The 70,877-nt window shown below is 52.7% G+C and overlaps 1 protein-coding gene across 1 annotated transcript; it reads right to left on the bottom strand.

Moving 5' to 3' along the window:
- Positions 1-34,821: 34,821 nt before the first annotated feature.
- Positions 34,822-53,204, bottom strand: LOC140488204 (uncharacterized). Its single transcript, XM_072588090.1, has 3 exons — positions 53,201-53,204; positions 39,908-43,726; positions 34,822-34,950 (listed from the first exon to the last, which is right to left on the bottom strand). The coding sequence occupies exons 1-2, from the start codon at positions 53,202-53,204 to the stop codon at positions 41,622-41,624; spliced, it is 2,109 nt and encodes a 702-aa protein (XP_072444191.1). The 3' UTR covers positions 34,822-34,950; positions 39,908-41,621.
- Between the last annotated feature and the right edge of the window lie 17,673 nt (positions 53,205-70,877).

The raw sequence follows: 70,877 nt of genomic DNA on the forward strand, positions 1-70,877 counted from the left end.
AAAAAGACATTGACAGGGAGAGAAATTCTATACTTTACCCAGGATTGATTGGTTTGATTTATTGTCACGTGTACCTCAGTACAGGGAAACACTTTATTTATGAGCAGTGGAGGAAGATCATAGGAAGCATGGCCAGACAGATCATAGGGTGGAAATAGACTTGGACAGGGTAAGGCATACAGGTTACACTGAACAGGACGTGCACTAGACAAGATCAACATGAACAAGATCACCATTATTTGAACTTAGAGCATCCATTCATCAGTCTAACGTGACTTTCCTAACAGTTTATATGCCTAAATTAACTCTCCCCATGTTATTGTGCAGTCGGCGTGTGAACCCTGTACTGAACGTCAGGTTGCTCACAATCCCCAACAGCAGCCACAATATCTTCTATTTGAAACAGGTAGCCATTCCCACCCACTTCTGCCCTACATAGAGAACACCAGGCTGTCTTCTTGGAGATGGAAGGTGCCTTCTTGAGACTTTACACAAGACATATGGCTTCCCTGCTCACCTCGAGAAAACCACGTTAAAGTCCCACGTGTGTATCATAAGCCACGGAGCCAAGAGGAACACCGTGGAGCAATCTCTCTGTGCAGCCTCTGCTCCAATTGTTCATCATGTTAGAGCATCAATTAGGAGACAGTGAGGACTGCCGATGCTGGAGATCAGAGTAGATAGTGGATTGCTGGAAAAGCACAGCAGGACAGGCAGCGTCCGAGAACCAGGAGAATCGACGTTTCGGGCATAAGACATTCATCAGGAATCAGCATAAATTACCTAATTCTGCCCCCGTGTAAGCGCATTGAGGTGGAAATGGCATCCTTCTGTTCCTGTGTAAGTGGCTCAAGGGACTGACTGGCTACTTCCTCATCCAATTGGACAGGGCCAAGGGCCTGACTGGGTTCCTGTTTGACAGCTCGATGTGCTGACAAGTGTGACAATGCTGCAGCTTTAAGGGGTCATTTTGTCCTGTTTTTTTTAAGAGAGAGATTGAACGATTGTTACCAAGCTGGCTAGTTAAGACCACTTGAGTAACAGTGAGGGAGGCCATCAAGTCTGAATGGGTGTGGCCAGCTCTCACAGATTAGGATCACTGGGTTTTGGTTTCTCAGTAACATCAGAAACTATTGGGGTCTCCACAAAGTTGGAAGCTTTAAGGAATGTCTCCTAGCTGATACTCTCTCTGAATTTTCTCTTGCTGCTGTTTTTAATTCTTGGATTGGAGAAATGTTTGTGGCATTCTGTATCTGAATATTTCTTTTTGCCAAGGGCTGTGTTTATGGGAGTTTCCTATGTTAGAATAGTTCATTAGTAATAGCTCCTAGATCTATTATTCTGTTAAGCTGTCCAATGTAATTACATTATTTTAAATTCCTCTTTCTTTGGTTTTGTGTCATCTTTTGTGTTTAAGTAAATGGTGTTTTGCTTACCACCGAGTAGTTTGACCAATCACATTGCATCTGGAACAGAAACTTTACAATTCCTTTAAAATAAGAAAACATTAGAATCGCGGCTACTGCCTTCAAATATTTTCGGGGGTCTCTGGTGTGGTCCATCACACTAGACTCCTTCTCTTCCTGAGTAATAGGCTGAAGGCGCTGAATGGGCTGTCACTGTTCTTCTCCAATAGTGTAAATGGGCTGAATGGCTTCCTCATATTGCTGTGAAACCAGAGTTAGATGGTGAATGAACTCTTGTTTTACTGTGGCAATGTACTGTTACATGAATGTTACTGACACTTTAACAGCACAAGTCTCAATGGAGTCAGGGTCTTGCTGCAATGGACACAGACCAGTTCAGGAGCTGAGGGGGGAAAAAATGTTCCAAACATTGTGGAATCTTCATCGACCATCCCCACTTCTGATCTTATGGTGGGGAGGGTGGGTCGGGGAGACATTGATGAAGCAGCTGAATATCTTTGAGAAAAGGAAGCTGACCTAACGATCTCAGACAGAGGTGACCCAGAACTGAGATGATGAACATCTTACTTTGTGCCATGTTTGACACCAAACACTGGAGAGTTTACTCTGATTCCCATTAAGTCCAGCTCCTTGGTGTCAACAGAAGTTAATCACTGCCTTGATATCGGGGCCAATCATTTTTACCTGAACCCTTGAGTCAACCTCTTTTGTTCACATCAATAAGCCATGATATAGGAGCAGCAACTGTTTTCTTCAAACAGGTAGGATTGAATGAGTGGATTTCTCTTCTCAAGAGTGTTGGGGAGCAAGATGACTGAAAGTATTTGAAGAGGAGGTAGATAGATATTGACCTGTCAAGGAAGTGAGTGCTATGAATAATTGGGTATGAAAAAGGATTTGAGACCAAGAACAGATCAGCCATGATCTTAGTGAAGGGTAAGGCAGCCTTGGGGAGTGAACGACCTGCCCCTGTTTCTGATGTTCTCCCATTCTATTATTTGAAAGTTAGTGGGTGTTATTTTCATGAAAGTTCTGTTATTGAATGTTGCAGTCAGGGAGACCAGAGGATTTTGTGAGCCATTGCTTGGTGAGGTATGTGGGCTGTAATCACAGTGAATCTGGGTCTACAACATGACCAACAAATGAATCACAAGTTGCAGAGAGGAGGGGCTCTGCAAAGAGAGATGAGGGGCCTCTTTCATACCCAGCCTGGGCTTCCCAATTACATTTCCCAAATCACCTCAAACAATGTGGGACAGTCTTGAAGGGCCGAATAGTCTCCTGTGTTTCTGTGCACCAGGTTATAGGAGTAAGTAGCCTCCAACTGCTCCTGTCTAGCAGGTATGAGGGGCTGAATGGAACACAGGAACATGGGACTGAGGAGCAGGAGTGGGTCATTAGATATTTTGAGCCTTCTCTACCAGGGACTAAGATTGTGGCTGATCAGGTTGGGGTCTCAGCCCCACTTTCCTGTCTGTGTCCCATTATGCATGATTCACTTCTCTGTCAAATATTGACCCAACGCAGCATTCAATCAATATGAGCATAGAGACAAAATAAACTTCCAGTGAAGAGAATTCTGACTTGACAAGTCCTTTCAGAATTTTTTGTCATCTCTCTTGTAGAATCAGAGAGTCATCCATTAGTCCAATCCGTTCCCTCCAATCAGATATCAAATCTGATCCAGTCCCATTTGCCAGCATTTGGCCAATATTCCTCCTCTCAGATACTTTTAAATGTGCGACTGTAACCGCCTTCAGCACTTCCTCTGACAGCACTTTCTATGTACGCACCACTCTCTGTGTGAAATATTTACCTTCAGGTCCCTTGTAAATCATTCGCCCTCTCCCCTTCAACCTCTGCCCTCTTGTTCTGGACACCCCCTATCCTGGGGAGCAGAACGTGGCTGTTCAGAATATCCATGCCCCTGATGGTTTTATAAACCTCTATAATGTCACCCCTCAGCCTCTGACACTCCAGGGGGAAACACCTCAACCTAATCAACCTCTCCCTAAAGCTCAAACCTCCACTCCTGGGACATTTGTGTAAATCATTTCTGCAGAAAACCGAGTTGTACGCAGTATTCTGAAAGTGGCCTCACCAACGTCCTGTACAGATGTAACATACCACCACAACTCCTATACTCAATGCTCTGACTGATTAAGGCAAATGTGCCAAATGTGTTCTGCACCACTCTGTCTACCTGCGACTCCACTTTCAAGGAACAAAATACCTGCATCGCTCGGTCTCTTTGTTTCACAACACGCCCCAGGACCTTATCATTAAGTGTATAATTTCTGCCTTGATTTGCTTTCACACAATACAAAAACCTCGTATTTCTCTAAATTAAACTTCATCTGTCACTCCTTGCCCCTTTTGTCCCATCTAATTGCGGTCTTGTTGTACTCTGAGATAATCTACTACACCACCTTTCTGATGTCATCTGTAAACTTACTAACAATGGCCCAAATATTCACATCCAAATCCTTTACATAATTGATGAAATACAGTGAACTCAGTACTGATTCTTACAGCACACTGCTGCTCACAAGCCTCCAGTCTGAAAAATATCCGTCTTCCTTCAAGCCAATTGTGACGAGCTTCCTCTGTATCCCATGTGACTGAAACTTACTAATCTGTCTACCAATCGGAATGAAATACTAGCTATGAAGAGAGGCTGAGTCGGTTCGGTTTATTTTCACTACAAAAAAGGAGGTTGAGGGGGTCCTGGTTGAGGTTTGCAAAATCACAATGTGTACAGACAGTGTGGATAGAGACAAGCTTTTTCCCAGGTTGAAGGATTCAATAACGAGATGTCATACTTTCAAAGTGAGAGGTGGAATGTTTAAGGGGAATACACCTGGTCAGTACTTCACGTCGAGGCTGGTGGGCGTTTGGAATGCGTTTCCAGCAGATGTGGTGGAAGCAGGCACGGTAGATTCATTTAAGATTCGTCTGGACAGATGCATGAGGAGGTGGGGAGCAGAGGGAGACAGATGATTAGGAATTGACCGACAGATTTAGACAGTACATTTGGATTGGTTCAGGTTTGGAGGGAGAAGGACCTGTTCCTGGGCTGTAAATTTTCTTTGGTCTTTGTTCTTTAAATGAACACCTTGCTGAAGTCCATATAGACAATGCCTACCAAACTGCCTTCATCAATCTTCTTTGTCACCTCTTCAAAATCTCAACCAAATCAATGCTTTCCCATGCAGAAAGCTATGTTGTCTACTCCGATCAGCCCTTGCCTTCCCAAATGTATGTAAGTCGTGTCCCTCAGAATCCCCTCCAACAACTTACCCACCACTGACATCAGGCTCACCGGTCTATAGTTCCCCAGCTTTTTGGGTCACTGTTTCCTTTTCTAGTCCCACTCCTCCACTGCTCAAAACAAATGTTAAATGTGACCAGGTTGGTGATATGGCCGATGATATCGGTCTCAGACTGGGTCAGTGTCAGTTTTAGGAACAAGTCAGACTAGTTTCTTTAATCTGCTAAAACAACATGTTCATGATCCAAAGCAATGTTACTCAAACTATGGTGGAAAGATGAATGGCAAACTGTTTGGGTATTGCAATTATATAATCAATATTTCCCTTTCTAAAAATGCTGACACACACACACACACACACACACACACACACACACACACACACACACAGACACACACAATCTCTGCAATTTTAACTTGAAAGAACTTTGTCCAAATATTATTGAAACGTGTGACAAAGGAAAAATTGTGAGATTGTCCAAAACGTTATTCTGCTTCTGAAGACATTGTACTCACACAAGCTACTTGCAATGGGATTTCATCCTGGGAGAGTTTGGATTTGACTGAATTCCCTTTGCTTTAGGCAGTGAGTAGATTCCAGTGAATGCTGGTTAGGGATCATCCAAAGGGTACTACGGTGGTTAGCACTACTGCCTCACAGCACCAGGGACTTGCGGTTGATTCCAGCCTTGGGTGACTATCTGTGTGGAGTTTACACATTCTCCCCTTGTCTGCGTGAACTTATAATGGGTGATCCAGTTTCCTACCACAAACTGTGTAGGTTCGGTGGATTGGTCATGCTAAATTGTCTGTAGTGTTCAGGGATTTCTAGGTTAGGTGAATTAGTCAGGGGTAAATATAGGGAAATGGTTTGGGAAGGTTGGTATGGACTTGTTGGGCCGAAGGGCCTGTGTCAACACTGCAGGGATTCAATAAAAATAAGAATGGTAATGAAGGTAATGCCCAATGAAGGGTCTCAATTAGATATTTATTACTGAACACCAGAGACGAAGGAAGAGCTTAATTTCTGGTCACAAAACACCGATCACACTTACCTAACTCTAATGTGCGACTCCCCTCTTCCTGGCTGCTGATTACTGGCCAGCCTCTCCTCCCCACTGACTGTGTCTGCAATCTGTCCCTCCTCCCCCTAACCACACAAGGCAAACCAAGCTCAGGGTCTTTGTGATAATCAAGGCCGGAGTGTGCAGGCCTCCTGGAGAGGGAGATGGGCATTTTAAAATTGAAGGGGGAGGGGGAGGTGACAGTCATATCACACACTGGGCTGAGGGGTGGCTGATGGAGTTTAATTTGGATTAATGCGAGGTACTGGATTTGGTAAATCAAACAACAGCAGGACCTGTACAATTAAAAGTAGAGCCTTTGGCAGTGTTGTAGTACAGAAACCTAGGCTGTCAGGTTTAATTCTTTAAAATTTGCATCTCATATAGATAGTGTGGTTAAGAAAGTGTTTAACACACTTGTCTTCATTGGTCAGACCTTTGAGTATCAGAGTGGGGATGTCATGTTGTGGTTGTACAGGACATTGGTGAGACCTCTGTGTCCAGTCTGGTCATCCTGCCCGCTCATTCCATAGGCACACCACCCTCTGGGTGAAACAGCTGCCCCTTAGGTCACTTTTAAATATTTCCCCTCTCACCTTAAGCCTATGTCCTCTAGTTTTGGACTCCCCGTACCCTTAGAAAATACCTTGACTATTCTCTTTGATATTACTGACTTTGATATTATTAAGTTGGAGAGGATTGAGAAGAGATTAACCTGGATGTTGCTGGGAAAGGAGGGAGTGAGCTATAAGGAGAGGCTGGATCGGCTGGGACTTTTTTCACTGAAGAATAGTTTCAGTATCGGAGATGTTTATTGGGGGAGGTGGAGGAGGCAGTCTCGGTGCTCCTTTCCTGGGAAGTGGTGGTGACGATGTGATGTGAGCCCAACAATTTTACCAGCTCGACACAAAAGGGAGATGGCATCAGGGCCACAGCTTCTAAGTTGTGCCGGGAGGAAACAGAACTGCCAGTGGGTTTAAAGTGAGAATTGCCCTTCACTGAACATTGCTCCTTACTCGGTCGGTGGGACGTGGATGTTTCAGAATCTCCACACGAGACGTCCCGGTCCTCTCCGGCTTGTACCAGGATCCTCCCCACATGGCGGGGGGGGGGGGGGGGTGAGGGAACGGATATCGGGCACTCCACCACCCGGCTTGGCCCTTTCTGTCCTTTTCCAGGCTGTTTCTCCTGGAATGGGAGGAAGAGAGGGAGGGAGGGAGGGAGGGAGTGGGTGTGGTCCTACTGTTAGTGTGAGTATCGGTGTGGAGGGGGTCATAGTGAGGTGTCTGGAGGGAGTCAGTCCACAGTGTTGATTCCATGCAGTGTTATTAGTGTGGGGGTGAAGTGGAGGGAGGGGGGGAGAGAGAGAGAGAGAGACAGAGACAGAGACAGAGACAGAGAGAGAAGGTGCAGCATGAGGCAGTGAGAGTGGTGGACCATGAGCCTTGTTCGGTGGTTGGTACTATAACAGATATACCGTGAGTGTGAGGGAGCAGAGAGAATACGGTGACCCTTATCCTGACAGAGTGGGGGAGGTAATTGATGCTTGTCCTGTATTGCTGGACATTTCTTCAGACCCCAGATACTGCACTGAGCTGGGTGGGGAGCTCAGACCATGCTCGGTGGGTCTGGTGGTGTGTCCCCCTCTGGGAAGAGAATGGTCCCCCTCTGTACTAGCCCAGCCACCAGGACCTCCGTACCCCTGTTGACAAACCATGGTGTAATTGCCCCTTATTTGCCAGGCTCGGGGTAAACTGTCCAGGGCAGGTCCAAACTGAGAAAGCTCAACCATGTGCCCATTGGCCTTTTAAAGATGGCCCCAGTGCCAGGGATCACGGAATATCCAGGGGCATCTGGGTGATGGTGAGTACCTCCAGCCATGAAGGACTCCATTTACAAAGCTGGAGAACAAATGCTCATCCAAAACTCTCCATCATCTGACCTCACACCAATATCCCATTTTCCCATCTTTCCTGGGAAGACTGGCTCATGTTACAGAATGTTATCGAAGTGTCCAGCTTTCAGTATTCTGCAACCTGGGAACCCATCCTTCCATGACACTGTCTCTCAGTCTCCCCCTCTCTGTCTATACCCCAAACCCCTCCCATGTGATGATATTTAAACTGATTCCCCCGCTTGGTCTCTCTGGCAGTGAGGTTCACACACACAACACCCCCTTGTTAGGGCAACAATGGAGACATGGAGCTGTAAATGGGTGGGAGCTGCACATCCTGTCAGTTCCAGCATGGGCTGCAACTTTCCCCACACTGGGCAGGGATCGAATACAGTATTACTGAGGAATGCACTGGGGTGGGGTACACAGTCCTATATGCTGGGAGGGTAACTGTTCCTGGGTTACAGATCAATGCACTGGGGTGGTGTACACAGTCCTACATGCTGCGAGGGTAACTGCTCCTGAATTACAGATCAATGCACTGGGGTGGGGTACACAATCCTACATACTGGGAGGGTAACTGCTCCTGGGTTACAGATCAATGTATTGGGGTGGTGTACACAGTCCTACATGCTGCGAGGGTAACTGCTCCTGAATTACAGATCAATGCACTGGGGTGGGGTACACAATCCTACATACTGGGAGGGTAACTGCTCCTGGGTTACAGATCAATGTACTGGGGTGGTGTACACAGTCCTACATGCTGCGAGGGTAACTGCTCCTGGGTTACAGATCAATGCACTGGGTGGTGTACACAGTCCTACATGCTGGAGGGTAACTGCTCCTGGGTTAGAGATCAATGCACTGGGGTGGGATACACAGTCCTACATGCTGGGAGGGTAACTGCTCCTGGGTTGCAGATCAATGCACTGGGGTGATGTACACAGTCCTACATGCTGGGAGGGTAACTGCTCCTGGGTTACAGATCAATGTACTGGGGTGGTGTACACAGTCCTACATGCTGGGAGGGTAACTGCTCCTGGGTTACAGATCAATGCACTGGGGTGATGTACACAGTCCTACATGCTGGGAGGGTAACTGCTCCTGGGATACAGATCAATGTACTGGGGTGGGGTACACAGTCCTACATGCTGGGAGGGTAACTGCTCCTGGGTTACAGATCAATGCACGGGTGATCACTGCACAGTTCCCTGTGCTGGTCACTCATTCTGGTTGAGGTTTATAGATAATACAATGATGTGGTCTGTGCAGCTCCTTATGCTGGATGGATATTTGTTTCAGGTTCACACATTAGTGCCCTGCTGTGGTCTACACAGCTCCCTGTGCTGGACAGATATCTAGTCCGGGTTTATAGATCAATGCACTGCAGTGGTCTGCACAGTGCTCCACTCTGTACAGATATCTAGTCCGGGTTTATAGATCAATGCACTGCTGTGGTCTGCGCAGTGTTCCACTCTGGACAGATTGCTGGATTGTATTGACCAGTGGAATGGATGAATCTGTCCAGATTGCTGGGTTGTACTGAGCAGGACACTGGCTTGTTCTGTACAGTGTTCCACAGTGAACAGATATCTCCTCTGGGTATATGGTGTCTGGGCTGGTTCTGGGAGGTGGATTGAGAATGTGGTATATCTAACCATTTCAGCTGATCTGGCAATGCCTTTAGTTCCCATTCCTGTGATTGGACGCTCCGTCTCACACCCCATTAATGTTACAGTGTGTCCAGGCACAGGACATCAGGTTGGTGGGGTGGGGAGGGGGGAAAGGTCATGGACAGGTCAAGGGGTTCCCCGGAACGTCCTGTCCTCAACATTCTATAACTGACATTCCCCGGAACGTTCTGTCCCTGACATTCTATAACTGACATTCCCCGGAACGTTCTGTCCCTGACATTCTATAACTGACATTCCCCGGAACGTTCTGTCCCTGACATTCTATAACTGACATTCCCCGGAACGTTCTGTCCCCGACATTCTATAACTGACATTCCCCGGAATATTCTGTCCCCGACATTCTATAACTGACATTCCCCGGAACGTTCTGTCCCTGACATTGTTTGTGAACGGCCGGACGTCAGTGAATTGAACAAACGATAAGATCCCGAGGGAAGAGATCCCGTTCCAGGGAGAAGGAGACACTGTTCCGAAGGGCCCTCGGGCAGTTAAAGGGGTGAATATGTTTTCCCTGCGTTTACATTTCTCCACGACACAGGATCGACCACAATTTAGACCAAAATACAGGAATTCCCAAACTCCGTTTGTCTTCAGGAAACTGGGAGAGAATCCTTCAGGACAGCAACGTTTCCACCCTCCGTATTAGGAACTGGGAAGGAGTGACCTGTGTCTGCTCTCAAGTGGTCGAGTGTGTGGGAATGTTCTAGAAACCATCTGTCCTTATGGATGTGTCTCTGTGTGTTTGGGGAGGGAGGGTTTCTTGTGGTTTATGTCACATTTTTGTCAGTAATTCCGACCTTCCCATTTGTTATTCCAGCTCCAATTATTTTAATAAATCCCTGAATACAGGGACACATTTGAAAATCTCACTGGGTCCCTGATCAAACGGGTCCCTTTGCCTCCAGGCTGATGGATAATGGGTTTGTTTTCCTTCCTCACAGTTAACGTAGTGACCATCTACGTCCTGCTTTATAAAGATTGTGGATTGTCTCCGTGTGTCAGACGTTACCTGGGGGCCATGGCAGCGGCGGATCTCCTGGTCATTATCCTCGACCTGATCCTGAGACACATTCCCATTGTTTATAAGGAACAGTTTTATTTCCTGAGGGTCTCCGTCCCCGTGTGTAATATCCACGCCGTCCTGCTTTATGCAGCCACTGACTGCTCTGTCTGGTTCACCGTCACTTTCACCTTTGATCGGTTTGTGGCCATTTGTTACCAGAAGCTGAAAAGTAAATATTGCAGTGAGAAAACGGCGGCTGTGGTTCTGGGAGCAGTGACTGTGCTGAGCTGTTTAAAGAACATTTCCTGGTATTTTATTCTCACGGCTCGGTATCGGCTCGCGAACACCCCCTGGTTTTGTGATGTAACAGCCGCTGTTCAATTCTCCAGTGTCTGGGTCACAATCGAGTCCCTCCACCACATTCTAACCCCGTGTGTCCCATTTCTCCTGATTCTGCTGCTCAATGTTCTCACCGTCAGACACATTTTAGTGACCAGCAGAGCCCGCAGGAGACTCCGCGCTCACACCAATGGGGACGCTCAGTCTGACACTGAAATGAGAAACCGAAAAAAATCCATCATTTTACTGTTTGTGATCTCGGCCAATTTCATCCTGTTATGGTCAATGTTAATGCTGTATTCTATATGGAGACGGATGTATTGGTTTGGGTATCGGTCTGTGAATCTCGATCTCTTTGTGCAGGAATTGGGCTTCATGCTGCAGCTCCTCAGTTGCTGCACAAACACCGCGATTTATGCCGTGACCCAGACGAAGTTCAGGCAGCAGCTGAAGAATGTGCTGAAATATCCCTTCACCCAAATCCATCCATCCATCAAATTCCCACATTAATCAATCCATCCGGGATTTTCTCATTTCAGTTCAGTGTTTCAGCGATGGAGCAGCCTGTCGCTATGGTAACAGACTGAGGGTAGCGCTGGTTTGTCCATCCTTATCCCACAGGGGGGTTACAGGGAAACATTTCAATGTTTTTCACAACTCAGGGACCAGTGAGAAAAGGCACCATCCCACTGACTGTATCCATCACTTCCATTTGTAACCAATAAAAATGTTGATTAAAGCGTGCCGAGCAGCAGAGTGACCGATGTTGTTGTGTGTCTTTGTGTTGGAGAAGCTGAGCTGGAGAGAGACAGACTCAGCCCCAAGTCCTGGTCCTCAGGGAAGGGGAGGGCACCACGCCCTGAGCTCAGGAGCTGGGTTTAACTCCCTCTGTACCCCCACTCCAACCTGGCCTCCCCATTTCCTCTCCCCCACTCTCTCCACCTGCCTCCACTCTTTCCTCTACCCCTCCCCTGCACCCTCTCTCTATCCTGCCATCTATCTCCCTTCCCCAATTCTGTCTCTACTCCATTTTTCCCCCTCCTCCCACTTCCCACATCTCTCTATCATCTTACAACCACCCCTCCAACCACATGCAGCCACAGCACCAACCACTACTACTCTCCCCAGTCTCTGGATCAGAGGGAGAGGGGCGCGTCAGGGAGACAGACTGCGTCACAGAGGGAGGGAGGGGCAGGAGGGAGAGAGATTTAGTCAGAGAGGAACAGGGAGGTGGGGAGAAAGAGAGACCGAGGTAGGGGGATCGAGAGTGAGAGAGGTGGACAGAGAGAGAAGGAGCAGGGAGAGACAGAGAGAGGGAGGCAAGGGAGAGATAAGGTGAGGGAGAGAGAGAAATAGGGGAGGACATAATGACAGAGGGGTCAGAGAGTGCGGGACAGAGAAGGGGAACAGACAGTGGAGGATGGAGAGAGTGGTGGACGGGGGTACAGGGGGGACAGAGAGGGAGGTGACAGAGAGAGGAGGGAGTGAGAGGGGGACACAGAGAGACGGGGGACAGAGAGCGTGGGGACAGAGAGGGGACAGAGAGAGGGGGACAGAGAGAGAGGGATACAGAGAAATGGGGGACAGAGAGGGGGGGACAGAGAGATGAGGACAAAGAGAGGGGGACAGAAAGGGTGGGACAGAAAGGGGGGGACAGAGAGAGAGGGGGACAGAGAGAGGGGGCCAAAGAGAAGGGGGCAGAGAGAGGGGGCAGAGAGAAAGTGGGGACAGAGAGAGGGGGAGAGAGAGAAAGGGAGAGAGAGGGGGACATAGAAGGCGGGACGGGGTGGTGCACAGAGGGGTGTCAGAGAGTGGGGGGACACAGAGGGGGACAGAGAGGGGAGGGACGGAGATGGGGGACTGAGATGGGGGCAGAGAGAGGGGGGAACAGAGACAGTGGGGACAGGGAGAAGGGGGACAGAGAGTGAAGGGGAGAGACAGGGGGACAGAGAGAGGGGGGACAGATAGGGGGGCAGAGAGAGTGGTAAAGAGAGACGGGGACAGAGGGGGCAGACTGAGAGCGGGGGGACAGAGAGAAGGGAAACAGAGAGCGGGAGAGAAAGAGAGACGGCTGGGACCGAGAAGGGGCGAACGGGGGGCAGAGAGAGGGGACAGAGAGAGGGGGAGACAGAGAGAGGAGGACAGAGGAAGAGGAGGGACACAAAGAGGGGGGACAGAGAGAGGGCTGGGACCGAGAAGCGGGGGACAGAGCGGGAGACTGAGAGAGGGGGACAGAAAGGGGGTGGGGGACAGAGAGAGGGGGACAGAGAGAGAGGGGGACAGAGAGAGGGCGACAGAGAGAGAGGGGGCAGAGAGACGGGAAACAGAGGGGGGTACAGGGAGAAGGGGACAGAGAGAGGGGGCAGAGAGAGTGGGGACAGTAAGCGAGGGAAGACAGATAGACGGGGCGGCAGTAGAGGGGGGACAGGGGTACGGAGAGAGGGGGGACAGAGAGAGGGGGAAAGAAAGAAGGGGACAGAGGGGGCGGACTGAGAGCAGGGGGAACAGAGAGCGGGAGAGACAGAGACAGGTGGGGGGACAGAGAGAGTGGGGGTCACAGAGTAAGGGCAGCAGAGGTGGCAGAGAGAGGTGTACAGAGAGAGGGGAACAGGGGGGACAGACGGGGGGGTGGGGACCGAGAGAGAGGGGGGGACAGAGAGAGAGGGGGGACAGAGAGAGGGGAAAACAGAGAGGGGGGCAGAGAGAGGGCGACAGAGAGCGGGGGGACGGGGGTCAGAGAAAAGGGGACAGAGAGAGGAGGGAACAGAGGGAGAGGGGGTCAGAGAGAGATGGGCAGAGGGGACGAGAGAGGGGTGACAGAGAGAGAGTGGGGACAGAGAGAGAAGGACAGAGAGAGAGTGGGGACAGAGAGAGGGGGTGCCAGAGAGAGGGGAGAAAGAGAGAGAGAGGGGACGGATAGAGAGGGGGACAGGGAGAGGGAAGGGCAATGAAAGAGGGGAGAGAGAGAGAGGGGGACAGAGAGAAGGGGGACAGAGGGGGATGGTCAGAGAGAGAGAGGGGGTCAGAGAGAGAGGGGGACAGAGAGAGAGGGGGACAAGAGAGTGGGGGACAAGAGAGTGGGGGGAGAGAGAGGGTGGAGTGATAGGGAAGAGACAGGGGGTAGGGAGAGGGGGTAGAGAGAGGGGGGACAGACGGAGAGGGAGGGACAGAGTCAGAGGGTGACAGAGAGAGTGGGGATAGAGAGAAGGGTGACAGAGCGGGGGGTACAGAGAGGGGGGAACAGAGAGAGGGGGACAGAGAGAGAGGGGGGCAAAGAGAGGGGGCCAGAAAGAGGGGGGCAGAGAGAGCGGGGGAAACAAAGAGGAGGAAAGAGAGAGGCGGACAGAGGGGACGGACAGAGAGAGTGGGACAGAGAGAGGGAGGACAGACAGACAGGGGACAGAGAGAGAGGGGGACCAGAGAGTGGGGGGAACGAGGTAGGGGAGAGATGGGGAGAGAGAGGGGGGTATAGAGAGGGGGAAGAGAGAGAGGGTGAACAGAGAGACGGAGACAGAGAGAGAGGGGGACAGAGAGAAGGGGACAAACAGAGGGGGAACAGAGAGAGAGGGGGACAGAGAGTGGGGGACAGAGAGAGGGGGACAGAGAGTGGGGGATGGAGAGAGTGGGGGACGGGAGGGGACGGGGGGACAGAGAGGGAGGTGATAGAGAGAAGAAGGGAGTGATAGGGGGACACAGAGGGGGAGCAGAGAGAGTGTGGGGACAGAGAGAGGGACAGAGAGTGAGGGGGACAAAGAGAGGGAGAGAGAGAAAGGGGGGACAGAGAGAGGGGGCAGAGAGATAAGGACAGAGAGAACGGGAGAGAGAAGGGGACAGAGAGAGCGGGACAGAGAGAGGGGATACTGAGAGAGGGGGACAGAGAGGGGGGGACAGAGAGTGGGGGACAAAGAGAGGGGGACAGAGAGAGGGCGGACAGAGAGAAAGGGGGCACAGATAGAGGGGGACAGAGAACGGGAGAGAGATGCGGGTCAGAGAGAGGGGGACAGAGAGATGGGGACAAAGAGCAGGGGGATAGAGAGAGGGAGACAGAGAGTGGGGGCTGGAGAGAGTGGGCGACAGAGAGGGGGTCATAGAGTGGGGAATGGAGAGAATGGGGGACAGAGGGGGGACAGGGGGACAGAGGGGGAGGTGACAGAGAGAGGAGGGAGTGAGAGGGGGACAAAGAGAGAGGGGGGACAGAGAGAGCCTGGGGACAGAGAGGGGGACAGAGAGAGAGAGGGACAAAGAGAGAGGGATAGAGCGAAAGAGGGGCAGAGAGAGTGGGAGAGAGAGATGAGGACAGAGAGAACGACAGAGAGAGGGGGACAGAGAGAGTGGAACAGAGAGAGGGGGACAGAGAGAGGGGTGACAGAGAGAGTGGGACAAAGAGGGGGACAGATAGAGGGGAGCAGAGAGAAAGGGGGCACAGAGAGTAGGGGACAGAGAGAACGGGAGAGAGAGGGGGACAGAGAGAGGGGGACAGTGAGAGGGCAACACACAGAGGGGGACAGAGAGAGGGGGACAGAGAGAGGGGGACAGAGAGCAGGGGGACAGGGAGAGGGCAACAGAGAGAGGGGGACAGAGAGAGGGGGACAGACAGAGGGCGACAGAGAGCAGGGGGATAGAGAGAGGGAGACAGAGTGAGGGGGACAGAGAGCAGGGGGATAGAGAGAGGGGGACAGAGAGTGGGGGATGGAGAGAGTGGGGGCAGAGGGGGGAGGACGGGGGGACAGAGAGGGAGGTGACAGAGAGAGGACGGAGTGAGGGGGGACACAGAGAGAGGGGGACAGAGAGAGCGTGGGGACAGAGAGAGGGACAGAGAGAGAAGGGGGACAGAGAGAGTGAGGGGACAGAAAGAGGGGGTACATAGAGAGGGCTGGGACCGAGAAGGCGGGACGGAGGGAACAGAGGGGGGGTCAGAGAGAGGTCAGACAGAGAGAGGGGGACAGAGACGGGAGGGGCGGAGATGAGGGACAGAGATGGGGGCAGAGAGTGGGTGAACAGAGAGTGGGGACAGGGAAAAGGGGGACAGAGAGTGAAGGGGACAGAGAGACGTGGGGACACAGAGAGGGGGGACAGATAGAGGGGTGGCAGAGGGAGGGGTAAAGAGAGCCGAATACAGAGGGGGCGGACTGAGAGCGGGGGGCGAGAGAGAAGGGGGACAGAGAGAAGGGGGACAGAGAGTGGGAGGGACAGAGAGAGGGCTGGGACCGAGAAGGGGGTGACAGGAAGGGGGGAACAGAGAGAGGGGAGAGAGAGATGGGTACAGAGACGGTGGACAGAGAGGGGGGGAAGAAAGGGGGACAGAGAGAGAGAGGTTCAGAGAGAGTGGGGTGGAGAGAGGGGGGTCAGAGAGAGGGGGACTGAGAGAGGGGAGACTGAGAGAGAGGGGGACAGAGGAAGGGGGGAAGAGAGAGGGGAGGACAGAGAGAGGGGGGACAGTGAGATGGGAGACACAGAGAGAGTGTGACAGAGAGAGAAGGGGACTGAGAGACGGCTGTCAGAGAGAGGGGGGTCAAAGAGAGGGGGACAGAGAGAGGGGAACAGAGGAAGGGGGGAAGAGAGAGGGGAGGACAGAGAGAGGGGGGACAGTGAGATGGGAGACACAGAGAGAGGGGGACAGAGAGAGGGGAGACAGTGAGAGGGGGGTCAGAGAGAGAGGGGGACAGAGGAAGGGGGGAAAGAGAGGGGGGACAGTGAGAGAGAGGGACAGAGATAGAAGGGGACTGAGAGAAAGACAGAGAGCGGGGAACATAGAGAGGGCTGGGACCGAGAAGGGGGGGGGGACAGAGAGGGGGACTGAGCAGGGGGGACAGAGAGAGGGGGGACAGCGAGAGGGGGGCAGAGGGAGAGGGAGACAGAGAGAGGGCACAGAGAGAGAGGGAGGACAGAGAGAGGTGGTACAGAAAGAGAGTGGGGCAGAGAGAGGGGGACAGAGAGAGATGACAGAGAGAGAGGGAGGACAGAGAGAGGGTGGACAGAGAGAGGGGGAACAGAGAGAGGGGGAACCGAGGAGGACAGAGAGAGAGGGAGGGACAGAGTCAGAGGGTGACAGAGAGAGTGGGGACAGAGAGAAGGGTGACGGAGCGGGGGTTACAGAGGGGGAGACAGAGAGAGGGGGGACATTGTGAGAGAGGGGTACAGAGAGAGAGGGGTGGACAGATAGATGGGGACCGAGGAGGAGGGGGGGAGGAACAGAGTGTGAGGGTGACAGAGAGAGTGGGGACAGAGAGAGGGTGGGACAGAGAGAGGGGGACAGACAGGGAGGGGACAGAGAGAGAGGGGGACAGAGAGAGGGGGAACAGAGGGGGGTACAGGACAACGGGGACAGAAAGAGGGGGCAGAGAGAGTGGGGACAGTAAGAGAGGGGAGACAGAGAGACGGAGGCACAGTAGAGGTGGGGGCAGGGGGATGGAGAAAGGGGGGGACAGAGAGAGAGGGAAAGAGAGAAGGGGACAGAGGGGGCGGACTGAGAGCAGGGGGAACAGAGAGAAGTAGGGACAGAGAGAGAAGGGACCGAGAGAAGGGGACAGAAAGCGGGAGAGACAGAGAGAGGTGGGGGGATAGAGAGAGTGGGGTTCACAGAGTAAGGGCAGCAGATAGAGATGTACAGAGAGAGGGGTACAGAGAGGGGGACAGACAGAGGGGGGACAGAGAGAGAGGGGGGGACAGAGAAAGTGGGGGACAGAGACAGTGGTGATAGAGAGAGGGGGACAGAGAGAGGGGGACAGAGGGGGAAGAGAGAGGGGTGACAGAGAGAGTGGGGACAGAGAGAGGGGGTGCCAGAGAGAGGGGAGAAAGAGAGAGGGGGGATGGAGAGAGAGTGAGGGGTACCGAGAGAGGGAAGGGCAAAGAAAGAGGGGACAGAGAGAGGGGGGACAGAGAGAAGGGGGACAGAGAGGGGGTGGTCAGAGAGAGAGAGAGAGGGGGTCAAAAAGAAAGGGGGACAGAGAGAGAGGGGACAAGAGACTGGGGGACAAGAGAGTGGGGGGAGAGAGAGGGTGGAGTGATGGGGAGAGAGGGAGGTGGAGAGAGGGGGAAGAGAGAGAGGGGGACAGAGAGAGGGGTGCAGAGAGTGGGGGGACAGAGAGAGGGCAACAGAGAGAGGGCAACAGAGAGAGGGGACAGAGAGAGGGGTGCAGAGAGTGGGGGGACAGAGAGAGGGCAACAGAGAGAGAGAGGGGTGGACAGAGAGATGGGGACAGAGGGAGAGGGAAGGAAAGAGTGAGAGGGTGACGGAGACAGTGGGGACAGAGAGGAGGATGACAGAGCGGTAGGTACAGAGAGAGATTGGGGACAGAGAGAGGAGGACATTGAGAGACGGGGTCAGAGAGACGGGGGCAAAGAGAAAGGGGGGACAGAACGTGGGGGGCAGAGAGCGCGGAGGAAAGAAAGAGGAGGAAAGAGAGAGGGGGTCAGAGGGGTCGGACAGAGAGAGTGGGGACAGAGAGAGGAGGGAACAGAGGGAGAGGGGTGAGAGAGAGGGGGTCAGAGGGGGAAGAGAGAGGGGTGACAGAGAGAGTGGGGACAGAGAGTGGGGGTGCCAGAGAGAGGGGAGAAAGAGAGAGGGGGGGATGGAGAGAGAGAGAGGGGTACCGAGAGAGGGAAGGGCAAAGAAAGAGGGAACAGAGAGAGGGGAGACAGAGAGAAGGGGGACAGAGAGGGGGTGGTCAGAGAGAGAGAGAGGGGGTCAAAGAGAAAGGGGGACAGAGAGAGAGGGGACAAGAGAGTGGGGGACAAGAGAGTGGGGGGAGAGAGAGGGTGGAGTGATGGGGAGAGAGGGAGGTGGAGAGAGGGGGAAGAGAGAGAGGGGGACAGAGAGAGGGGTGCAGAGAGTGGGGGGACAGAGAGAGGGCAACAGGGAGAGGGGGACAGAGAGAGGGATGCAGAGAGTGGGGGGACGGAGAGAGGGGGACAGAGAGAGGGTAACAGAGAGAGGGGTGGACAGAGAGATAGTGGACAGAGGGAGAGGGAAGGAAAGAGTGAGAGGGTGACGGAGACAGTGGGGACAGAGAGGAGGATGACAGAGCGGGAGGTACAGAGAGAGAGTGGGGACAGAGAGAGGAGGACATTGAGAGAGGGGGTCAGAGAGACAGGTGCAAAGAGAAATGGGGGACAGAAAGTGGGGGGCAGAGAGCGGAGGAAAGAAAGAGGAGGAAAGAGAGAGGGGGACAGAGGGGTCGGACAGAGAGAGTGGGGACACAGAGAGGGTTGGACAGAGAGAGGGGGTCAGAGAGAGTGGGGAACAGAGAGAGGGGGGGACAGAGAGAGGGGGCAGGGGGGATTGAGAGAGGGGGACAGAGAGAGAGAGGTGACAGAGGGGGGAAGAGAGAGACGGGGCAGAGAGGGGGGACAGAGGGAGAGAGGGATAGAGAGAGGGGGAAAGAGAGAGGGGGGACAGAGAGAAGGAGGGGCCTAGAGAGAGGGGACCGAGAGAGGGGGACAGACAGCGGGAGAGACAGAGAGAGAGGTGGGGGACAGAGATAGTGGGGGTCACAGAGAGAGAGCGGCAGAGGGGGAGAGAGAGGGAACGGGGGGGACAGAGAGAGGGGGGACAGAGAGAGAGGGGGACAGAGAGAGAGAGAGAACAGAGAGAGCGGGGGACAGAGAGTGATGGGGTCAGGGGGGTGGAACAGAGAGAGAGGGGGGACAAGAGAGTGGGGGGAGAGAGACGGTGGAGTGATAGGGGATAGAGAGGGGGGGTAGAGATAGAGGGAAGAGAGAGAGGGGGACAGAGAAATGGGAAGAGGGAGAGGGAGGCACAGAGTCAGAGGGTGACAGAGTGAGTGGGGACAGAGAGAGAAGGGAACGGAGAGAGAGGGGTGACAGAGAGAGGGTGGACAGAGAAAGGAGGACGGAGAGAGAGGGGGGACAGAGAGAGGGGGGAAGAGAGCGGGGAACGGAGTGAGAGGGGGGACAGAGAGAGGGTGGACAGAGAAAGGGGACAGAGAGAAAGCCCAGAGAGAGAGGGAAGACAGAGAGAGGGAGGACAGAGAGTGAGTGACAGAGAGGAGGAGGACAGAAAGAGGGGAACAGAGCGAGGGCAACGGATAGAGAGGGGCATTGAGAGAGGGGGACAGAGAGATGGAGGGACAGAGAGAGAGATTGGGTGACAGAGAGAGGGGCGGTCAGAGAGAGAGGGGACAGAGAGAGAGGGGGAGGGAGGGAGGGGAGAGATGGGGAGAGGGAGGGGGGTAAAACGAGGGGGGAGAGAGAGGGTGAACAGAGAGATTGGGACAGAGGGAGAGGATGGTTCAGAGAGAGGGGGGACAGAGAGGAGGGGGACAGAGAGGAGGGGGGGACAGACAGGATGGGGACAGAGAGAGGGGGGACAGAGAGAGGGGGGACAGAGAGTGAGGAACGGAGAGAGAGAGGGGGAACAGAGAGGGGGACAGAGAGAGGGGAATAGAGAGAGGGGAATGGAGAGAGAGGGGGGACAGAGAGAGGGGGCACAGAGAGAGTGGAACGGAGAGAGAGGGGGACAGAGAGGGAGAGAGAGAGGGGAGAGAGTTCGGTGACAGAATTGGGTGAGAGCGTTAATGAAGAGAGAGTTGGGGGAGAGAGAGTGAGGGGTAGAGAGAGGGAGTGAGGGGGAAAGGGAGGGGGAGGAGGAGAGATGGGATAGAGAGAGAGGTGTGGAGAGAGAGGGCGGAGAGAGAAGGGGAAGAGAGAGAGGGGGTAGAGAGCAAGTGGGAGAGCGGGGAGAATGAGGGGCGAGGGAGAGAGAGGGGAAGAGGGGGAGTGAGGGGGAGAGAGTGAGCTGGACAGAGTGAGGGGGAGGGAGGGGAGGAGAGAGAGCTGCAGGGAGAGGGGGCAGGGAGAGGGGAGTAGAGAGGGGGCAGAGGGAGGGGACAGAGGGATGAGATCGATGGAGGCGGGCGAGAGAGGGGGGCAAGACAGGGGGCGAGAGAGTGGAGGGGGTGAGGGGAGAGAGAGGGGAGGGGGGTAGAGAGGGGTGAGAGAGAGGGGAGAGAGCATGGGGAGAGAGAGAGAGTGGGGAGAAAGTGGGGAGAGGGGGTGTGACAGGGGAGGGGGAGAAGGTAAGAGAGTGGAGATTGGAGAGGGGAGATGGAAAGGGGAGTTGGGGAGGGGAGAGGGATCGCAAGAGAGGTTAGAGAGAGAGAGGGGAGAGAGACAGAGGGAGGGAAAGAAAGGGGGAAGAGAGAGGAGAGTAGAGAGACGGGGGAGAGAGATGTGGAGAGACGTGGGGGGGAGAGAAGGGGAGAGAGAGGGTTGGAGAGAGGGGGATAGAGAGGGGTAGAGAGTAGGGGAGAGAGAGAGACGGGAGAGAGAAGGGGTGAGAGAGAGAGGGGAGAGAGAGGCTGGAGAGAGGGGTGAAAGAGGGGGAGAGAGAGAGTGGGAGAGAGAGGGGGAGAGAGTGTGGGGCAGAGAGAGTGGGGGGAGAGAGTGGAGGAGAGAGAGGGGGTGAGAGAGAGAGGACAGAGAGGGGGGAAAGGAAGGTGGGGAGAGAGAGGGGTGAGACAGAGGGGAGAGAGTGGGAGGAGAGAGAAAGGGTGATAGAGAGAGGTGAGAAGGAGAGGCGAGAGGGGGGAAAGAGAGGGGGGAGAGGGTGGGGGAGAGAGTGAGGGTGAGAGTGGTGGTTGGGAAAAGGGGAAAGACAGGGGGCGTGGGGAGAGAAGGGGGCAGAGAAAGGAGGAGAGGAAGAGGGGGAGTGAGATTGGGGGAGACAATAGAGAAAGAGTGGGAAAGAGAGAGGATGAAAGTGAGATTGTGAGAGAGGGAGGGGAGAGAGAGTGGAGAGATGGGGGAGAGAGAGGGGGACGAGAGAGAGGGCGAGAGAGAAAGGGGAGAGAGATGGTGTGAGAGTGGGTGAAGAGAGTGGGGGAGAGAGGGGGGAAAGAGAGTGGGGGTGAGAGAGGAGAGAGTGAGAGCATGAGAGAGGCAGGGAGTGAGAGTGGGAGAGATTTAGGCGACAGAATGGGAGAGAGAGTTAGGGAAGAGAGAAGGGGAGAGAGAGAGATTGGGAGTCGAGAGAGGGGGTGAGCAGGGTAGAGAGAGAGAGGGTAGAGAGATGTGGTGAGAGAGTCGGGTATAGAGAGAGAGGGGGAGGGAGGCGGAGAGAAGGGGAGGCGGAGAAAGGGGAGAGTGGGGGACAGAGAGGAGAGAGAGTTGGACAGAAGGAAGGGGACAGAGAGTGGAGTGAGAGAGAGAGGGGGAGAGAGAGGGGGAGAGAGGGAGGGGGAGAGAGAGTGTGGGACAGCGTGGGGGATAGAGTGGGGAGAGAGAGTGCGGGGAGAGAGTGGGGGTGAGATTGGGGGAGGGAGACGGTTAGGGAGGGAGGGAGTGTGAGAGAGGAGAGAGATTTAGGTGACATAGTGGGGGGAGAGTTAGTGAAGAGAAAGGGGGAGAGAGAGAGTGAGGTGTAGAGAGAGAGTTGGTGAGAGAGAGAGAGGTGTAGAGAGAGGGGGTGAGAGAGAGACGGTAGAGAGAAGGGGAGAGAGGAGCGGAGAGGGGGAGAGAGGGGTGAGAGGGGTGTGGAGCGAGGAGGAAGAGATAGAGGCGGCAGAGAGAGAGAGGTAGCGAGGGGGAAGAGAGACGGGAGGGCGAGAGAGAGGGGGAGAGAGTGGCGAAAGAGAGAGGGGAGAGAGAGGGGGAGAGAGAGGGGGAGAGAGAGATGGGAGAGGGAGGGGGGAGAGAGGGGGAGAGAGACGGGGAGAGCGACAGGGAGGGGGGGAGAGACGGTGAGAGAGAGGGGGAGGGAGAGGAAAGTGCGAGGGAGGGTGAGAGGGGGGGACAGAAAGACGGTGAGGGCGGGGGAGAGAGAGGGGAGAAAGAGGGGAGAGAGTGGGGGAAGAGAGAGTGGGAAGAGAGAGGCGAGGGTGGGAGATGGATGGAGAGAGAGGGGGAGTGATGGGGGAGACGGACGGGGAGAGAGTGGCAGAAAGAGATGGGGGAGAGTGGAGAAGAGTGGGGGAAAGGGAGGGGGGAGAGGAGGGGGAGACAGAGGGGGAGAGAGACGGGAAGGGGGAGACGGGGAGAGAGAGGGGGAGGGAGAGGAAGGGGCGAGGGAGGTGGAGAGAGGGGGACAGAGAGGGGGAGAGAGCGCGGGGAGAGAGAGGGGAGAGTGAGAGGGTGAGAGAGGGAGGGAGTGTGAGAGGGAGAGAGAGGGGAGAGATTTAGGCGACAGAGATAGTGAAGAGTGAGAGGGGGAGAGAGAGTTTGAGGGGTAGAGAGAGACGGGATTGAGAGAGGAGGTGAGAGAGTGGGGTAGAGAGAGGGGAGAGGGAGGGGGAGAGGGAGAGAGGGTGAGAATGGGGTAGAAAGAGGGGAGAGTGGGGGGAGAGAGAGGCAGACATAGAGGGGGAAGAGGGTGGGGGACAGAGAGTGGAGGGGGAGAGAGAGAGAGGGGAGAGAGAGAGGGGAGAGAAGGAGGGAGAGAGAGTGTGGGGAGAGAGTGAGGGAGAGAGTGGGGAGAGAGAGTGGGGAGAAACAGTGCGGAGAGAGAGTGGGGAGGGAGAGAGGAGGAGAGGGAGGGTGGAGAGAAGGGGAGGGTGAGAGAGGAGTTAGAGGGGGGAGAGTGGGGGAGAGAGAGGGCAGAGAGAGGGGAGATAGACGGGGAGATCGACAGGGAGAGCGGGAGAGACGGTGAGAGAGAGGGGTAGGGAGAGGAAGTTGCGAGGGAGGGTGAGAGTGGGGGGACAGAAAGAGGGTGAGAGCGGGGGAGAGAGAGGGGAGAGAGATGGCGAGAGAGTGGGGGAGAGAGAGAGGAGAGTGAGAGGGGAGAGTGATGAGGCGAGAGAGGGGGAGGGACAGGAAGGTGCGTGGGGTGTGAGAGAGGGGGACAGAAAGAGGGTGAGAGCGGGGGGAGAGAGAGGGGAGAGAGATGGCGAGAGAGTGGGGAGAGAGAGAGGAGAGTGAGAGGGGGAGAGTGATGAGGCGAGAGAGGGGGAGGGAGAGGAAGGTGCGTGGGGGTGTGAGAGAGGGGGACAGAAAGAGGGTGAGAGCGGGGGACAGAGAGAGGGGAGAGAGATGGCGAGAGAGTGGGGGAGAGAGAGAGGAGAGTGAGAGGGGGAGAGTGATGAGGCGAGAGAGGGGGAGGGACAGGAAGGTGCGTGGGGGTGTGAGAGAGGGGGGACAGAAAGAGGGTGAGAGCGGGGGACAGAGAGGGGAGAGAAAGAGGGGAGAGAGTGGGGGAAGAGAGAGTGGGAAGAGAGAGGGGATAGAGAGAGGAGGTGAGAAAAATGGGGTAGAGAGAGGGGAGAGGGAGGGAGGGTGAGAGTGGGGGAGAGAGAGGGGAGAATTGGGGGAGAGAGAGGGGAGAGAGGCAGACAGAGGGATGTGGAAGAGGGAGGTGGACAGAGAGTGGAGGGAGAGACAGAGGGGCAGAGAGAGAGGGGGAGAGAAGGTGGGGAGAGAGTGTGGGGAGAGAGTGAGGGAGAGAGTGGGGAGAGAGTGGGGAGAAACAGTGCGAGGGAGAGTGGGGTGAGAGTGGGGGAGGGAGAGAGGAAGAGAGGAAGAGAGGGAGGGTGGAAAGAAGGGGAAGGCAGAGAGGGGATAGAGGGGGAGTGGGGGAGAGAGGGGAAAGTCGGGGGAGAGAGAAGGAGAGAGAGAGGGGGACAGAGGGAGGTGGCCAGAGGGAGGCGGACATAGAATGCAGGGAGAGAGAGAGAGAGGGGGAGAGAGGGGGAGAGAGAGGGAGAGATTGGAGGAGAGAGAGGGGAGTGTCGGGGTGGAAAGAGAGAGGAGAGAGTGGGGGACAGAGGGAGGGGCCAGAGGGAGGGGGACAGAGAATCGAGAGAGAGATAGAGGGGGAGATAGAGAGGGGAGAGAGAGAGGGGGAGAGGGAGAGTGGGGAGAGTGGGGTAGAGAGAGGGGAGAGGGAGGGGGAGAGGGAGAGTGGGGGAGAGTGGGGGAGAGAGAGGGGAGAGAGAGAGGGGGAGAGAGGGAGGGGAGAGAGAGTGCGGGAGGGAGAGAGGTGGAGAGGGAGGGTGGACAGAAGGGGAGGGGAGAGAGGAGTTAGAGGGGGGAGAGTCGGGGAGAGAGAGGGGACAGTCGGGTGGAGAGAGAAGGAGAGAGTGGGGGACAGAGGGAGATGGCCAGATGGAGGGGGACAGAGGGACGGGGACAGAGAATGGTGGGAGAGAGAGGGGGAGAGAGAGAGGGGGAGAGTGGGGGAGAGAGAGGGGAGTTTCGGGGTCGAGAGACAGAGGATAGAGTGAGGGACAGAGGGAGAGGGCCAGAGGGAGGGGGACAGAGGGAGGGGAGAGAAAATCGAGAGAGAGAGAGGGAGATAGAGGGGAGAGAGAGGGGTTGGAGAGAGGGGGGAGAGAGAGAGGGGAGAGAGAGTGGAGGAGGGAGCGGGTTAGGGAGGGAGGGAGTGAGAGAGAGGGGAGAGAGAGTGGGGAAGAGAGAGTGGGAGAGGGAGTGGAGGGAGAGAGAGAGGCGAAGAGAGAGAGGGGGAGAGAAGGAGGGGAGAGAGAGTGGGTGACAGAGTAGGGGAGAGAGTTAGTGAAGAGAGAGGGGAGAGAGAGAGAGAGTCAGAGGTAGCGAGATGGGGTGCGTGAGAGAGGTGCCGAGAGAGGGGCTGAGAGAGACGGTAGAGATAAGGGGAGGGGGGGGCGAGAGGGGGAAGAGAGAGAGGCGGTAGAGAGAGACAGAGAGGGAGAAGAGAGGCAGGGAGGGGAAGAGAAGGGGAGAAGGAGGGAGTGAGTGAGGGAGGGAGAGTGAGGTGACACAGAGAGGGGCAGAGAGATAGGGGCGAGAGACGGAGGGCGAAAGTGGGAAGGAGAGGAGGCAAGGGAGAAGGGGCAAGGGAGAGGGGGAGTGAGAATGAGAGAGACGGTGAGAGGGAGAGGCGAGAGAGAAGGGGAGAGACAGGGAGGGAGAGAGAGGGGAGAGAGGGCGGGAGAGAGGGGGCAGAGAGCGAGGGGAGAAAGTGGGGGAAGAGAGATGGGGAGAGTGTTGGGGGTGAGTGAGGGGGGTGAGAGAGAGAGGGAGAGAGAGAGGGGAGGGAATGGGTGTGAGAGAGAAGGGAGGGAATGGGTGGGAGAGAGAGAGGGAGAGAGAGAAGGCGAGAGAGAGGGGGAGAGGGGGAGACGGGGAGAGTGACGGGAAAGAGGGGGGAGACGGGGAGAGAGAGGGGGATGGAGAGGAAGGAGCGAGGGTGTTGAAGAGAGGGGGACAGAATGGGGGTGAGAGTGGGGAGACAGAGCGCGGGGAGAACGAGGGGAGAGGGATGGGGCGGGGGAGATGGGGAGAGAGACTGGGAGAGTGAGAGGGAGAGAGAGGGGAGAGAGGGCGCACGAGTGAGGGTGTGAGAAGCGAGCAATGGGGCGAGATGGGGTGAGAGAGAGGGGAGAAACAGCTGGAGAGAGAGAGGGAGAGAGTGAGAGTGCAAGAGAGAGGGGTAGAGTGAGGGGGAGAGGGAGGGGATAGAGAGAGGGTGGAGAGACGGGAAGAGCGAGAGGCGTCGAGAGAAGGGACAAGAGCGAGGGCAAGAGTGGGTGGCGAGAGAGTGGGGCGAGACAGGTGGGTGAGAGAGAGGGAGCGAGACAGGGGACTGAGAGAGGGGGGTGAGAGAGGGGGAGAAGGGGGAGAAAGAGGTGGAGAGAGAGGGGGCAGAGAGAGACAGTGTGGAGAGAAAGGAGGAAGAGTGAGCGGGAGAGTGAGAGGGATAGAGAGAGAGGGGGAGATAGAGGGGGAGAGAGAGAGTAAGAGTGAGAGAAGGGAGAGAGGAGACGAGAGAGCGGGGGTGGGTGAGCGAGTGGGGGCGAAAGAGCGGGGAATGAGAGAGGGGGCAGAGAGCAGGGGAGAGAGAGGGGAGAGAGAGGGGGGAGAGGGAGCGAGAGAGCGGGAATGAGAGCGCGGAGGTGAGAGAGAGGGGGAGAGAGAGGTGGAGACTGAGGGGGAACGAGAGGGGAGAGAGAGGGGGAGAGAGAGAGAGGGGAGAGAGAAAGGAGGAGGGAGATGAAGGGGGCGAGGGAGGTGGAGAGACGGGACAGAAAGGGGGTGAGAGAAAGGAGAGAGGGGGGGAGTTAGAGGATGCGAGAGAGAGAGGGTAGAGAGAGGGGAGAGAGAGGGGGCAGTGAGAGAGAGTGAGGAGAAATAGGGGGAAGAGAGATCAGGGAGAGAGAGGGGAGAGAGACAGGGGAGATAGGGGGCAGAGAGAGAGAGTATGGAGGGAAAGGCGGAAGAGAGCGCGGGAGAGTGAGAGGGAGAGAGAGAGGGGGAGCGATAGAGGGGGAGAGAAAGGACGAGAGAGAGAAAGAGAGGGGGAGAGAGGGAGGTGAGAGAGAGGGGGTGAGAGGGCGGTACTAAGACAGCGGGGTGTTAGAGAGAGGGGGAGAGAGTGGGGGGCGAGAGAGGGGGAGAGAGGGGGAAAGAGGGGGGAGAGGGGAGAGAAATGGGTAGAGCGACGGGGAGAGGCGGGAGAGACAGGGGGTGAGAGGGGGAGAGAGAAAGGGGGCGAGAGAGGGTCGAGAGAGGGGAGAGAGGGGGAAGAGAGAGGGAGTGGGAGAAAAAGGGGGGAAGAGAGAGCGGGAGAGTGAGAGGGAGAGAGAGGGGGAGAGAAGGAGGGGGAGAGAGAGAGGGAGAGAGGGGGAGTGAGGGTGGTGAGAGAGCGGGGTGAAAGAGCTGGGGGTGAGAGAGAGGGGGCAGACAGTGGGGGAGCGAGAGGGGGAGAGAGTGGGGGGAGAGAGATGGGGAGAGAGAGGGGAAAGAGAGAGAGGAGAGGGAGGGGGAAAGACAGGGCGAGAGGGGGGAAGGGAGAGGAACGTGCACGGGAGAGATGGAGGGGAGATAGAGAGGGAGAGAGAGGGGTGGGCGGGTGGTGAGAGAGCGGGGTGAGAGAGCCGGGGGTGAGAGAGAGGGGGCAGACATGGGGGGAGAGAGGGGGGGAGAGAGAGCGGGGACAGAAAGGGGGTGAGAGTGGGGTGAGAGAGAGGGGAGGTGGATGGGGAGAGAGTAGGGGAGAGAGAGAGGAGAGTGAGAGGGGGAGAGTGACGGGGCGAGAGAGGGGGAGGGAGAGGAAGGTGCGAGGGAGGGGGAGAGAGGCCAACAAAGAGGGGGTGAGAGCGGGGGAAGAGAGTGGGGGAGTGAGAGGTGGAGATAGAGGGGGAGAGAGAGGGGAGAGAGAAGGGGAGAGAGACAATGAGAGCGACGGGGAGAGGGGGAGAGACAGGGAGAGAGAGTGGTAAGGAGAGAAAGGGGGCGAGGGAGGTGGAGAGAGGGGGACAGAAAGAGGGTAAGAGTGGGGGGAGAGAGAGAGGAGAGTGAGAGGGTGAGAGAGGTAGGGAGTGAGAGACGGAGAGAGAGAGAGGCGAGAGATTTAGGCGACAGAGTTAGTGAAAAGCGAGGGGAGAGAGAGATTTTGAGGAGTAGAGAGAGAGGGTGAGCAGGGTAAAGAGAGATGGGGGTATAGAGAGGGGATGAGAGAGTAGTTAGAGAGAGAGGGGAGAGGGAGGGGGAGAGAAGGGGAGAGGAGAGAGGGGTTACAGGCGGGAGAGTAGGAGACAGAGAGGGGAGAGTCGGCGGGGAGAGAGTGAAGCAGACAGAGGGAGGGAGACAGAGAGAGAGGGACAGAGAATGGAGGGAGAGAGAGGGGAGAGAGAGGGGAGAGAGAGAGGGGAGAGAGAGTGGGGGAGAGAGAGTGGGGGGAGAGAGTGGAGGAGTGAAAGGTGGAGAGAGAGGGAAGAGGGAGGGGGAGAGAGAAGGGGAGACAGACGATGAGAGCGACGGAGAGATGGGGGTAGAGAGAGTGGTTAGAGAGAGATGGGAGAGGGAGGGGGAGAGAAGGGGAGAGGAGAGAGGGGTTACAGGCGGGAGTAGGAGACCGAGAGGGGAGATTCGAAGGGAGAGAGAGAAGACAGCCAGGGGGAGAGAGTGAGGTGGACAGAGGGAGGGAGACAGAGAGAGGGGACAGAGAATTGAGAGAGAGAGAGAGGGGAGAGAGAGAGGAGAGAGAGAGTGGGGAGAGAGAGTGGGGGAAGGAAGTCGGGGGGGAGAGTGGAGGGAGAGAGAATGGGGGAGTGAGTGGGGAGACGAAGTGGGGAGAGAGTGGGGGGAGAGAGAGTGGGGTGGAGGGAGAGGTTTAGGGAGGGAGGGAGTGAGAGAGAGTGGGAGAGAGTTAGGTGACAGAGTGGGGGAGAGATTTAGTGAAGAGAGAGAGGGGAGAGAGAGAGAAAGGGATAGAGAGAGGGGGTGCGAGAGAGAGGTGCTGAGAGAGGCGCTGAGAGAGACGTTAGAGAGAAGGGGAGAGAGAAGGAGAGAGAGGAGAGGGAGAGTGGGGAGAGAGAGGGAAGAGAGACAGGCTGTAGAGAGAGATAGAGAGGGGGAAGAGAGACAGGGAGGGGAGAGAGGGGGAGAGAGAGTGGGAGAGAGAAGGGGAAGAGAGGCGGTGAGAGAGGGAGGGAGTGAGAGAGGGAGGGAGAGTGATGTGACAGAGTGAGGGGAGAGAGAGGAGCAGAGAGAGGGGCAGAGAGATAGGGGCGAGAGAAGGAGGGCGAAAGTGGGAAGGGGAGGAGGCAAGGGAGAAGGGGCATGGCAGTGGGGGAGAGAGAAGGAGAGGGAAGGAGAGGGTCGGGGGTTACAGGCGGGAGAGTAGGAGACAGAGAGGGGAGATTCGGGGGAGAGAGAGAAGGGAGAGAGGGAGAGGGAGGTGGGAGAGAGGGGAGAGAGGGTGGAAGAGTGGGAGCAGAGAGCGGGGGGAGAAAGTGGGGGAAGAGAGATGGGGAGAGCGTGGGCGTGTGTGAGGGGCGTGAGAGAGAGAGGGAGAAAGAGGGGAGGGAGTGGATGGGAGCGATAGAGGGAGAGAGAGGGAGGGGGAGCGAGGGGAGAAAGAGTGGAGAGAGGGCAGGAGAGATGGGGCAGAGAGCGGGGGGAGAAAGTGGGGAAGCGAGATGGGGAGATTGTAGAGGTGAGTAAGGGGGGTGAGAGAGGGGAGGGAGTGGTGGGGAGAGCGAGGAGGAGAGAGGGGACAGAGCGCTGGGGGGGAAAGTGGGAGAAGAGAGATGGGGAGAGTGTGGAGGTGAGTGAGGGTGGTGAGAGAGAGGGATAGAGTGGGGCGAGAGATTGGGGCTAGAGAGGGGGAAAGAGAGAGGGGGAGAGGGAGGGGAGAGAGAGAGGGGGAGACAGAGTGGGTGGGGAGAGAGTGGGGGAGAGCGAGTGGGGAGAGAGGGGGAGGGGGAGAGAGAGGGGCGAGGGGGGAGAGAGGGGGAAGAGGTGGCGATAGAGGGGTGTGAGAGAGGCTGGAGAGAGCGGAAAGTCAGAGAGTGGGGAGCGAGTGGGCAGCGAGAGGGGGAGTTGGAGAGTGGGGAGATGGAGAGAGGGGAGTCGAAGAGAGGGGAGAGAGAAGATGGAGAGGGGAGGGATAGAGGGGAGAGAGACGAGAGAGAGAGAAGGGGATAGAGGGAGGGGGAGAGAAGGAGGGCGGAGAGAGTGGGGGAGAGTGACTAAGGGAGAGTGAGTGGGTAGAGAGAGAGACAGAGGGGGAGAGAGAGAAGGGGAGAGAGAGGGGGGAGAGAGAGAGGGAGAGAGAGGGGGTGAGAGAGAGGGAGAGAGAGTGGGGAGAGTGAGGGGGAGACAGAGGGGGAGAGATAGAGGGAGAAAGAGAGTGTGGTGCGGGAAGAGAGGGGAGAGGTGGAGAGAGAGGGGGGAGAATGAGAGCGGACGAGAGAGTGGTGGCGAGAGCAGGGGGGCTAGATTGGTGGGTGAGAGTGGGGGGCGCGACAGAGTGGGGGAGAGAGAAGGGGCGAGAGAGAGAGGGGGAGAGAGGGGGAGAGATGGGGGAGTGTGGGGGAGAGACTGGAGGAGAGAATGGGGGAGTGAATGATGGGAGAGAGTCGGGAAGAGGGGACAGAGAGAGGGAGGAGGTGGAGAGAGAGGGGGTGGCGATTGGGGGGAGTGAGTGGGGGAAGTGATTGTGGGGAGAGAGTGTGGGAGAGGGGGTAGAGAGTGAGTGAGAGAGTGGGGGATAGAGTGGGGGAGAGTGAGAGGGTGAGAGACGGAGTGAGAGAGGGAGAGAGAGGGGAGAAGGTTCGGTGACAGAGTGGGGAGAGAGTTAGTGAAGAGAGAGGGGGAGAGAGAGTGAGGGGTAGAGAGAGGGGGAAGAGAGAGAGGGTGAGAGCGCGTGGAGAGCGAGGGTGTGAGAGGGAATGAGAGGTGGAGGGAGAGTGAGGAGACAGAGTGAGGGGACAGAGGGAAGGGCAGAGAGAGAGAGAGGGGGTCGAGAGAGGAGTGCGAGAGAGGGAGAGAGGGAGGGGAGAGAAGGGAGTGGAGAGAACGAGGGGAAGTGAGGGAAGGCAGAGAGAGTGGGTTGAGAGAGGGGGAGAGAGGGGGAGAGAGACAGAGGAGAAAGAGAGGGAGAGAGAGGAAGTGGGGAGGGAGAGGGTGTGAGAGAGAGGGTGAGAGAGAGGGGGAGAGAGAGGGGGAGAGAGGGGGGAGTGAGAGGTGAGAGAGAGATGAGAGAGAGGGGACAGAGAGAGGGAGAGAGAGGGGAGAGAGAGAGGGGAGAGAGAGGGTACGAGGGAAGGGGGCGATAGCGGAGAGAGAGAGACGGGAGAGAGAGAATCAGAGAAGAGACAATGGTGGTGGAGCGAGAGATGTAGGCGAGAGAGAGAGGTGGTGGAGAGAGGTGAGTGAGAGAGAGGTGGGGGTGAGAGAGATGGGGAAAGAGAGATGGAAGAGAGAGAGGGGAAGAGAGAGAGAGGAGAGAGAGGGGAGAGTGGGGGCGCGAGTGGAGGATAGAGAGGCGGGCGATAGGGGGGCGTGAGGGGGTGAGAGAGGGAGAGAGAGAAGGTGGGGGAGAGAGAGGGGGAAGAGAGAGAGGATGAGAGAGAGGGCGAGTGAGAGGGGAGAGAAGGGAGAGAGAGGGAACGGTGACGAGAGCGGGGAGAGAGAGTGGTGGGAGAGAGAGAGAAGCGGGGGAGAGACAATGCTGGAGGAGCGATGTAGGCGAGAGAGAGGTGAGGGAGAAGAGAGGTGAGTGAGAGAAAGGTGGGGGTGAGAGAGGTGGGGAAAGAGAGAGAGGGGAAGAGAGAGAAGAGCAGAGAGAAGGAGGTCAAAAGAGGGGAGTAGGACCAACGGAGAGGGGTCAAGGGCGAGGGCGGAGAGAGGAGGGGGAGAGCGAGGGGGAGAGAGGGGGGAGAGGGGGAGAGAGAGGGGGAGACAGCGGGGATAGAGAGAGGGGAGAGAGGGGGAGGGGGAGAGAGATATAGGGAGAGAGAGGGGGCAAGGTAGGGGGAGAGAGAGAGGTGAGTGAAACGGGTAGAGAGAGGGGAGAAAGAGAGGGGAAGGTAGAGGGGTGAGAGCAAGTGGGAAAGCGAGGTGCGAGAGAGGGGAACGAGTAAAAGAGGGAGACAGAGAGGGTGTGAGAGAGGGGGAGGGAGAGGGGGGGAGAGAGAGGCGAGAGAGAGGGGGCAGAGAGGGTGGGGAGATAGAGTGGGGGAGTGAGTGGGGGATTGAGTGCGGGGAGAGAGTGGGTGTAGAGAATGTGGGGAGAGGTGGGAGAGAGGGGGTAAAGAATGGGGGAGAGAGGGAGGGAGTGAGAGGGGGAGGGAGAGTGAGGTGAGAGTGAGGTCGAAAGAGGGGGCGAGAGAGGGGGAGAGAGGGAGGGGGAGAGAGGGAGGGGAGAGGGAGGGGGAGAGACAGGGGGCAGAGAGAGCGAGTGGGGAGAGAGAGGGGGAGAGAGAGGGGAAGAGAGAGGGGAGAAAGAGAAAGGTGAGAGAGTGAGGCAAGAGAGGGGGCAAGAGATGGGGAAAGAGAGAGAGGGAGAAAGAGAGGGAGAGAGCGAGGGGGGGAGCGAGAGAGGGTGGGGAGAGAGGGGTGGGAGGAAGTGGGGGGGAAGACAGAGGGGAAGACAGAAAGTGGGGGAGAGAGCGGGGAAGAGAGGGGGAGATGGAGATAGAAGAGACGGAGAGAGGTAAGAGGGAAGATGGAGAGGGGAGAGAGAGTGGAGAGAGAGAGGAGAGAGAGAGAGATGGGGGTAGAGAGACAGGGGTAGAGAGACGGGAGAATTGAGAAGGATAAAGAGAGAGGGTGGAGAGAGAAGGGGGCGAGGGGGGCTAGAGAGGGGGACAGAGGGAGTGGGAGAGAGTGAGGGGAGAGAGGGGGAGAGAGAGGGGAAGAGAGAGGGGAGAAAGAGAAAGGTGAGAGAGTGAGGCAAGAGAGGGGGCAAGAGATGGGGAAAGAGAGAGAGGGAGAAAGAGAGGGAGAGAGCGAGGGGGGGAGCGAGAGAGGGTGGGGAGAGAGGGGTGGGAGGAAGTGGGGGGGAAGACAGAGGGGAAGACAGAAAGTGGGGGAGAGAGCGGGGAAGAGAGGGGGAGATGGAGATAGAAGAGACGGAGAGAGGTAAGAGGGAAGATGGAGAGGGGAGAGAGAGTGGAGAGAGAGAGAGAGGAGAGAGAGAGAGATGGGGGTAGAGAGACAGGGGTAGAGAGACGGGAGAATTGAGAAGGATAAAGAGAGAGGGTGGAGAGAGAAGGGGGCGAGGGGGGCTAGAGAGGGGGACAGAGGGAGTGGGAGAGAGTGAGGGGAGAGAGAGGGGGAGAGAGAGGGGAAGAGAGAGGGGGAGAAAGAGAAAGGAGAGAGAGTGAGGCAAGAGAGGGGGCAAGAGATGGGGAAAGAGAGAGAGGGAGAAAGAGAAGGAGAGAGCGAGGGGGGAGCGAGAGAGGGTGGGGAGAGAGGGGTGGGAGGAAGGGGGAGTGGGAAGTCAGAGGGGAAGACAGAAAGCGGGGGAGAGAGCGGAGAAGAGAGTGGGAGATGGAGATAGAAGAGACGGAGAGAGGTAAGAGGGAAGATGGAGAGGGGAGAGAGAGTGGAGAGAGAGAGAGGAGAGAGAGAGAGATGGGGGTAGAGAGACAGGGGTAGAGAGACGGGAGAATTGAGAAGGATAAAGAGAGAGGGTGGAGAGAGAAGGGGGCGAGGGGGGCGAGAGAGGGGGACAGAGGGCGTGGGAGAGAGTGAGGGGAGAGAGAGTGGGAGAGAGAGAGGAGAGAGAGGTGGTGAGAGAGAGAAGTGGGGGAGATAGAGAGGTAAGTGAGAGAGGTGGGGGACAGAGAGGTGGCGGAAAGAGAGAGAGGGGGAAGAAAGAGCTAGGGAAGAGAGAGGGGAAGAGAGAGGGCGGAAAGATAAGGGGAGAGATAAGGGGGAGAGATAAGGGGGAGAGATTGGGGGCGAGATTGGGAGAGATTGGGGAGACGTACCAGGAGAGATAGGGAAGAGAGAAGGGGAAAGAGAAGGAGAAAGAGAAGGGTAAAGAGAAAGGAAAAAATAGGGGAGAGAGAGGGGTTAGAGAGAAATGGATTAGAGAGAGCGAACGGGAGAGAAAGGGGTCGAGTGCAGGGGTCGAGAGAGAGGGTCGAGAGAGTGGGTCGAGAGGGGGAGAGTGAGGGGAGGGAGAGTGAGGGGAGGGGGAGAGAGGGGTGAGAGCGCGGGGGAGAGAGAGTGGGGAGAGAGAGAGTGGGGGAGAGAGGGGGCAGAGATGGGGAGAAAATGAGAGAGTGGAGAGAGAGAGATTGAAGGGTGAGAGATGGGGAGAGCAAGGTGTGAGCAAGAGAGACGGGCGAGAGGATGGCGAACGAGAGACAGAGAGAGGTCCAAGTGTAAGTGAGTGAGTGAGTGAGGGGACAGAAATGAGACAGAGTCAGAGATCGAGAGAGAGAGTGCGATAAGAGGACAAGAGGGAGAAAGAGAGAGAGAAAGATAGAAAGAGGGGGAGAACGAGATAGGGAGAGATACAAGGTGAGCTAGAGAGAGAGGGACGTGAGTGAGAGGCACGCGAGGTGGGGAGAGAGAGAGTCAGGTGAGAGAGAGGGATGAGGTGGAGAGTGAGTGAGTGGGTGAGAGAGAGAGTGAGTGAGGGGAAGAGAGATAGAAAGAGAAGTTGAGAGAGGGGCTGAGAGAGAGAATGAGAGTGAGAGGGTGAGAGATAGAGAGTGAGGGAGTGAGAGAGGTGATCGAGAAAAAGCAACAGAGAGTCTGAGAGAGAGTCAAAGAGAGATGTCTCAGTGAGGACCAGTCCAGCAGAGGTGAAAGCAGGACCCTCACAAGATGATGTGAATGAAGCCTAGAACGTAGCTGTTCCTTACCCAGCTCTGTGTCTATGTCCTGTCTTCCGGGTCTGAATACAGAAGGTCACTAACCCCTCCCTGTGCTGTTTACTGTGAGTGATCTTACCGGCTGCAGGATTTACTGAAGGCTCTAGATCTCCCTCTTCATGTCTCTCTGGCTGACCAAGCGTCTTTGATGTGGTTATGGACGAGACAGGAGTTAGGAATTTGGCTGAGACAGGAACAGCCTGATGACCTACAGGAGACAGGGAAACAGACAGAATGGGAAGTTAGACTGATGCAGTGAGGGATCTGGAAAATCCCTGTCTCCATCCCTGGCCTGTTCTGCTGTGTCTCTCTGGAAAGGGGAATTCCATTGGCTCAGGATCTGGAGTAGCTGCAAGTGTGAGAGACACTGACAGAGGCAGCAATTAGACCCACACAGTGAGGGATACCACATGGAGAGAGACTGAGTGATATCACCAGAGTGCAGGAAGGTATCAGGATCACACAATGGTCATGATGAAAGGGTTGTGATTCATGGTGCACGGGGATCAGTACTCAGTGACAGGTGAGCTACGAGTGGGACAGGTGATGGCCTCGTGCTATTCTCACCCGACTGTTCATCCAGATGTTAATGCTGGGGTCCAGTATAACCCATCTAACTGCTTAATATCCTTTTAGGAAGGAAATCTATTATAGACAGCGGGTCTGGCCTACACATGATCCAGACCCAGAGCGATGGGGTTGACTCTAAACTGCTCTCTGCAATGATACAGCAAGGCACTCAGCTCAAGGGCAGCTCGGGGTGGGCATGTGATGCTGGCCAGCCAGAGACAGCAACATCCCATGAGTGAATTAAACACAACACTGCTGGGAGCAGTGTCCTGGTCAACCATGTCGGTAAGCTTATGGGCAGGACTTTAAACTGACAGAGAGGATGCAGGGCCAGGGTCCGGTGAAAGGAGCTTTCCAAATCCAAAGAGAAAATGGTGATGTAGCTGAAGACAAGCAGAAAGGAACAGGAAGAGACAGAGTGTAACTGAAACTGTTCATCAGTGAATTGGACTGTGACAAGAAATTGTGGAAAGAGTCAGTCGTAATGTTCTTTTTTGGACTGTATAAAGTCTCTGCAATAAGGAGGATGGACTGTGGCACAGAGATAAATGAGGTTTAGTGGTGACAGGGTGAACAAAAGGTGGAACATGAATATTCTATTGTTCACCTCCTTGAGGGGTGACAGGGAGTGCAGGATGGGTAACCCTGACAGTAATGGGTAACAAAGGCATTACAGAGAAAGCATTTGGCCTCAGATGATGAAGCTGAATCAGTCTGAATGCAGATTCTGGGTAACACGTGTCAAAAACACAAGCAGGAGAACAGTTTAGACGCTGCCTAACAGCATTTCATTGCTCAGACCTGTTACACATTCCAATGTATTCCTGTGTAATGCAAAGGCACTGTGATCATTTTGGGAGACTTCAGTCTTTATATAATCTGGGACAGTCACATCGGCAAAAGTGATGTTCTCTGAACTCCTCTTTGGATGTTTCTATCAGTGTTTCTTTGAATAACACGTTGTGCAAACGGCCAGGGAGGTGACTATCTCAGATCGACCGTTGGGTGATGACGCTGAGGGAAGCAGTAATGTCACACTGACATATCCTCTGGGAAATTGTAGTGTAGTGGAATTCAGCGAGATGATGGATTTTTAAAGTGACCATAAAGCACACCCAACAATCATAACCAAAGCCATTGACATGTGTTTGAGAGGGGAACTGACCAAGGTAAACAGGGGAAACAGTGAAGTCTATTGATTGAAATGGATAGTGGAAAACATTTACAGTCAGAGAGATGTACAGCACAGAAACAGGGCCTTCGGTCCAACTCATCCACACCACCAACATATCCTAACATAATCTCATCACATTTGCCAGCACTTGGCCCAAGTCCTTCTCAACTCTTCCTGTCCGTATACCTATCTAGATGCCTTTTAAATGCAGTAATTGTACCAGCCTCCACCACTTCATCTGGCAGGTCATTCCATACACGCAACACCCTCCACATCAAAACGTTATCCCTTACGTTCCTTTTATATCTTTCCCCTCTCATCCTGAACCTAGGCCCTCCAGTTCTGGACTACCCCACCCCAGGGAAAAGACCGTGTCTGTTAAACCTAACCATGCCTCTTATGGCTTTATAAACCTCCATATGGGTTACCCCTCGGCCTCAGACATTCCAGGGAAAACATCCCCAGCCCATTTAACCTCTCCCTTTAGCTCAAATCCTCCAATCCTGTCAGCGACTTTGCAATCTTTTCTGAACCATTTCAATTTACACATCATTCCGATAGGGAGGAGACAAGAATTGCGCGCAATAAGCCAAAACTGGCTTAACCAATGTCCTGTACAGCCAGAACATGACCTCCCAACTCCTCTACTCAATGCACTGATCAGTAAACACAAGCATACCAAACTCCTTCTTCACTATCCTATCGACCCACAATTCTCCTTTCAAGGAACAATGCACTCCGAGGTCTCTTTGTTCAGAAACACTCCCTGGGACATTAACATTAAGTGTATCAGTCCTGCGAAGAGTTGCTTTTCCAAAATGTAGCACCTCCCATTTATCTAAATGAAGCTCCATCTCCCACTCCTCAGCCCATTGGTCCATCAGTTCACCATCCCGTTGTAATGTGAAGTAACATTCTTCACTGTCCACTACCCCTCCAATTTTGGTGTCATCTGTAAACTTACTAACTATACCTGCGATGTTCACATCCAAATCATTTATATAATTAATGGAAAGTAGTGGACGCAGCACCGATCCTTGTGGCACTCCACAGGTCACAGGTCTCCAGTCTGAAAAAACCACCCTCCACAACCACCCTCTGTCTTCTACCTTCGTGCCAGTTCTGTCTCCAAATGGCTGGTTTTCCCTGTATTCCATGAGATCTATCCTTGCTCTCCAATCTCCCATGTGGAAACATTTCGAACACCTTACTGAAGTCCATGTCTCTCACATCCAACGCGCTGCCCTCATCAATCCTTTTGTTACTTCTTCAAAAAACTCAATATCTTGAGCCATGATTTCCCACGTACAAAGCAATGCTGACTATCCCCAATTAGACATTGCCTTTCTAAACACATGTAATTCCTGTCCCTCATGTATCCGTCTTTCCACGTGCCCACGACTGATGTCAGGCGAACCAGTCTGAAGTTCCCTGACTTGTCCTTCCCAGCCTTCCTAAACAGAGATACCATGTTTGCCAACCTCCAGTCTTCTGGCACCTCACCTGTAACTATCAATGATACAAATATCTCAGTAAGAGGCCCAGCAATCACTTCTCTAGCTTCCCACAGAGATCGAGAGTACACCTGATAAGGTCCTGGGGATTTTTCCATCTTTAACCATTTCAAGACATCCAGCACCTCCTCCTCTGTAATATGGACATTTTGCAAGATGACATCATCTATTTCCCAATGCTATTTCCCAAACCATCATTCTATTCTATATCTTCCTGGTCCTTCTCTACAGGAAATACTTGTTCAGTTTCTCCCCCATCTCCTGCAGCTCCACGTGCAGGCAGTATTGATCTTTGGGGGCCTTATACTCTCCCCAGTGACCCTTTTGTCCTTTATGGATTTATAAAAACATTTTCCAAACAATCTCAAGTCCCCTTTTTGCCCTCCTGATTTCCCTCTATCACTACAAAACACTGCACTTGCCCCCTCCCCGAATGATCCATACCCAACACTGTAATCTCTCCCTCCCTGACTGATCACTACCCAACACTGTAACCACCCCTTCCTGACTGATCCCAACCAAAACACTGCAATCTCCCCCTCCCTGACTGATCTCCACCCAACACTGCAGTCTCCCCCTCACTAACTGATCACTACCCAACACTGCACTCAAGCCCTCCCTGACTGATCCCTACCCCACACTGCAATCTCCCTCTCCCTGACTGATTCCTACCCAACACTGCACTCACCCCCTCCCTGACTGATCCCTAACCCACACTGCAATCTCCCCCTCCCTGACTGATCCCTGCCCAACACTGCACTCACCCCCTCCCTGAATGATCCCTACCCAGTACTGCAATCTCCCCCTCCCTGAATGATCCCTACCCAACACTGCACACAACCCCTCCCTGACTGATCCCTACCAAAAACTGCAATCACCACCTCCCTAACTGATCCCTATCCAACACTGCAATCTTCCCCTCCCTGACTGATCCCTGCACAACACTGCAATCTCCCCCTCCGTAACTGATCCCTACCCAACACTGCAATCCCCCCCTCCCTGACTGATCCCTATCCAACATGTGCGAGATAAGTGGCTGTCCAGCCCCATCTACGGCACTTTTTATTTCCCTTCCCAGGAACAAAGACACGGAGGAGTCTGTCCAAAACTTTTTCATTCAACTTTGCAAAGTCGGGTGCTGTTCCCAAAGGTACACACACACAAGCATAGTAATCTCCACACATTATATACATGTATATTTGGGCTTGGTCTACTACTGCTGCCTTGACCAACGAGTGCTCGGATTCCCCACTGTTTTCCTTATTTGGGTTCTGGTGCCTGGGATTATTTTATTATTCACTTGGCCAATCAGTGTTTGAGCTTCCCGTTCTTCCCTTATATGGATGATGTTGTACAACTGTGGTTAAGGGCGGCCTCTCAACTATCGAGGAAAGCTGTTACAACTGTTTCATTCATATAAACGTGGGGGAGGTCCGGCAACAGTTTCGAGTGTCTGCTTGTGTTTACTATGAGGTAGAAAAGACTAAAAGGCAGCTAACCGTCTACCCCCTACATGCTTGTGTTTACTATGAGGTAGAAAAGATTAAAAGGCAGCTAACCGTTTAAAAATTACACTACCCCCTACAAATCCCCCGTGTCTTTTCTTACGGCCTGTAATTTTTCAACCGTAAGTTTCTTCTCCAGGGCATTTAATAACTCCCGAGCTTGTTCATCAAACTGCCCTTCTCTAATACTACCCCCGCCCAAGAGGGATTCACGTTGTTCCATCTCGAGATTTATTCGTTCAACCTGCCCATAGGGAACATCCTTCTCAGTAAGGGCGGTTTCGATCAGTCGTTGAGTTAATCCCGGGACACAGGGAATAACGCAACACCCAAGGGCAGTGAGTACCCCTGCCACTACTATACATGAGACAAGAAAGGGAACGACCACCCCCGTCCATTTACCGAACCAAGCTTCCAACCAGTCCGTGAGGCCAGAGTCGATGCCCGAGTTTTCGGCCAGTTCGTCCGCCAATGTGGTGAGTCCATCCAGGGCGCGGGTGATGGACCCATCAGGGGCTGTGTTGTTGGGGATGAAAGTGCAGCACTGAGTGCCTATCATGACACAAACACCCCCCCTTCTCTGCCAACATCATGTCTAAGGCCAACCTATTTTCCCACGCCATCCGACTAGTGGCGTCCAGTTGTTCTGCTATTCCTTTCACTGCATCCCGGGTATAATTAATGAACCTCTGCTGATTGTAGTAAATATAATTAATCCAATCCACATTCTTATTGATGGTCACCCACCAGAACAGTGACGACTCAAAACCCGCCGCTATCTGGTTCCTCGCCTTGTATTCGTCAGGAACACCCCTGGGGACCCCTATGGCATCTAAATATATGTTATCATCGAAAGAGGTCTCCAAAGCTCTCTCAGTTCTTCCACTAGAACGGGGTCGCTCTTGTTTTTCGAATACCAGGGTGAATGGGATGGCCAATTGAACGATCGCACAAGTGCCCGTCCATTTTTGGGGCAGGGTCGGTCGCAGAACCCTCCCACCACAGTACCACCAGAGGTCTGCCCTAGGTACATGAATGTGGGAGTAATTCCCGCCCCCGGTAGTTTGATTGACCAGCCGGATTGATCCGCTGCACTTGTCAAATGTCCCCACATCGTCGTCCCACTGTAGTCCCGTCCGAGAGACGCAGGCCTGGTGTGTACCCGTTACCCCTGAGAATGATGGCGGGCGGGGCGCCCCCTCAGACCTGACGGGGGGAAACTTCAAACTCAAGGGTCGACAAGTGGGGTCGTTCCAGGCCTCTCGGTCCTGGTACAGCCTTATCATGCAGTCCATGGCTCGTGGGTGTTTCTCCCATCCCAGCGGGAATGGGACCACCTGAGGGTTAGGGCGGGCACTCGTGCATGCGTAGCAATCACTCTTTTTCATGCTCCTCACAGTATATTTGACCTATTCCATCCAGGCATTCGCCTCCCCGTATCCCGTTTCTATTTCAAAGGTCTTTTCCAAATCCGTCGTCTCAATTATTCTAATCTTTTCCTGCTTATCAGTGGTGGATGAGCCCCCAGACTCAGCTTCAATGACCGTGATATACGTGCAGCACAGCTGCATCCCCCCCCATCCTGCCTGGCCCCCAACTCTAATACCCAGTATTGTTCTATTAAGTCTCGCCTCGTTCTTTTCCAAGTTCTTTATGGTCAGATAAAGCGGATTGCACTGATTCTGCCCACAATCCCGTCCAGGGGTGATGGGATCACGGACAACTGACACCATAGCCTGGACCCCGGGGGCTGGAAGCCTACTTAGGCCTTCCCTACCATACAATTGTAATACTAACGTCTGACCCTGGAACCCCCTTTCTCTCTCTAGATTCTGCTTAGTTTGATTCAGGTGACTTTTAGTCCTACAGGGCACCAACTCACAAAGGTCTAAGCTAAATGTCTGTGTTGATTGGTTGGCAAGCACGGAGATGGTGAACCACTGACGGTCCTCTATTTGTTTCATCCGGAGGCCAAATTGGGTAACACGCACACTATGACCCAGCCCAAGGACAATGGCATAGCAAGTTAACAATACGATTGACCGCATTTTGTCGCGACACCCGTAGCCTGAGGGCACAGTTCCTTTAGACTCGCCAAAGTCCGATTAGTTCGTTCTCAGAGTCTCTGTTCCTTAGATGCCTTTGTCAGAGAGGTTCGTTCGTCCTCCGTCGGTTGTGGCACTGGTCCCTTGACTCGAGTGTAATGTGTCCAGCCCTTTTCGGCCGTACGGACAGCCGTTTCGGTCGTCAAAAGTACCAGGAAGGGACCGTCCCAAGTTGGTTCGAGGGTACGTTGCTTCCAGCTTTTAATCAGGACCCACTGACCCGGCTTGACGGTGTGCACCGCAAACTCGAGGGGCGGCGTCTGTGCCAAAAGTCCCTGTTGGCGTAAACGAGATAGAGCAGACCCCAGAGCCACCACATATTTTTGCACAAACATATCCCGAGACTCAAATACAGGAGGTTCCCCCTTCGGCCCATGGAATGGGAGGCCAAATAACATTTCGAAAGGGGAGACGCCCAAATCCCGCCTTGGCTGGGTGCGAATTTGCAACAGGGCAAGGGGTAGGCATTTGGTCCAATGCAGGCCGATTTCACTAGTGAGCTTGGTTAGCTGCTTTTTGATGGTCTGGTTCATTCTTTCGACCTTGCCCGAGGAGGAGGGATGCCAGGGGGTGTGCAAATCCCAGTCAATCCCCATTGCTTGCACTACATTCTGGAGGACGGTCGAGGTGAAGTGGCTCCCCTGGTCAGAGTCAATAGCGCGGGGTCGCCCAAATCGTGGGATGATTTGCTCGAGTAGAATCTTGCTAACCTGAGTTGCCATTGCCGTGGTAAAAGCTTCCACCCATCCTGTCAGGTGATCTACCACTACTAATAGATACTTCAGGCGACCTATGGGGGGGAGCTCAGTGTAATCTACCTGGATATACTCAAACGGCCTATAGGCCGGACTCCTACCCCCTTGTCTTGCATGCTGCCGCAGCCCCCTTTTGTTAATCTTTCGACATGTTATACAATCTCCTGTGACCTGCTTGGCTACCGTGTACAGACCAGGGTGAGCATATCGGCGCAGGAAGGCATCACACAGTGCCTGGGCGCCCCAGTGACCCCCTTGGTGTAAACGGGCAATAATGTCCCGCGTCAACGGTCGATTTAGTAGCTGGCGGCCATCGGGTAAGTTCCACTTGCCTTCCCTATCCTTTGTACCCCCCAGAGACGCGAGAAGAGTTTCTTCTTTGTCAGTAAACGTGGGCACTTCGGTAATTTCGGATATCTGTGGAATCCTTACCAGGCAGTTTATTACTTCCTTCCCCATCCCAGCCAATTTTGCCTGTTCATCTGCCAATTGATTCCCCAGAGTCTCTATTTTATCGTCTTTCTGGTGTCCTTTCACATGTACTACAGCAATCTCTTGTGGCAGCAACAAATCCTCCAAGATCATGGCTACTAGTTCCTCATGGACCAACTCCTTTCCTCTACTATTTATCATTCCCCTTTCTTTCCAGATCTTCCCAAAGGTGTGTACTACCCCAAAGGCATACTTAGAGTCAGTGTAGATTGTCCCGGCTATTCCCTTTAAATTCCTCAGAGCCCGGTGCAAGGCGTACAATTCGCACGTTTGTGCGGACCAGGCATTCGGTAGCCGTCCACTTTCCACTAATTCCCAACCAGTCTCACTAATGACTGCATAACCATTGTGTCTCTTCCCGTCTATCACTCGAGAGGACCCATCAATGTACCACCGCCTTCCTTCATGTAAGGGGGTATCCCTCAGATCTTCCCTCACTTTACTCTGGTACTCTATTATGTCTGAACAGCAGTGTTCCAGTTCCTCCTCCCCTTCCCCTTTCCAAAGAAAGTCCGCCGGGTTCTGGCAGCCCCCGACTTCTATTCGGAGGTCTTCTCGGTCTAACAATATGGCTTCATATTTCAGAATTCTCGAGTCAGTCAGCCACCTCCCGGCCTTCTGATTCAGGATAGTTCTAACCTGGTGGGGAGTAGTGACTGTCAAGGGGGCCCCGAAAGTCAACTTCCTGCTTTCCTCTACCAGCTTTGCCGTGGCTGCCACCGCTTGGACACACTCCGGCCACCCTTGGGAGACTGGATCCAGAATTTTTGACAGGAAAGCCACGGGCTTCCTTTTACCCCCCCCCCCCAGTCCTGGGTCAATACTCCAAGAGCGGTTCCCTTTCTGGAGTTCACAAAGAGGCGAAATGTCTTACTAAAATCCGGCAAGCTTAAAACAGGTGCGGCCATCAATTTTCCTTTTAGGATTTCAATTAACTTTTTCTCCTCCTCCTCCCATTTTATTCTGTTGGGTGCCTCCTCAATGAGTTTTAGGTACAAGTCTTTAGTAAGGGGGGCATAGTCGTCTATCCATAACCGACAATAGCCTAAGAGTCCCAAGAACTTCCGCAACTCCCTCTTGGTCGTTGGGAGGCCTAGTTCGATTATTGCCCGCACTCTTTCCGGACTTATTCGTTTCTGTCCCTGGCTTATCAAGTGTCCCAGGTACTTAACCTCTTTCTCGACATATTGGAGCTTCTTCTGACTCACTCTTAACCCCTTCTCAGCTAGGTAATTTAACAGGGCATTAGTCCCAAGTAGGACGTCCTCCTCCGCCGGTCCGGATAAAAGGAGATCGTCCACGTATTGTATAAGCTTAAGGGCCGGGGACAAGGTTAGTCCCTCCAATAATTGTTCCAGAATCTGCCCGAACAGAGTCGGGGACTCAGTGAATCCTTGGGGGAGTACGGTCCACCTGTACTGTTGTTTTCTGCCAGTATCAGGATCCTCCCATTCAAAAGCAAAAAGATCCCTACTGTCCTTGTCCAGGGGACACGCCCAGAAGGCATCCTTTAAGTCTATAACACTAAACCAGCCGTGGTCCGGGGGGATTCGCCCCAGAATAGTGTATGGGTTCGGTACCACAGGGTGCCGTACTTGGACAATTTTATTTACTTCCCTTAGGTCTTGGACCATTCGGTAGCTCCCATCCGACTTCCAGACTGGCAGGATGGGGGAATTGTATCGTGACATACAGGGCTCTACCAATCCATCTTTTATTAGGTCTTCCATAACTGTCTTCAGGCCCTGCCTCCCTTCCCAAGAGATGGGGTATTGGCGCACTCTCACGTCGGGGCTCTGGGGCTTTAATTTTACCTCCACAGGTCGAATTGCGAGTCCCCCACGGTTCCCTTTGGCGACCCAAACCCTAGGGTCTATCTCTGTCAATCGGGACTCACTAAGGTATGACATGGTAACGGCTAATTCTTCCTCTTCTCCCACTTCTATTCGCAATCCGAAACGGACTATCAAATCCCGTCCCAACAACCCATAGGGAAGATGGGGGAGGTGAAGGAGTTCCACCTGGAGTTCCTCCTCCTCCAGCCGCAAGGGTTGTGTTTCGAATATTTTCGCATTAAAAACCCCACCCTTAACTCTTGAAATGTTTAATGTTTTAGCTTGGAAGCCAACCCCCCTCGGATGGAGGGGAATTGAGGACCTGCCAGCGCCTGTGTCAACTAAGAAGGTAACATCTTGTCTAAATGGGCCCACCCGTAAATTTACCAGGGGTTCTTGGTAGGCCCGTGTTCCGATCCTCCCCTGACTTCCCTAATCCATTTGTTCACACTCCATTTCATACATCCCTTCTCTTTCCCTTTTAAACTCGGGACAATCCCTTTTGAAGTGTCCCAGTTTCCCGCAATGGTAACATCCGGCCTTCTGAGGGCGCTCAATTCCATAAGATCCTCCTCTCTCACTTCTGCCCCGTCTCGCTTCTCTCCCTCTCCAACTTTTCTTCAACGTTCCTCTTTCCACCCCATAATCTCCCTCCCCCATTCCGGTGGACTTACAAGCTTCCCGTACGGCTGCCACCATCATTTTTGTCTTATGTTTCTCCCTTATTACATCCCTCTGAACGTACACCTTCTGTGCTTCCCGTAATAATTCTGCAACATCCTTTTCAGCCCAATCCTCCACTTTCTGTAATTTCTTCTGAATGTCAGGCCATGACTTAGTCACAAAGTGCACCTTAAGCATGCTGTTGCCTATTTCCCCATCGGGGTCTAAACCTGAATACTTTCGCATGGACTCCCGCAAACGGTCTAAAAACTCACTCGGGGATTCATCCTTTTTCTGTCCAACTTCAAATGCTTTTGCTAAATTCCGCTGTTTGGGCACGCAGGTTTGGATCCCCCTGATTATAAGCCTTCTGAGGTCTGTCATATTGGCCCGTCCCCCCGCGTCGTTATGATCCCACCGGGGGTCCTCTAAGGGGTACTTCTGCTCTCCACGCTGAGGGCCGTCCCGATGCTCCCTATCCCAAATGGCCATTGCACTATTCCGGATCATAACAATTTCATCGTAATTAAATAGTATTCTCATCATGGCCTGCAGTTCAGCCCATGTGTATATACTGAGCCCCAGAAATTGGTCCAGTTGCATTCCCACACTGACGGGGTCGTCCAGTAGACGGGGTAGTTCATTACGGAGTTGCCGGATATCCCCAGAATTTAAAGGTTGTACTAAGAACCCGGTCCGTTCATTCCCAAACGGCACCTCTCGTAAGGGGTTCAGCTGTTCAATATTGTCACTCCTCCCAGCTCTCAATCCCTCTTCTCGACCTCTCCGCATCTCGAGTCGGACTGATTTCCTAGTGCCTGGGGTGAGTTCTGTGCCCCCTCCTGTGCCCCCGCCAGCAGTCCCTTCCTCACTGGTCGTAGCCTGCTGGGACCCGGAATTATCCGTCGCAGGAGGGAGGTCCGCGCTGGACGCCTGGTCGTGCGCAGGTGGTATATACGGGGGCGGGGAAGACGGTGGCAAACCGTCGGTGAGGATGTCCCAAGACTTCTGGGGCTTCCTCGGGTCTGTTTGGGGAATCAGAGGATAGAGACGCGTGGGACTCTCGCCGTCGCCCGCCAACCAGGCGGCGGCATATTTGCTCTCCTCTGGGTCAAACGGTTGTTTTCTGTTAACATATACATTTAGGATTTGACACACCCAGTCTTCATCAGACCCATACTCGGGCCAAACTACCGAGGGGGCGCGGATAGGTTCTTTGGTCCATATAAAACAACAATATTTTATCATGGTCTCTTTCTTTAAGTCCTTCGTTCTACTACTGTCCGTCCATAGACTTAACTTCCGACCTAATGGACTATCGGGGGGTATTTCTTTCCCATTTGCAGTCTTCCCTGACTTTTCCTTAGTAAATCTAGAAGTCTGATTTCCCATGGTTTATCTTCGGTCCTGGTCTTAAACGCCCAAAGCGTTTTCACAGATGACCGTCAAAACCACAATTTCCTGTGGTTTATCTTCAGTCCTGGTCTTAAATGCCCAAAGCGTTTTCACAGATGACCGTCAAAACCACGCGGCCAACAAGGAAGAACAAAAGAATCTCTTACCTTGATCCGTGCACGGAGTTGTCTGGCCTTTTTAAATGTGTGTACCCCCGTGTATAGTCACTAACCGGTCGTCCCAGCACTCGTCCGTGTGTTCCTTTTCCAGGATTCAAAATTATTTTTAAATGAGCCGGGTCACATCCTCTCTTGGCCGACGGCCAACGGAACAAGCCGATCAGTGAGAAGTATAAATATATACTAGACGCGTCTTTGTTGTAATCAGGCTTGATCCGTGAGCCGAAGAGACTGCCCCCCCCGGCAATAATTATTTCATCCCGGAGGAGCCCCCAATTGTGCGAGATAAGTGGCTGTCCAGCCCCATCTACGGCACTTTTTATTTCCCTTCCCAGGAACAAAGACACGGAGGAGTCTGTCCAAAACTTTTTCATTCAACTTTGCAAAGTCGGGTGCTGTTCCCAAAGGTACACACACACAAGCATAGTAATCTCCACACATTATATACATGTATATTTGGGCTGGGTCTACTACTGCTGCCTTGACCAACGAGTGCTCGGATTCCCCACTGTTTTCCTTATTTGGGTTCTGGTGCTTGGGATTATTTTATTATTCACTTGGCCAATCAGTGTTTGAGCTTCCCATTCTTCCCTTATATGGATGATGTTGTACAACTGTGGTTAAGGGCGGCCTCTCAACTATCGAGGAAAGCTGTTACAACTGTTTCATTCATATAAACGTGGGGGAGGTCCGGCAACAGTTTCGAGTGTCTGCTTGTGTTTACTATGAGGTAGAAAAGACTAAAAGGCAGCTAACCGTTTAAAAATTACACTACCCCCTACAAACACTGCAATCTCCCCCTCCCTGACTGATCCCTGTCCAACACTGCAATCTCCCCTCTCTCTGACTGATCCCTACCCAACTCTGCAAACTCCCCCTCCCGGACTGATCCCTACCCAACACTGCAATCTCCCCCTCTCTGACTGATCTCCACCCAACACTGCAGTCTCCCCCTCACTAACTGATCCCTTCCCAACACTGCACTCACCCCCTCCCTGACAGTTCCCTACCCAAAACTGTAATCTCAAGGGAATCCCTGGGGATACATAGGGGATACAAGAGTTTACTGAAGAAGGGAATCAGGAGGGCAGATGACCTTGGCTGAAAAGATTTGGGTGAATCCAAAGAGATTCTTGAAGTATGTTAAAGGAAAGAGAATAACTAGAGAGAGAATAGAACTGTTCATGGACATGTTTGTGCAGTATCGCAGGAGTTATTTCCCCTCTGTGTTGACCGTGGAGAAGGACATGAAGGCTTGGGAACTTGGGGAAGTTAGTGATCATCTCTTGGGGACAGTCCATATGACAGGAGAGGAAGTGTTGACGCATTAGAATTTATGAGGGTGGGCAAATCTCCTGGACCTGACTAAAGAATCCAACAACACTGCAAGAAATTGTGAGTCCCAGGCTGATTCTTTTGCATTAGCGTTATCCAGGGGTGAGGTCCCGGAAGATTGGAGGGCAGCAAATGTTGTGCCCGTTTTCGAGAAGGGCTGCAAAGAAAAACCTGGGAACTATAGATCAGTAAACTGAACATGTGTGGTCAGTAAGTTACTTGAGAAGATTCTGAGAGATTAGATATACATGCATTTGGAAATACAGCATTTGATTAGGAGTAGTTAGCATACCCTTTTGTGTGGGAGACTATGCCTCACAAATTTGTTAGCGTTCTTTGATGAAGTGATCAGGAAGGTTGACGAGGGCAGGCCAGTACATGTAGACTCTATAGATTTCAATTAGGCCTTTGATAAGGTTCCACATGGTACCTTGCTCTGGAAGGTTACATCACATGGAATCCAGGGGGCGTTGGCAAACTGGGTACACAATTGGCTTGATGGTAGGAAGGAGAGGGTAACAGTCAGACTGAAGGCCTGTATCTCGTGATGTGCCTCATCGGTCATCAAATCATAGAATCCCTCCTCTGTGGAAACAGGCCCTTCGGCCCAACAAGTCCACTGGTCCTCTGAAGATTATTCCACCCAAACCCATTTCCGTTCCCTATTACTCTACATTTACCCCTGACTAATGCAACTTACTTCTGCATCCATATACAGTATAGGCAATTGAGCATGGCCAATTGACCTAAACTGCTCATCTTTGGGTTGTGGGAGGAAACCCTAGCACCCAGAGGAAACCCACGCAGACATGAGGAGAACATGCAAACTCAGTTGGTGCGGCATATTTGTTCAGTGGTTGGCACTGCTGCCTCACAGGGCCAGGGACCCGGGTTCGACCCCAGTCCCCGGTGACTGTCTGTGTGGAGTTTGCACATTCTCCCTGTGTATGCGTGGGTTTGCTCTGGGTGCTCCAGTTTCCTCCTACAATCCCAAAATATGCAGGTCAGATGAATTGGCCAGGCTAAATTGCCCACAGTGCTCGGTGGATTCGTCAAGGGTAAATATTGGGCAGGGAGAATGGCTCACTGTTCGGCATGCCAGTGTGGTTTGTTGGGCAAAATGGCCTGTTTCCATACTGTAGGAAGTCTAATCCTAAAAGGATTTAACCCAAACAGGCCATCCTGTGAGGTTGGAATTGAACCCAGATCCACGGTGCTGTGGGGCAGCAGTGCTAACCATTGTACCACTGAGCAAGTCAGTGCTAGGCCCACTACTGTTTGTTATCGATATCAATGATTTGGATGAGGATGTTTAAGGCATGATTAGAAAATTTTCAGATTGCACTAAAATAAGTGAGGAAGGTTCTCAGCAATTGCAACAGGGTCTTGATCAGCTGGGGAATTGGGCTGAGAAATGGCAAATTGAGTTTAATATAGACAAGGACGAGATCTAACATTTTGGAAAGTCAAATCAAGACAGGGGTTTCATGGTGAATGGTAGGGCCTGAAGGAGTCTATTGGCACAGAGGGACCTTGGATTCCAGGAGCACGGTTCTCTGAACTCAGGGAGACAGGGCAGTGAAGAAGGCTTTTGGCACACTGGGCCCTTCATCAGTCAGGGCATGGAATATCGAAGTTGGGAAGTTCTGTTGCATTTGTACAGGATTCTGTTTTGGCCACCTTGCCATCGCAAGCATTTTATTAAATTGGAAAGAGTGCAGAAGAAATTTACAAGGATGTTTCGAGTACTCAACTAGACAGTTATAGAGAGAGGTTGGACAAGTTAAGACATTTTCTTTAGTGTGTAGGAGACTGAGGGATATCCTTATAGAGGTGTATAACATCATAGGAGGCATGGACAGGGTGAATGTGCTCAGTCTTTATTCAAGGCTTGGGACATCGAGGACGAAAGGGCATCAGTTTAAAGTGAAAGGGGAAAGATTAAAAGGGAACCTTAGGGACAACCCTTTTCTCCAGAGGTGATATATATATATATGGAATGAACTACCAGTGGAAGTCGTCAAGGAGGATACATTTAATAATATTTAAATGGCACTTGGACAAATACATGGAGAGGAACATATTGGAAGGTTATGGGCCAAGTGCAGGGAAACGGGGTTAGTGTGGATGGACCAGTTTGAGCCAAAGAGCCTGCCTCCATGCTTCGAACTCTATGACTCCATGAACATACCCAGGTGTCCCATAAACAGAAGCAGCCAAAGCAACATGAACATGAGCCATCTCTGGGGATGGGGAGGCAGCCTCAGGTTACATTGACAAACTGGATGGACAGTGTATGAGCTCCAAGCAGCTGCATGGGTCCTGTACACATGCAACATGGAACAACACACATCAGGCCCGAGTAGGAGGTTCCAGGAGCAAATACAATCCCTCGGAAACCAGGGCTCCTCCCAGAATGGGATAATGTGTGCCTTTGGGTTTCTACCTTCCCAGGGAGATAATGACAGGCCCCACACTGATGCAACCACACCCGCTCACAGATGGAGACTCCCACTGCCTTTCTTACGGGTAAGTGCACATTTTGCCCCGAGCCCTGACCCCAGATGGACCCAGATTCCATGAATTATGTGGTTACCCAGTGTAATGCAGCTGATGGTCTCACTCCGTACACAACAGCCATTCCAGGCACCCAGCTGGTGGGCAGCACCAAAAAGATCCCGTCTCTGACCCAGATACATGTTTGGATGAGATTGACCGAACGTCTGTCATACACAGAGTGAACGCTGAGGAGCAAACCGAATAAATCGCCATGTGCCTTAGTCCAGCAGGCCATTCAGCCCTCCCTGAGGTCCAACAGCTAGGGTGGGGCATCCATGATGAAATGAAGGCAGCGATCCTCAATGCTCGAGGGCAGGATAAGGCAGACCCTGCAGAGGCGCTGCATAAATGCAGAACAACAACCAGGGGAATGACCCTCCCCTCCCCCTGTTGCTTCATCTGGAAACTCTGGGTCCAATTTGTCTGGAATTTTGGGGCTATGTCCTGCATCTTTCTTAGCGATGAGAATACAGGCCCGACCCTTTGTCTCACATGTCTCAGAAAGAAGGAGGGCCACCTGGGATTCGAACCCTCAGATGCCCCTGTAATGAGGATTGGGCCCTCCGCTAATTAATCGCTGAATAGGAAGTAGACTTTAGGGATTTCCACGTTGTGGCACAGAGGCTCGGGGACCACAGGTGATTGGTGCTGTTTCCTCAAGAATGGGTGTGTGGTTGTGAGCTATTGAGCACCAGCCCAGACAAGGGGTCAGAGTTCAAACAGTGATATCCCAGGAAACCAACCAGGGAGAATTCCTCAGAAACAAAATTAAAAACAGACTGAGACCAGGAGTGAAGGCTCCTCTCCCAGCTTGTCCCACACACACCAGGTTCTCGCAATGGACTAGTCACTAAACCCAATACCTTGTTCACTAATATTTATCACAAATTGATGCCAATCATAATGAATACATCAGGGATACAGTAACCAGAGTAATGTCCTTCCCCATTAAAATGATTATGTTCCCACCTGACCAACAGGATAAGGGGGTGAAGGACAGGGAAATATGAGGGAAAGCCCACAACAGCAATTCGCAGATGAAAGAAAAGGGAACTCCTCAATGATTTAGCCACAGTACACAAGTCCACTCCCAGGGAAGGAGTGTTTCCGGTCAGTATGCTGACTTGGCTAATTTAGGGAATAAACTCAGGATCCTGACCCAACAACTTTCTAATGAGCCTGAGAAATACTGAATACAGAAAACCCAGAGGAGACTATGGGACAACTGTTGGAGAATCAGGCTAACCATCACTTAGTGACCAAAGTGGAGGGTCACACCAACACGATTAACCAGATCATCCAGGGCCCAATCAGAGATGACGGTGAGAAGTAAAACCACACCCTGTGCAGTAACGGGATGGTGGAACAGATGAGGGAGGAGCTCAGGCAGGCCAGCCATGGGAAAGTCCCATCCCGGTTTAGTGGCAAACAACGTAAATATTTGTTCCAGGAGAACCCCCACACCAACATCTCTCACTGTGAGTGACAGCAGCTCACCAAGGGCTGGGTTAATGACAGCTGTAAGAACACTCTCATTGGGACACTCGGTTTGGTCTGAGGTGTGGGATATAGGTAAAGTAGTGTTATTTCTGCAATTATAATGACTTATGCAAGGTAAATGCACTCACACAAGTGTATAATTGTTTCAACGAAGGGCTGAGGAAAAAGAATAACATCTATGTGGAGGAAATATATAATTGTTTTTGTATTCGCTAAACTGTGCATACAAGAATGAAACGTGCCTGCTAACAATGGTAGACAAATAAATATGGTGCTGTGAGTATGTAGGTTAAGCCAGATATGCTTGTAGAGGCAGTAATTATAATCATCTGTTACCCACTTTTGCAAAAACACAAAAGCCAGCCACAATTAAAAGGTCATAAGGATCAATATGGTTGGGGAAAGGGAGGAAATGTCACAGGTGGGGGTAGTAGATAATAGTGAAGGAGGATATACCTAACAATGGACCACAGCAGGATGTGGTGAAATGGCCCAGTAAAACTTGTACATTGTAATGTACAAGGCCGGATTAGGCAAGAGATAAACAATAGTAATGGGCACCAGGTTTGGAGTAGTGAATCCTATATAAGGAATGTACTTGCTAACCTCTACATGCCCTATTCCGCGCACCATGCTTGCAAGCGTCTAATAAACATACTGATTGCTTCAGATCTTGTCTTGGGCTGAAATTATTGAAGTGAGTGATCTTTGTTTCTCACACCATGTGACAAAGTTAGGATAAAGTCCAATTAATGGAAGTTGCACAAAAATGGTATTTGTTTGGATTACCATTAATCCATCCCACATAATCTGAAGATAGACAGAACAGGGACCACCCCTCAGTAAAAGTGAAGGAACAGGCCATACTATCACATACCCATAGCCTATCATCCATGAATTTGGCTCCTCTCCCATCAAGCTGTGGCCCTAACTGCACTCACCATGATATATCTTGGGGTATTGGTGGTTATGATTGCAGGTTGCAACAGAATGGGCACCATCATTATTCATAAGGCCTGGACACACTCACAGGGGCTATAAGGCTGATATAATTTTCAGGGAATTCTACTCAGAAGGGAATTCAAGGATTTTGAGCCATCAGGACTCTTTCCCTTGTATTTATTCTGATCACTGTCTATGCATCACAATTCTGTACATAATGGCGTTCGGCTCAGACAGCTGGCTACTCTGACAACAAGCACACCCAGCGTTTAAAAGCTGGTTTGCAATTCATTGTATAAGCTTCTTTCCATCTAAATGGATGAGTTGGGGGAAATGTCACAACCTCCTGGCTAAAACACAGATAGACAGCCAAGTTATATTGGCCAAGTAAATCCCCCAAATTACAAATTCCGCACTCCAAGCACAGTGCAAACACAGCGGCCAAGTGGTAATGTCATCAGCATAATGTAAAAGGCAACAGTTCTCCAGGACAGACATATCCCTTATAACGTGTCCACCAAACAAATGAGGGTCCACACAGGAAGGCACTGGGTCCTGCTACAAAAAGAAACTAACATAACAAACCATCAAATGGTTGGAAATATTTCAAACTATTAGCCGATTCTCCTAATTGGCCAGAACTACAGAAAGTTCCGGAAAACCATCCAGAAATGAACACAAACAGGGTTCACCTGAAGACTGATGTCTTGAATCTTCTGGAGGCCATCTGAGGAGACCAGCATTGCAAGAGACAGACAGACAGACAGACACATAGAGAAAGAAGCTTCACAGACCCAAAGGCAGAACCAGAAAGGGAGAGATAGAAAGACAGTTTGAAGCAAACCCAAGAAACATGGGAGAGAGGGAGTGTACAAAACCATTGAGAGAGAGAGATAGAGCTGGAAACATCTGGAATAATGTGTGTCACCCCTTCAGTCTGTCCATGCTTTACCTCCTGTTTGTCTCAGTCTGACGTTCCTTCTCCCTTTCTCTGTCCTTCTCTCTCAGCCTGTCTCTCTCTCTCTCTCACTCACTGCCTTTTTCTCACTCTCCCTTTCCCTGTCTCTCTCTCTCTGCCCATCTTACTCTCATCTCCGTCCCCACTCTCTCGATCTCTCTCTCTCTTTTTCATAGCCTCCCTTTCTCTATCTTCCCTATTTCAGAACTGAAAGTGCTCACCCAATTTTGAACGCCCTCAAAAATATTTTGCCCCCCATTTTCACTCTCCTCCCAAATTGATCCCCTTCCCCAAATATCTTCCCTCCCAACTAATTGCCTCACCAAATGTGCCCCACTCAAATATTTCGCTGCCCCCAACATTGCTGTGAGCTCCACTCCCTGGGGCAGAGGGAAATGCATGGAAAAGTGTCGAGCTGGAAAAGCCCAGCAGGTCAGGCCTGAACCATCGATTGTCCTTCCTGACCTTCTGTGCCTCCCCATCTCCAGACTTTGTAACTCTGACTCTCCAGCAACAGCAGTCCTCACTTTCTCACACTGGTAAAAGAGTCAGTGTTGACTGACTGGCCTGTGACTGTTTTAATGCACAGAATGATCCCAGTCCCAGAATTACAGAAGATTTGCATCACAGATGGAATCCCTTCTGCCCATTATGCCGCCTCCCCTATTAAATGATCCTGGACTTGTTCAGGATCCTCTGGATTGGTCCCTGAATTGCCCCTTTGACTATGCTTCATGTGGAGACCTTTTCTCTGCCCTGTCTCAAATTTTGCATCACATGCTATTCTTCCCTCCATCTCTCTCTGACAACAGATCCCCCCCTTTCTCCAACGACCCCAAAACCCCAACAAATACTCCCCCTGTCTCTGGCTGTCCCACTCCCTCCTTGTCCCCACTATCCCCCTTCCCATGCAGACTCACAGCCCCTGGGCTGGAGGATATAGTGCAGAGACTAACTCACCCTTTAACTGACTGCTGTAATGCACAGCAAGATCCCACTCTAAAACCAACGCCAATTACACACACTGTCCTTCTCCCTCCATATACGTCCTTCTCTCTGTCTCCCCCCACCCTCTCTCTCACACTGTTCATCTCTCACTTTCTCTGTCTCCCTAACTCTCACTGCCCATCTCTCTCTCCACACTTTCTCCATCTCCACTCTCTCCATGTCTCTCTCTCTTTTTGTCACTCTCCCTTTCTCTTTTTCTCTATTTCAGACTCACTCAGAAACATACACCATGTACCTTCCACTCACCCCCTCCCAACAGTTGGGGTAAATCCTGGGAGAGACCAGGCACTGAGGCAAACTCTTCGCAATGCCCCTTCCCCAGTCACTGGGACAGAGCAGATTGGTCCAGGGAGAAACAGTGAGAGAAACTATAGGAGAGAAAGAGAGATGGACAGACACTGAGAGGGAGGGAGAGAACAAGAGAAAGACAGGCAGGCAGAGAGAGGGTGAGAAAGTGAGAATAACTGAGAGAGAGAGCAGGAGAGAGACAGACAGAGAGAGAGTGAAACTCCAGGAAGAGAAATACAATGTCAGACTGATACAACATAAAAATTGGGGAGAAAGACAGTAAGAGAAGGTCAGACAGACAGCAAGACAGAAATCCCAGGGAGAGATATTGGACAGAGAGTGGAGTTGCAACAGCAGAGAGATAGATCTGAGAGAGTTGGATGATGGTGGAAGGGGGGAGGTGGGGGTGGAGTTGCTCTGATGCAGCGAGAATGATGTACAGGCAAGAATAGCAAGATCCCACAGAACTGAGAGATAGATGCAGAGAGAGATGAGCAAGGTGTTGATTTTGTGAAAGATTGAATGATTGAGCATTCCTGAAAAAAAACCTGATGAGATGACAAAGAGGGAAAGGGAATCTACCGGGAAATGTAAACAGGGCAGAGATGTGAAGGATGTTGAGAGATAAGGATTGAAGGAAAGACGTGGGAGAGAGAACTGGGAACACAGAAATAGACAGGAGAGCTGCAGTGAGAGAGGGAAGCAGTGAAATCTGTGGGATCAGACCCCTCTCTAGCATTTTGCTCCCTTGTCTCTCCCCAGTGCAGAGCTCGCCCCTTGTGGCAAAATTCCCACAGAGAGCCTGAATCCCACAATTCTTGTCTGTGTGTGTGTGTCTGTGTGTGTGTGTGTGTGTGTGTGTGTGTGTGTTCGCTCTCTCTGATTCCAGCTACTGTCTGATGATTCCTCATGGCAGAATAATTTGATTCTCTGTCTTTGTATTGTCCTAGTTTCAGCTCCAAAATCAAATGTTGAATCATCCACGATCCTATTGAATAGCAGAGCAGGCTCGAGGGGCTGAATGGTCTCCTCTTGTTCCTATTTAGGATGGTCTTATGTTCTTAACACTACCTCCCAGCTCTTGGCCCCCACACTGGAGGTTATGACTCCACAAGGCCCTGATCTGTCGAGTGCTGCACTCTTCCGTGAGTCTCGGAGGGAAACAGCCTGATTTGGATTGGAGTTGCAGCCTCTCAGTGAGAAGTGAAATCTCCTCGAGATTCCCCTCAGTCTCTCACTGTAAGGTGGAGCAGACCAGTCTCGGGGAAGCAAACAGCAGGCCAGATTAGCTCTGTCCTTCAGCTCCATTTCAGAAGGCCACATGGGAGGGGCTTGATTCCTTCATCAGCTTCCCGTGCTCTCCCTTCTGGGTTAGGGTGGGGGCCGAATGGCCTTGCTCCTGGCTCGTATTGAGGTGCAGGCTGGCTATGATTGGGTTATACACGGCATGCCCCTGGAGTGAGGTTGGTTAGCTCAGTTGGCTGGTCATTTAGCTTACCACACGAGCTAAAGTTACTCTGAAGGACTCTCGTTCCCAACCTCTCCCCTCAGCTGGGCCATGGTGACCCTCTGCTTAAATCCCCACCAGACACCACTCTCTAATGAGGAGCTGTCCCATGCTCTGGTAAGACTATGGTGACATTCCATTGGTTTGTACCTGGAGCACTGTGTGCAGGACTAGTCACTGCATTGCCAGAGGGATGTTAGTGTGTGAGGAAGGTTTACTGGATGAATCCCCATTGGAATGAACAGCACTCTCCCCCAGTTAAGCCACCCTGACAGATTTTGTGTCATTGGAGACACAAGGACCAATTCACCTGAAACAGCAGCTGGATTTTATATTCATGAGCACCTGATAAGATTGGCTAGTTTACACACACACACACACACACACACACACACACACACACACACACACACACACACACACACACACACACACACACACACACACACATACACACACGCGCGCACACACACACTCTCTCACACACACACACACAAACACCACTCACCACTCTCTCTTTCAAATACACACTCTCACTCCCTCAAACACACACACATTCCTCCCATACACACGCACACAAACACACACTCAGACAGACACATACACAAACACATAATCCCTCTCTCACACACTCAGACAGACACTCGCTCTCTGTCTCTCTCTCTCTCTCTCTCACACACACACACACACACACACACAGATACACACTCACACAACCACGATTGCTGTACAAACGTGGAGGAAGGTTTGATGGAGAGATTACTTCTCGTAGGACTGAACCCTGATCTCACATGATGACTGCTCGAGGGAGACAGACAGCAACTGCAAATGACTTGTTGGATCTTCCTGTGCACTGCATCTTGCATCGACAGCGTTGGTCTGTTTGGGTGCCTGCTTTTCTAGAGAGTCTCCAAGCATCAAGTGACCATACATTGACAACAGTTTTTCTCCAATCCATGTTTCAGACACATGGTGATGTTATTTTTCACTGATTGTTTAAAAAGATCTGAATCTTCTAAAATGGACGTGGCCTCCATCCCAAACCATTTCCACAAGCTACGCTGACCATCCCTAATCAATCCTTCCTTTTCCAAATGCATGTAAATTGTCTCTCAGAATGCCCTCCAACAGCTTACCCACCACTGGCCTCAGGCTCACAGCTCCATAGTTCAATGGCTGTTCCTTGCAGCCTTATTTCAATAATGTAGCATTACATCATTAACTACTCTCCAGTCTTCAGGCACCTCACCCGTTGTCACTGATCGGTCCATCTGACAAGGCCATCGCCATCCTTCTGTAATCTAAGACTATCATCCTCAGTATTTATCACCCAACCAATCTTCATATCATTCATGAACCCAATGATTAACCCTCCACCATTCAAATCTAAATCTTTTCCATCAACAATATCAGCAAGACCCCAACAGTGAGACATGAACAGACAGAGATTTCTAACTGGGCCATCACTGTCTGCTTCCTGCCACTCAGCATTCTGTGCCAGATTCCTTGGATCTTGAGTTTTTATGTTCACTATCAGTTTCCAATATGGATCCTGATAAAAGCCTTACTGACCTCCAAGCAGATGACAGGAAAGTATTGCCCTTGTTTACACACCTAGTCACCTCCATAAAAAGTGCAATCCCATTGGTCGGACCTGACCCCTCCTTAACACAACCATTCTGACTGTTCTTCATGAACTCCAGGCTCTTTAAATGCTGATTAATTCTATCTCCCAAAATTGCTTCCAAAAGACGTCCCACCCACGATATTAGCCTGACTGGCCTGTAGCTGCCTAATATATCCCATGCTCCTTCTTGAATAACAGTACCACATGGTCAGTCCGACGACACCTCTCCTGTGGCCAGAGGGGATTTGAAAATGTTTGCAAGTGTACCTGCTACTTCCTCCATCACCTCATTCGGTAAACTGAGATACATTTCCACCGTCTTTGGAGATGTATTGGGTTTTAAGAAGGCCAGACCACTCAGAACCATCTCTCTCTCTATACATGCTCGTTCATTTAATTGTATCACAGAGCATCTTCACGATTTCATATTAACCCTGTCCCAGTGAGCATTGACAAAATGCATCCATTCACTGTCACCTCTGGGTCCATGCCCAAATTCTCACTGTGTTTCTCTCATTAGCAATTCACCCTTAATGTCACTGTAAGGTACATTCAGAGTTTTATTTCCTCTCTTAGCACTCCTCTCTCCCAGGCAATTAGCCTGCTATACGATTTGGAGGAGTGTGGGATGTCATTCTGGATGTGGATTAGCATTGGGAAGCTCAGAAATAAGGAACACACGATTGTGCTGAGTGTGGGGCAGTGGGATTGATTTGGGATGAGCACACGGAAGCTGAGGAATAAACCTCAGCCCTGCAGCATGAAAATATCCCTTTGAGCTGGCAGGTCAGTCACAGGAAACAAAAACTCCAACACTGGTAAAAGCTGGTGGAACCTCTTCAGGTTCAATATCCAATTAAAGATGGTCTGTTTGAACACAGTCTCTGGAATCTGGACGTGGGAATCATTGCTGAGCAGGGTATGAAGGATGCAGAGGCAGAAATATACTGAACAATTTCAGATATTCCTCTTGAACCACAAGAGATGGGAGCAGAAACTAGGCCATTCAGATCATCTGATAGTATGGCACTGACTCTCTTACAATGCAGGTATCCCCCAGACTGACGCTTTGACAGTGCAGCACTCCCTCAGTACTGAACCTCTGACAGCACAGCACTCCCTCAGTAATGACCCTCTGACAGTGCAGTGCTCCCTCAGTACTGACCTTCTGAAAGTGCAGCACTGCTCCCAGATTGACCCTCTGAAATTGCGGCAATCCCCCATTACTGACCCCCTGACAGTGCAGCACTCCCTCTGTAGTGACCCTCCGACAGTGCTGCGCTCCCTCAGTAATGACCCTCTGACACTGCAGCATTTCCACAGTACTGACCCTCCGACAGTGCGGTACATCTGCAGTGCTGACTCTCTGACTGTCCGGCCCTCCCTCAGAACTGACCTTCTGAAGTGCAACACTCACTCTGTACTGACCCCTCTGACAGTGCGACACTCCCTCAGTACTGACCCTCTGACAGCGCAGCACTCCCTCAGTACTGACCCTCTGACAGTGCAGCACTCCCTCAGTACTGACCCTCTGACACTGCAGTATATCCTCAGTACTGATCCTCTGACAGTGCAGCACTCCCTCAAGTACTGACTCTCTGACAGTGCAGCACTCCCTCAGAACTGATCCCTCTGAAAGTGCAGCACTCCCTCAGTACTGACCCTCTGACAGTCCAGCACTCCCTCAGTACTGACCCTCTGTCAGTCCAGCACTCCCTCAGTACTGACCCTCTGACAGTGCAGCACTCCCTCCATGCTGACAATGTGGCAGTGCAGCACTCCCTTGGTCCTGCCCCCCTGATAGTGCAGCGATCTCCGACAGTGCAGCACTCCCTCAGCACTGATCCTTTCACACTGCAGCACTCCCTCAGAAGTGAGCCGCTAACGCCACAGCATTCCCTCAATAATGACCCTCTGACACTGCAGCACTCTCTTTGTATTAACATTTCTACAGTGCAGAATTCCCTCAGTACTGACCCTCTGACAGTGCAGTGCTCCTTAAGTACAGACCCTCTAACAATGCAGCTTTCCCACCGTAAAGACCCTCTGACAGTTCAGCACTCTCTCCGTACAGACCCTCTGACAGTGCAGCACTCCCTCAGTACTGACCCTCGGACAGTGCAGCACTGCCTTGGTATTGGCCGTCTGACAGTGCGACTCTCCATCAGTACTGTTCCTATGACACTGCAGCACTCCCTCTGTACTGACCCTCTGACAGTGAGGCATTGCACGTATACTGACCCTCCCACAGTGTGGCGCACCTTCATACTGACTTTAAGACAGGCGCATCCTCTGATCATTCAGTACTCCCTCAGAACTGACCCTCTGACACTGCAACAGCCCCTTGGCCCCTGACGGTGCTGCAATCCCTCAGTACTGACCCTCTGACAGTGCAGCTCTCCCTCAGCACTGCTCCTTTGACACTGCAGCACACCCTCAGAAATGACATTCTGACACAATAGCATTCCCTCAGCACTGACATTTCTACAGTGTGGCATTCCCTTGGTACTGACCCTCCGATAACACGGCATTCCCTCAGTACTGACCCTCCGACAGAGCAGAACTCCCTCAGTACTGACCCTCTGACAGTGCAACACTCCCTCAGAACTGACCCTCTGAAACAACACTCCCTCAGAACTGACACACTGACTGTGCAACACTCCCTCAGTACTGACCCTTTGACAGTGCAACACTCCCTCAGTACTGACCCTCTGGAACAACACTCCCTCAGTACTGATCCTTTGGCAGTGTAGCACTCCCTCAGGACTGACCCTCTGAAACAACACTCCCTCATAACTGACACACTGACCGTGTAGCGCTCCCTCAGTAATGACCCTTTGAGTGTGCATCACTCTCTCAGTACTGACTCTCTGGCAATGCAGCAATCACTCAGTACTGACTGTCCGGCACATAGTGTGGAGCTCCCTCAGTACTGACCCCCTCACAGCGCGTTGATCCCTCAGTACTAATCCCCTCAGAGTGCGGTGCTCCCTCATTTCTAACCCTTTCACAGTGCAGCTCTCCCTCAGTAGTAACCCTCTCACAGTGCAGCACTCTGACAGCATGGCTATCCATTAGTACTGACCGTCAGAGAGTGTGCACTTCATCATTCCTGACCCTCTCACTGCACAGCAATACCTCCATCCTGACCCTCTGACAATGCTGCACTCCCCCCACACTGATCCTCTGATAGTGATGCATTCCCTCAGTACTGACTCTCTGACAGTTTGGATGTGGCCCTATACTGACCCGCCGACATTGTGGCCCAAACTCAGGAGAAAACCTCTGACAGTACAGCACTCCCTCAGTACTGACCCATTGACAGTTTAGCACTCCCTCAGTACTGACCCATTGACAGTTTAGCACTCCCTCAGTACTGACCCATTGACAGTTTAGCACTCCCTCAGTACTGACCCATTGACAGTGTAGCACTCCCTCAGTACTAACCCACTGGCTCGGTCCTACACCTCTGACAGTCCACCAGTGCCTCAGTACTGACCATCTGACAGTGTAGCACTCTCTCTGTACTGACCCTCTGACAGTGTGGAACTCCCTCAGTACTGACCCGCTGTCATTTTCATTATGCTGATTTCAACAGAGGTAAAGAAACACTCTTAGTGACCATCCACCGTGACCCTGTAATAAAACTTATTTTCATATTTGGCTTGCATGTAATTCGCACAGCCTCTAATAGTTGCCTGGAAGGTGGGGGTGGGGTGTACTCTCCTGCTGCAGTCCTTGGGTGTCCCACAGTGATCTTAGGGAGGGAGTTCCAGGAGTTTGACCTGAACCATGTAAACAGCTCTCTTACTGGAGTGCCCTTTTAAAGTTGGGAAGTTAATATAGACCAGGAGGACCCGAGAGCTGCTGTCTTGTCAGAGAGAGAGGACTGGTGGGTCACACACCTCAGGTGAGGGGCGAGGTTGAGAAGCTGGGGCCTTCATGGTCATTTCAGACATGACAGAGATTGAGCCAACAATGTTGGCATCACGAACCTGTTATCTGTTTTAACTGACCCCCCTTTATGGCAGAGGAATTCAATCCCTTTAATAGAGCAAGCTGGAGAATTCAACACTAAAATCAACTTGTACGGACGCGCTGAAGACCTGAAACATCAATCCAGAGATTTCTGAAGAAGCTAAGCATATCCAGCAGCACCTCTGAAGGGAGAGGGAGAAAGAGACAGAGAGAGAGTTCACCTTTCAATCCAGTGATTTCTGTGGGAAAGTTCCTTCAGAACAGACCGTTTTGAGGAAGAGTCACTTGAAATGCGAATTGTTCCTCTCTCTCTCTTCACCGTTGCTACCTGCTGAATTGTGCTGAATTTCCCCACCATCTGTTGACTTGAGAACTTGACCTGATCCAAGCGTCACTGAGTAATTCAGTCTGTGTTCAATGCCCTGAGGCTGCTTCTGCTGAAAGTTGACAAACAGGTTTAAGGCTGTGTAACGTATTGTATTAGTTGGGCGGGCTACATGGGAGAACAGATACAGAACACAGGCACACTGAAATGTTAGGTCTGAGCTGTTCCTTCTGAACTAACATCACAAAGTCACATTGATCAGGATCTTTGTTAAGTGCCTTTGTCAAGTGACCCTTCCTCAAAACGGTCTGTTCTGAAGGAACTTTCCCGCAGAAATCACTGGATTGAAAGGAGAATTCTCTGTCTCTTTCTCCCTCTCCCTTCAGAGATGCTGCTGGATATGCTTAGTTTCTTCAGAAATCTCTGTATTGATGTTTCAGGTCTCTAGCGCGTCCGTACAGATTGATTTTAGTGTTGAATTCTCAAGATTGCACTATTAAAGGGATTGAATCCCTCTGCTACAAAGGGGGGTCAGTTACCTCAGCTAACAGGTTCGTGATGCCAACATTGTTGGCTCAATCTCTATCATGTCTGAAATGACCATGAAGCCCACAGCTTCTCAACCTCGCCCCTCACCTGAGGTGTGTGACCCATCAGTCCTCTCTCTCTGACAAGACAGCAGCTCTCGGGTCCTCCTGGTCTATAATAACTTCCCAACTTTAAAAAGGGCACTCCAGTAAGAGAGCTGTTTACATGGTTCAGGTCAAACTCCTGGAGCTCCCTCCCTAACATCACTGCGGGATACCCAAGGACTGCAGCAGGAGAGTACACCCCACCCCCACCTTCCAGGCAATAATTAGAGGGTGTGGTAATCATATGCAAGCCACATTTGAAAATAAGTTTTATTACAGGGTCACACTGGATCGTCACTAACACTGTTTCGTTACCTCTGTTCAAATCAGCGTAATGAACAAGCAAAGGGTGGGTTGAAAATGACTATGATGGCCTTTCGTAGGTTGGTGTTTATTAGAGTTTGTATCGACAGTATGAATGTTTGAGCACTTATTCAAGGGCATGCAAGTAGCTGCCAGAGGAAGTGATGGGGGCTGGTATAATTGCGACATTTAAAAGGCATCAGGATGAGATTGTGAATAGGAAGGGTTTAGAGGGATATCAGCCAAGTACTAGCAAATGGAACGAAAGAAGATGAGAATGTCTGGTTGGTATAGATGGGTTGGACAGGAGGGTCTGTTTCCAAGCTGTGCACCTCTGTGACTCTGGGCCTCTGAATAGTCTATTGCAGAGAGTTTCAGACAGAGCTTGGTTTGTTTGTCTCTCTCATGAATCCTCAGAATCTGAAAAACCCTATGAATCCAATTTCCATAGAAATAAAGAAGGTCAGTACCGAGGGAGTGCTGCACTGTCAGAGGGTCAGTACTGAGGGAGTGCTGCACTGTCAGAGGGTCAGTACTGAGGGAGTGCTGCACTGTCAGAGGGTCAGTACTGAGGGAGTGCCGCACTGTCAGAGGGTCAGTACCAAGGGAGTGCTGCACGGTGAGAGGGTCAACACTGAGGGAGTGCTTCACTGTCAGAGGGTCAGTACTGAGGGAGTGCCGAACTCACAGAGGGTCAGAATTGAGGGAGTGCTGCACTGTCAGAGGGTCAGTACTGAGGGAGTGCCGCTCATTCAGAGGGTCAGTACTGAGGGAGTGCCGCACTGCCAGAGGATCAGCACTGAGGAAGTGCAGCACTGTCAGAGGGTCAGTACTGAAGGAGTGCTGCACGGTCAGAGGGTCAGTACTGAGGGAGTGCTGCAATGTCAGAGGGTCAGTACTGAGGCTGTGGTGCACTATCAGAGGATCAGTACTGAGGGAGTGCTGAACTGTGAGAGTGTCAGCACTGAGGGAGTGCTGCACTGTCAGAGTGTCAGTACTGAGAGATTGCCGCACTGTCAGAGGGTCAGTACTGAGGGAGTGCCGCACTGTCAGAGGATCAGCACTGAGGGAGTGCCGCACTGTCAGAGGGTCAGTCTGAGGTAAAGTTGCACTGTCAGAGGGTCAGGACTGAGGGAGTGTCACACTATCAGAGTGACAGGAATGAGGGTGTGTTACATTATCAGAGGGTCAGTCTGAGGACGTGCTGCCCTGTTAGAGGATAAGTCTGAGGGAGCGCTGCACTGTCCGAGGGTCACTACTGAGGGAGTGCTGTACTCTCAGATGGTCAGAACTGAGGGGGTACTGCACTGTCAGAGGGTCAGCACTGAGGGAGTGCTGCACTGTCAGAGGGTCAGTACTGAGGGAGTGCTGCACTGTCAGAGGGTCAGTACTGAGGGAGAGCCACAGTGTCAGAGGGTCATCACTGAGGGAGTTCTGAACTGTCAGAGGGTTAGTACGGAGGTAGTGCTGCACTGTCAGAGGGTTAGTATTGTGGGGGTGTCACACTGTCAGAGGGTCAGAGCTGAGGGAGGTCTACACTACCAAAGAGTCGGTGCTGAGGGAGTGCCACACTGTCAACGTTTGAGTACTGAGGCTGAGCCACACTGTCAGATGGTCAGTACTGAGGGATTGCTGCAATGTAATTGTTTGAGTACTGAGGGAGAGCCACACTGTCAGAGGGTCAGTACTGAGGAAATGCTGCACTGACAGAGGGTCAGTATTGATGGAGAGTCACACTGTCAGAGGGTCAGTACTGAGGGAGTGCTGCACAGTCAGAGGGTTAGTACTGAGGGAGTGCTGCACTGTTAGAGGGTCAGTACTGAGGGAGTGCCACATTCTCAGAGGGTCCTTACTATGGGAGCACTGCACTGGCAGAGTCTCCTTACTGAGGGAGCGCTGCACTGTTAGAGGGACAGTACTGAGGGAGTGCAGCACTGCCAGAGGGTTAGTACAGAGGGAGTGCTGCACTGTCAGAGCGGTCAGTACGGAGGGGGAGCTGCAATGTCAGAGGGTCAGTACTGGGAGAGTGCCACACTGCCAGAGGGTCAGTACTGATGATTTGCTGCACTGTCAGAGTGTCACTAATGAGGGAGTGCAGCACTGTCAGATGGGTCAGTTCTGAGGGAGTGCCACAGTGTCAGAGCGGTCAGTACTGAGGGGGTGCTGCAATGATAGAGGGTCAGTACTGGGGGAGTGCCACACTGCTAGAGGGTCAGGACTGAGGGAGTGCCAGTCTGTCAGAGTGTCAGTACTGAGGGTGTGTCACATTATCAGGGGTCAGACTGAGGAAGTGCTACAGTGTTAGAGGGTAAGTCTGAGGGAGCGCTGCACTGTCCGAGGGTCAGTACTGAGGGAGTGCTGCACTGTCAGACGGTCAGTACTAAAGGAGTGCTGCACTGTCAGAGGGTCAGTACTGAGAGATTGCCGCACTGTCAGAGGGTCAGTACTGAGGGAGTGCCGCACTGTCAGAGGATCAGCACTGAGGGAGTGCCGCACTGTCAGAGGGTCAGTCTGAGGGAAAGCTGCACTGTCAGAGGGTCAGGACTGAGGGAGTGTCACACTATCAGAGTTACAGGAATGAGGGTGTGTCACATTATCAGAGGGTCAGTCTGAGGAAGTGATGCCCTGTTAGAGGAGAAGTCTGAGGGAGCGCTGCACTGTCCGAGGGTCACTACTGAGGGAGTGCTGTACTCTCAGATGGTCAGAACTGAGGGGGTGCTGCACTATCAGAGCGGTCAGTACTGAGGGGGTGCTGCACTGTCAGTGGGTCAGTACTGGGGGAGTGCCACACTGTCAGAGGGTCAGGACTGAGGGAGTGCCTCCCTGTCTGAGAGTCAGTACTGAGGGAGTGCGGCACCATCAGAGGGGTCAGTAATGAGGGATTGCCACACTGTCAGATGGTCATTACTGAGGGACTTCTGCACTGTCAGACTGTCAGTACTGAGGAATTGCCACAATGTTAGAGGAACAGTACCGAGGGAGTGTCACACTGTCAGAGGTTCAGCAATGAGGGAGTGCTGCAATGTCAGAGGGTCAGTACTGAGGGAGTGCTGCATTCTCAGAGTGTCAGGGCTCAGGGAGTGCCACACTGTCAGAGGGTTAGTACAGAGGGAGTGTTACATTTTCAGAGCGGTCAGTACTGAGGGGGTGCTGCAATGTCAGAGGGTCAGTACTGGGGGAGTGCCACACTGCCAGAGGGTCAGGACTGAGAGAGCGCCACGCTGTCAGAGAGTCAATACTGAGGGAGTGCGGCACTGTCATAGGGGTCAGTACTGTGGAAGTGCCACACTGTCAGAGGATCAGTACTGAGGGAGTGCCTCACAGTCATAAGGGTCAGAGCTGTCGGAGGTCTACACTGCCAAAGAGTCGGTGCTGAGGGAGTGCTACACTCCCAAAGTGTCAGTACTGAGGGAGTGCTGCACAGTCAGAGGGAGTGCCACATTGTCACAGGGAGAGTATTGAGGTAGTGCTGCAATGTAAGAGGGTCAGTACAGAGCGAGTGGTGTACTGTCAGAGTGTCAGTACTGAGGGAGTGCTGCACTGTCTGAGTGTCAGAACTGAGGGAGTGCTGCACTGTCAGAGTGCCAATACTGAGAGAGTGTTGCACTATCAGACTGTGAGTACTGAGGGTGTGTCACATTATAAGAGGGTCAGTCTGAGGAAGTGCTGCACTTTCTGAGGGTCACTACTGAGGGAGTGCTGTACTCTCAGAGGGTCAGAACTGAGGGGGTGCTGCACTGTCAGAGGGTCAGAACTGAGGGAGTGCTGTGCTCTCAGAGTGTCAGTACTGAGGGTGTGTCACATTATCAGGGGTCAGACTGAGGAAGTGCTACACTGTTAGAGGGTAAGTCTGAGGGAGCGCTGCACTGTCCGAGGGTCAGTACTGAGGGAGTGCTGCACTGTCAGACGGTCAGCACCGAGGGAGTGCTGCACTGTCAGAGTGTCAGTACTGAGGGACTTCCGCACTATCAGATGGTTAGTACTGCGGGAGTCCTGCACTGTCAGAGGTTTAGTACGGAGGAAGTACTGCACTGTCAGAGGGTTAGTATTACGGGAGTGTCATACTGTCAGAGGGTCAGAGCTGAGGGAGGACTACACTGCCAAAGAGTCGGTGCTGAGGGAATGTCACACTGTCAACGTTTGAGTACTGATGGAGAGCCACACTGTCAGAGGGTCAGTACTGAGGGAGTGCTGCACTGTCAGAGGGTCAGTACTGAGGGAGTGCTGCACTGTCAGTGTTTGAGTACTGAGGGTGAGCCACACTGGCAGAGGGTCAGTACTAATGGAGTGCCGCACTGTCGGAGGGTCAGTACTGAGGGAGTGCTGCACTGTCAGAGGGTCAGTACTGAGGGAGAGCCACACTGTCAGAGGGTCAGCACTGAGGGAGTGCCACACTGTCGAAGGGTCACGACTGAGGGAGCTCTGTACTATCAGTGTGTCAGTACTGAAGGAGAGCCACTCTGTCAGAGGGTCAGTAATCAGGCAGTGCTGCACAGTCAGAAGATCATATTGAGGGAGTGCAACACAGTCAGACAGTCAGAACTGAGGGAGTGCTGGACTGTCAAAGGGTCAATACTGAGGGAGTGCGACACTGTCAGAGGGTCAGTACAGAGAGAGTGCTGCAATGTCAGAGGGTCAGTACTGAGGGAGTGCCGCACTGTCAGATGGTCAGCACTGAGGGAGTGGTGCACTGTCAGAGTGTCAGTACTGAGGGAGTGCTGCACTGTCAGAGGGTCAGTACTGAGGGAGTGCTGCACTGTCAGAGGGTCAGTACTGAAGGAGTGCTGCACTGTCAGAGGGTCAGCACTGAGGGAGTGCTGCACTGTCAGAATGTCAGTCATGAGGGAGTTCCGCACTGTAGGAGCGTTGGTACTGCGGGAGTCCTGCACTGTCAGAGGGTTAGTACGGAGCTAGTGCTGCACTGTCAGAGGGTTAGTATTGCGGGAGTGTCACACTGTCAGAGGGTCAGAGCTGAGGGAGGTCTACACTGCCAAAGAGTCGGCGCTGAGGGAATGCCACACTGTCAACGTTTGAGTACTGATGGAGAGCCACACTGTCAGATGGTCAGTACTGAGGGAGTGCTGCACTGTCAGACGGTCAGTACTGAGGGAGAGCCACGCTGTCTGTCGGTCAGTACTGCGGGAGTGCCACACTCTCAGAGGGACAGTACTGAGGAGGTGCAGCACTGCCAGAGGGTTAGTACAGAGGGAGTGCTGCACTGTCAGAGCGGTCAGTACGAAAGGGGTGCTATACTGTCAGACGGTCAGTACTGGGAGAATGCCACACTGCCAGATGGTCAGTCTTGAGGGAGTGCTGCACTGTCAGAGTGTCACTACTGAGGGAGTGCAGCACTGTCAGAGGGGTCAGTACAGAGGAAGTGCCACACTGTCAGAGCGGTCAGTACTGAGGGAGTGCCTCACAGTCATAATGGTCAGAGCTGAGGGAGGTCTACACTGCCAAAGAGTCGGGCTGAAGGAGTGCTGCACTGTCAGAGGGGTCAGTACTGAGGGAGTGCTGCACTGTCAGAGGGGTCAGTACTGAGGTTGTGCTGCAATCTCAGAGGGTCAGTACTGAGGAAGTGTCACACTGTCAGAGTGTTAGTACTGAGGGAGTGCCACACTGTCGGAGGATCATTACCGACGTAGTGCCACACTGTCAGAGGCTCAGTACTGAGGGAGTGCTGCACTGTCAGAGGGTCAGTACTGAGGGAGAGCCACACTGTCTGTCGGTCAGTACTGAGGGAGTGCTGCACTGTCAGTGTTTGAGTACTGAGGGTGAGCCACACTGGCAGAGGGTCAGTACTAATGGAGTGCCGCACTGTCGGAGGGTAAGTACTGAGGGAGTGCTGCACTGTCAGAGTGTCAGTACTGATGAAGTGCTGCACTGTCAGAGTGCCAACACTGAGAGAGTGTTGCACTATCAGAGTGTGAGCACTGAGGGAGTGCTGCACTGTCAGAGGGGTCAGTACTGAGGGAGTGCTGCACTGTCAGAGTGTCAGTACTGATGAAGTGCTGCACTGTCAGAGTGCCAACACTGAGAGAGTGTTGCACTATCAGAGTGTGAGTACTGAGGGAGTGCTGCACTGTCAGACGGTCAGTACTGAGGGAGTGCCACACTGTCGGAGGGTCAGTACTGAGGGAGTGCCACACTGTCAGAGGGTCAGTCTGAGGGAATGCTGCACTGTCAGAGGGTCAGTACTGAGAGAGTGCCGCACAGTCAGAGGATTAGCACTGAGGAAGTGCCGCACTGTCAGAGGGTCAGTCTGAGGGAAAGCTGCACTGTCAGAGGGTCAGGACTGAGGGAGTGTCACATTATCAGAGGGTCAGTCTGAGGAAGTGCTGCACTGTCAGATGGTCAGTACTGAGGGAGTGCTGCACAGTGAGAGTGTCAGCACTGAGGGAGTGCCACACTGTCAGAGTGTCAGAGCTGAGGGAGGTCTACACTGCCAAAGAGTCGGTGCTGAGGGAATGCCACACTGTCAACGTTTGAGTACTGATGGAGAGCCACACTGTCAGATGGTCAGTACTGAGGGAGTGCTGCACTGTCAGAGGGTCAGTACTGAGGGAGTGCTGCACTGTCAGAGGGTTAGTATTGATGGAGTCACACTGTCAGAGGGTCAGTACTGAGGGAGTGCCACACTGTCGGTGAGTCAGTATTAAGGGAGTGCCACACTGTCAGAGGGTCAGTACTGAGGGATAGCCACACTGTCGGAGGGTCAGTACTGAGGGAGTGCTGCACTGTCAGAGGGTCAGTACTGAGGGAGTGCTGCACAGTTTGAAGATCATATTGAGGGAGTGCGACACAGTCAAACAGTCAGTACTGAGGGAGTGCTGGAGTGTAAGAGGGTCAGTACTGAGGGAGTGCGACACTCTCAGAGGGTCAGTACAGAGAGAGTGTTTCAATGTCAGAGGGTCAGTACTGATGGATTGCCACACTTTCAGAGGGACAGTACCGAGGGAGTGCATCACTGCCAGAGGGTTAGTACA

This window comes from Chiloscyllium punctatum, chromosome 17, assembly GCF_047496795.1.
Source record: "Chiloscyllium punctatum isolate Juve2018m chromosome 17, sChiPun1.3, whole genome shotgun sequence".
Taxonomy (NCBI): domain Eukaryota; kingdom Metazoa; phylum Chordata; class Chondrichthyes; order Orectolobiformes; family Hemiscylliidae; genus Chiloscyllium; species Chiloscyllium punctatum.